This window comes from Eschrichtius robustus, chromosome 16 (assembly GCF_028021215.1).
Source record: "Eschrichtius robustus isolate mEscRob2 chromosome 16, mEscRob2.pri, whole genome shotgun sequence".
Taxonomy (NCBI): domain Eukaryota; kingdom Metazoa; phylum Chordata; class Mammalia; order Artiodactyla; family Eschrichtiidae; genus Eschrichtius; species Eschrichtius robustus.
In genome coordinates, this window is record NC_090839.1 from 73240622 (window position 1) to 73312710 (window position 72089).

A 72089-nucleotide genomic window follows, 5' to 3' on the forward strand; every position below is an offset into this window, starting at 1 on the left:
TTTGTTTTTTACAGTTATGGCATTAAGTGCTACAAGAGTTTAGGGAGCTAGCCTAATTTTGGTTTCTTTGAAAGGGACTTCATTTTTCTGTCTGTTTGTGAGATTCTTTGCTGGTAGTGGGAAGAAGGGAGGGCTGGAACTTCAGGAGGACATCAGTGGATTAATCATAACCCTGATCTCATGACCTCTTGTCATCATTGCTCTGTGCATGGCTCCCTTGTAGTTTAATTGTTCTTTCCTTCTTTCTTTTCATTAAAATAATGAATACCTGTGAACCTACCCAAGACCAAGATCATTACCAACAACTCTGGGTTCCTCTTCTGTATCTCATCCTTCCTTCTCAGAAGTAATGAGTCTCCTGAATTTTGTGTTTTCCAGTTGTCTTTTTGCAGATGTGTTATATCCATATGACTAAATAACACATTGTTTAGTTTTACTAGTTTTTTGAAATTCACAGAAAGGGTATTATATAATACGCCATCTTCTGAGACTTGCTTTTTTGATTCAAGAACAGCTTAAAAGATTCCCATCACAATATTGTTACATGTAGCTGTATCTTACTTATTTTCACGGCTGTACAATATTCTAGTGTCTGGATGGATTTTAATGAATCTATTCTCATGGCATGGGCATTTGGGTTGTTTCAGCTTTTTGTTATTAAAAAGAGAGCCTTCACGAAATTCTTGTGCAAGTACACAAGTTAAATTTTGCCTTGGGTATATAACGAATATAATATGAGAAAGATACTATATATATATATTTTTCTGGGGCGGGGGGGAGTGTTGCGTGGCTTGTGGGATCTTAGTTCCCCAACCAGGATTGAACCCCGGCCCTCAGCAGTGAAAGCACAGCGTCCTAACCATTGGACTGCCAGGGAATTTCCGAGATACTGTATTTCTGGTCTTTTTTTTTTTCATGTAACACAAAATTTATCATCTTAAACATTTTTAATTGAATGCTTTAGTAGTGTTAGATATATTCACTTTTTTGTGTAACTAGAATTAGAATTTTTTCGTCCTGCAAAACTGAAAGTCTATACACATTGAACATCTCCTCCTCATTTTCCCCCTCCCCCAACCCCTACTTTCTGTTTCTAGGAAAGTAGCATTTTAACTCTCTTTCACAACTCAAGGAGTGGAATTACTGATTCATGGGGTATAGGAATGCTCAATTTTGCAAGAGAATCCCAAACTGTTTCTCCAAATGACTGTTCCAATGCATACCCCCCAATGATCACAGGGGATCCCACTGTTCCCCATCTCCCACACATGGTATTACAATAATTTTTTTTTTTTTTTTGCCACACCACATGACTTACGGGGATCTTAGGTCTGGGACCAGGGATTGAACCTTTGCCCTCAGCAGTGAAAGCACCAAGTCCTAACCACTGGACTGCCAGGGAATTCTCAGTCAAACTTCTTAATTTTGCCAATTGAATGAGTGTTGAGTGAATACGTGAATTAACGGTGGAGGGAAAATAGGTTGCTCATATCAGTTTTTGAAAACTCAGTTCATATGAGGATTTAAATAATCAATGACCTTTAGCTTTCAGCAAATTAAATGTGCCTTAAAATGCTGCTAAGAAGGCAAAATGGAAGGGAGTCGAAAATAAGGTTGCAAAAATATTCTAAAAAAAATTCTAAAAACTAAAATCATCTATCTATTATAAATAGACATAAGATAAAAATAGTTTAAAAACAAAGTCCCTTTATAGATCATATTGTAGTTTGCATCAAATCATAGTATCTATATTTATGCTTTTTTTCTTTGTTAACAATATATTTCACAATTTTATTTTATTTTATTATTTTATTAGTTTTATTTATTTTTTTTTAGAAATGGGTGTTTTTTTTTTAAACAAGTTATTTATTTATTTATTTATTTATTTTCAGCTGCATTGGGTCTTCGTTGCTGTGCGCAGGCTTTCTCTAGTTGCAGAGAGCGCAGGGGCTACTCTTCGTTGTGGTACGCAGGCTTCTCACTGCGGTGGCTTCTCATTGCAGAGCACGGGCTCTAGGCTCGTGGGCTTCAGTAGTTGCAGCATGCGGGCTCAGTAGTTGTGGCTCACGGGCTCTAGATCACAGGCTCAGTAGTTGTGGCGCACAGGCTTAGTTGCTCCGGCATGTGGGATCGTCCCGGACCAGGGATCGAACCCGTGTCCCCTGCACTGGCAGGCGGATTCTCAACCACTGCGCTACCAGGGAAGCCCCGCAGTTTTAAAAGGGATAAAATAATCTTTGCTCTGTGTATCCTATACACTAAAATATTCAAATAGGTTACAGAGTTTAACTTAAACTCAGGAAGCTCATACATAAACTAGAAGGACACATAAGCAAATAAATATCTGAAGTGGGTGCTGAATGGCCAGGAACTACTTTTTTAAGTATACAAGTAAAGGTAAAAACCATGAAAGAGGGAATTCCCTGGCGGTCTAGTGGTTAGGACTTGGCACTTCCATTGTCGAGAGCGCGGGTTCAGTCCCTGGTTAGGGAACTAAGTTCCTGTAAGCTGAGTGGTTCGGCCAAAAAAAAAAGTGAAGAGAAAAAGACTGATGGATTCTATTAAAAATGCAAAAATTTTTGTAGGCCCCAATATTAAATAAATATAAAGGTAATATAAGGGCAATCAATCAACCATCTGGGGAAGATACATTGGTGGTATGGGGATATATGTATCTACCTTTGATGAATTTAGCCTGAGAGTGTGCAGGCCAGAGTAAGAATCTGGTGATGTCACTGCTACTGGGGCACTTGGGGGATTGGATTATAAATGTATATAAATACAGTCTCCGTGGGGGCAGGCCTCACTCTAACTTCTGGAGCCTGGGTAGTAGTCCAAGTCCCCTGCAGTGGACAGGCAGAGCTTCTTCAGTCTCCCAATTAGGAAATTTTAGCAAAAGGAAATAAGGTAGGAGAGCTACTAAATGTATGTGTTTGGTGGAGGTGTGAGGGTACGGTGGGTTTGAGAATGACAAAGGTAAAAATCCTAGATGTGAGAGCCCCAAAATTGCTACAGAGGAGGAGCTTGGAAAGGGATGCTTCATTCACCATAGGTATAGCACAAAAGACTTTTCAAGGGCTTACAAAAATACTGGGGAGGTGGGTACAGCAGTGGCAGGGAATATAGTTCCATATAACCAAAAGAAATTTACAAAATTGATATTAGTAAAGGAATTTAATGAAATGGACCAAATGTAACATTTTGTCAATTAGTCAAGCAGCTCAGTTAAATCTCATCAGGGACTTCCCTGGTGGTGCAGTGGTTAAGAATCAGCCTGCCAATGCGGGTTCGATCCCTGGTCCGGGAAAATCCCACATGCCTTGGAGCAACTAAGGCCGTGCGCCACAACTACTGAGCCTGCGCTCTAGAGCCCGCAAGCCACAACTACTGAGCCCGCGAGCCACAACTACTGAAGCCTGCCTGCCTAGAGCCTGGCTGCTCCTCAACAAGAGAAGCCACTGCAATGAGAAGCCCGCGCACCGCAAGAAACAGTTGCCCCCGCTCGCCGCAACTAGAGAAAGCCTGTGCACAGCGACGAAGACCCAACACAGCCAAAAATAAATAAATTAATTTTAAAAAATCTAATCGAAAGTATATTTAATGTGGGTTGTGGGTGCATTTTGACCTGTTTGATGTGATAAGGCGTGAGCTCTCCATAAATGAATGCCGAGGGTGAACAAAGCTTTGTAAAGGGCTCTTGGCTGAGGAGAACGGTTGGACCAAGTCATACCACTGACTGTATTCTTTCAAAGTACACTTACTCCTCTTCTGGCAGGGGTCTGATCTACTCTACCCTAAGGGTGTGGCCTCCTTTGAATCCCATCAGGTTGATTAATTAAATTGGGTGTGGAGGAATTAACCAAAGACCACTTTGGAGGCAGGGATACCAAGACGATTCGCCATACTCTTGTCCAGTTTTTCTTTCATTAGATGTGATTTTCCCCCTTTCATTCACACAGAGATTTTTTTCAAGAAAAGCAGCTGTTCTACAGTGGACCCAAGAGCAAGAAAATTTTAGTGAGTTACCAAAGATAAAGGAGAGAGAAATTTGTTACATGTGAAAAGCACTGATGATGATGTGGTTGAATTAAATTGTATTTGTGTCTCTGGGACTGCCCTTGATTTGCCAAAGTCTTATCGCCATGGTATTTCTATAGGTCACATAAAAATGTATTTAGTTATTCAACAGATATTTCTTGAGTGCCTACTATGTCCAAGCAGTGTTCTAAGAGCTGGGTATACAGTATAAGCAAAAGAGACAAAAATCCCTTTTCTCAGCTGAAGGGGAGACAGATGATTTAAAAGTAAACATACACCCTGTAAGTAATGATGAGTGAGTGCTTGGAAGAAAATTAAGAGTAAAGGAATGGAGAATGATGACGGTGCTATTTAGATAAGGTGGCCTCAGGAGACTTTTACAATAAGATAATTGATTTAAACCGAGTTCAGTAAGAATTTGGAGTGTGTATTTAGGAAGTCCCTGGCAAACTTTGCCACGTCTTGGCTGTGTGACCTTGCTCCCAGTGACTAAATTCTCTGAGCCCAGCCTGTAAAATTCAGAGAGGATGCGGAAAATGCATTTGTAAATAATAGTGATTATTGCAGTTTATGAACACAATTTTATTACATTATGAATTTTATGGATGTAATAATAACTCCCCCATGCACCAAGGAAAAAATATTCCAATCTACTGAGGGGGTTCTTGGTACAGTTCCCGGCATGTATAATTAGCGATGGAATTTCGGACCCCGCCACTGAGCAGACATTCCCCTGATTCTGCGAATTCAGAAAGTGCATGATCGCTCGCTAGCTTCAGTTCCCTCATCTATAAATTGGAGATAACGGTAGTGCTGACCACCTCGGGTTTTTTGTTGATGTTGTTAAACTAACATTTATTGAGCCACACTGAACCATGTGCCAGGGACGGTCCTAAACAATGGAAATGTATTCATTAATTTAATCTCTAACAACCCAGTAAGCCAAATACGATTTTTTTAACGACATTTTATAATATAACCGAGGAAACTGAGGCACAGAGGAGTAAAATCTAGAGTCCCCACAGCTAGGATTCCAACCCAGACAACTAGGCTCCCGAGCGTGGAAATACTGTAAAGCGCTTACCCCCATGCTTAGCCCAATAGTAAGAGCTCAATATATCTTTACAGTAGTGGTTGTTATCAGTTCGAGCCCGGGGCTGCTCCAGAATTTCTCCTTAGGAAGAGCTTTAGGTAACCAGTTTGTTGTAAGAGGAAGCTAGGGGGTGCTTGCATAGCAACCATAGTTTACTGCATTTCAACCATAATGTTTTTTTAAATTGGGGAGAGGAATCGGTGATTCCCCCCCACCCTTTGACGCAGATGGTTTCTTCCGTTCTCCCGGATGGCTTAGGTTCCGCGCTCAGGAGTCACAAAGCGCGGGGTCACGTGGGCGGGCCGGTGCGCTTTGTGACGCCGCAGGCCCCGCCCTTCGGCCCGCCTATGCGCGCACGCCAGGCACGCCCCGCGCGCGCCGCCCGTGCAATCCCTGCTTAAGAGACCCCGGAGTGGGGCGCTCGCCCGAAGCCAGGCCGCGTCCGCCATAGTGCCTGGCTTGGAGGTGTCGCCGGCGCCTGGCGAGGGCCCGAGAGCGGCAGGGGGGCGAAACAAAAAGGGAGCCGGCGGAGCCCTCACCGTTGCCCGGCGGTTTCCGGGCCTAATCTTGCGGTACTGGGCCGAAAGGCGACGGGAGCGAAAGGCGAGAGAAGCGCGGAGCACTCGGCGAGAGGAAGCGTCAGGGAGCCTCGGCGGCGTCGCCAGGGTCAGCCGAAGCCCCCCGGCCGCTGGCTGGGGCCCGGGGTGGTGAGGAGGCGCTGCGAGGCCTAGCCGAGGCCTAGTACCGGCTTTGTGTCTGAGGCGGCGTTGGCGGCGGCGGCGGCGGCGGGGGGGAGGTGGAGCTGGGGGCGGCCTGCGGGAAGGCCTCTCCTCCGCCGACCGCGCGTTTCGGCCTAGGCCGCGGGGCCGCCCGTGGCCTCCGGGGAGCAGGCGAAAGGGGTCTGTGTGTGGTGGGGGCCTGGGCCTGGGGCAGTCGACGCCGGTCGTCCGGAAGCCAGGAGGAGGCGAGAGGCCGCTCGTGGACTCCGGGCCTAGGCCCTCTCCCCTCAACCTTCTCCCGGGGCCTGGGTCACCCCCGTCCACGGAGAGAGAGACCAACCGGGAGGTGCGGCCGCGCTATGGACCCCTGACCCCGCGGGGTCGTTCGGACTTTAACGTGTGGACTGACCGCTACTGACTGCACCGCCTGCCCCCGTCTCCTGCCGGCCCTTAGCATGAGCGAGGGGGACCCAGCGGGGTGACATTGTGCCCGTTGGCGGATTCTCGCTTGCCCCCTGCCCCGTCCTCGTCCGCCTCCTCCCACATGAAGCGATTCTGAATATCCGGGGGGAGGGTGTTTCTGGATTATTGTTTTTACGAACCCCCGCTTGTGGTTGGGGGGGTTATTTAATCTGAGGCCTTAGGGTCCTTCGGTGTCTCTGAGTGTTCTGTGTGTGTACATATTTTGCTCTTAAGTTTATAAATATACACATATTGAGCGTGTCCACGTCTCCTCGCTGAACCTTAGGAATCCTTTGGCACCATGTCCTGTGTGCATTATAAATTTTCCTCTAAACTCAACTATGATACCGTCACCTTTGATGGGCTCCACATCTCCCTCTGCGACTTAAAGAAGCAGATTATGGGGAGAGAGAAGCTGAAAGCTGCCGACTGCGACCTGCAGATCACCAACGCGCAGACGAAAGAAGGTAAGAGCCACAGGGGCTCCAGATCCTCGCTGGTGGAAGAGAGATGCTGGTGGCGAGGTGCCTGGCAGGAGACTAACCGCCATGATGTCTCTTGTGGGACTGTTCGTTCAAACACTTTGGGGACGACTTTCATTGATAGCCAAGGGTTGCAGCAGTCGGCCCTGGAGTTTGACTTATTTGATTTCTGCGTACTTGGATCATCTGGAACAGGCTGATCCCCAATCGTGCGAGTCTGATGATTCCTCCCAAATGATTTTTTAAAACGAGGATTTCCGTGGCACAGGATGGGGGTGTCGTCCAGGTTCTCTGAGTGCTTGCCCTGGGGCGTTTTCTAACCTGTTTTTCATCAGAAGGAGGGGAGGAGCGCATAAGCCAGGCTGCTTATTTGTTAAAGCAGCACTAGAGATACTTTTATAACTTTCTAACCTAACCACATTTGGGGGTTTAATGGCAAATTCTGTGTTCTCTTCTCCCTCCCCTGATTTATTTAGTTAGTTTTAATTTTTGGAGTTGCCTGCGTTGTGGCGAAAGATCCTCACTTTAATGTTTTAGAGGATTTAATCCAGCCGGTCTTTAATGTTGGAATTGCTTTTGGAACTTGGTATATTCCGGTGTGACCACTTTTGTCTTGTGTGTAAATTCCAGAATTAGTAATGCAGTAATTAGGTAGTTGAACTCTTAGTTCATCACATTACTCTTAAACTTTAGCAATTTCGTAAAGATCAAAAGTACAGGTTTTTCTTTTTTTTTAAATAGTAATTGCTAGACTTTACATGATTATGTTGATACTAGCTAGGATACTGAAAAATAGTCGGCTGCTACCATATGAATAGCTTATTTATAGAAGCCACTCATTGGAATCTTTAAGTTCTTTCTCCTTTTTAAAAGCATTTTATATAATATTGAGAATGTAGCATAGGTATGAGAATGAGACAAAATGGCCTTTTCAGACTGTGGCTTTGAACTTGTTTTGGTTTCTTTTTCGCATTACTGTAGTGCTGATGTGTAGTTTTTAGTAGGTCAGTCTTTTGAGTTTTACTGATGGGATGAGAAGTAAAGTGAAGTGCTAGTTAGAGTATTTCATTGATCACTAAATTTGGCTTAAGGTGGAACATGGGTTCTTTTCGTTGAAATTTGGGGGGGCCCCCACGTCTGGCATATAGTTTGGTAGGTAGAGTAACTCTTGTCATGTACAAGAGCTGTTTTCCATTTATCAGTACATCCAGACATAACTATAATTGTGTTATGTTAAGAAACAGTACTACTGGCATATCACAACTCAAAAATACTCAATAAGGAAGAACTTTATATACTCACTTGATAACACGTGAAAGAATAGTCTCCACTTTCCCCCCCTTTTTTCAGTGTATCAGACCTAAGGGACACTTCATGTGAGGCTTTGGTAATTGTAGTTATGTGGGAAAATTATTGGTGATCATGAACAGTTGAGAAACAGCTTTTAAAAATATTCAAGAAAATACCTTAAAGAAGATATTCTTTAAGGCCACAAAAGCATCCCTTAAGCATTATAGTCACGCTTAACAGAACAGATGGATTTATACGAATTTTAGGCCATCTTGATATGTGACATTTAATGAATGATAGGAAAGAAAATATAAATGAAATTAGAGAATATTAAGGCAATTTTAATCACATACTACGCAATTCCATATTTTATTGGAGTATAACAGGATTTAATCATTTAAGGCTAGACTTTGTCCATCTTTTCCGCCTAGTAATTGATAACAACTTTGTTAAACTGGAGTAAATTATTGTTGATGGAATTCTTGTCCATGAATCTAAGAGTTTTGTCATGTGTTGGTTTTTTTTTCCCTAAGCCAGGAAATTATATGATACATTATTTTTACAAACGCTGAAAGCAGGGAAGTGCTTTGCCCAGCAGCATATTTTTTATGTATTTGTAAACTGTCATTATTGGAGAAAGCTTTGCTATTAGATTGGTTAAGAGAAGAGAAAATTTGTATCTTATGCAGTCCTCAAATTAGGAGAGAAAAAGATATCTAGGCACTTAATGAGTTTTATGAGAAATAGCATCCAGTGTCACAAGGCAGCTGAGTAAGGATGCCACTTGGTTTTAGCACCGTCCAGTGAATTAAAGAGGACGGAATAAATATTTATAGCTTCGTAGTTAGGAGATTCCCTAGGAAAGAATGCCGAACTGGATCACTTTTGTTTGTTTGAATTAATATTTCTGTCATGTTTCTATAAAACATTACTTACAGTTTTGGAAATCTGTCCGTGTTTAGGACTCTTACATCTTAATTAGACTCAAATGCTTGGATCAGAATTTCATGTTTTAGATTTAAGAATTCTTCTTTATTTCTAGACTGTATTTCAAAATGAATCTCAAATTATTTTTTTTAATGTTTTTCCTGAATAAACTTGTTTTCCTAATTTTCTGCTTATTTGCAATCCCCCTTCAAAAAAACACACACACACACACACACACACAACAAAACAACCTTTATCCTGAACTTAGTGTGAAAGATTTGGAAGCTGAGGATGAAGTATTTTCAAGACTGTTTCTCCATTTCTTAAATTCATCTTGTTTTTCATTTCATCCATAGTCTTCATGTTTTTGGATCCGAAATGACAGTGTTGCATAGAAAGGGTCTTTTGAAGCTAACAGGCTACTTATTAAGGAGGTATTTAAAGGGTAAGAAATCATCAGTGTAATTCAGGTACCTTAAAAGGTCAATTAGAAAGCATGTGGCATCAGGGCACCAGACTTTAAGCTTGACAGAGCACTGTGTTGATCAAATGAATAAGTTTTCTTGGAGAGCTCATGAACATATTTGCTATTTGTTCCCACAGTGAACTCTTTTGAGGGTTGTTACATAGGCAGAAGCTTAACTGTCCTGTGTTTGACACCAAGTTTTGGTTCCAGAATTTTTAAAAGATACCCCATCTCCCCTGCTCCCAGTTTTTCTTACTCAGAGCTTGTTTGGAATTTGGGACTATCCTGAACTATCCAAAAGATAATGATGGTAGTCTTACATTGGTATGCGAAATCTAGGAAATTGCATCACTCTAATTGGATACTTGTGAAGATACAGCTTACTACCTGAAATATATTGAAAAGAGCCCTTTCCTGAACAATTTAGTTTATAACAGGAAATAGTAATAGTGTGATTAAAAATAATAGAGCTGATACATATATAAAAACTTAAAATACATATATAAAAACTTAAAATGCTTACATATGTGATAAACTTAAAATAATTAGAACAGTGGTAGTCAGCCCCTAGGTGCTGAGTAACGTTAGTGAATCAGGTAAACTCAGTGATCTTAAAAGAGTGAACCCTGATACCTGATTGTGTGATTAAGGGAGATGGGTACATTTTTACATCTGTCTCCCTGTAGTGGATTATTTTTCTTTTTGGTAATTTTACAAATTCTTTTCACAGCAAATCTTTTTTTTTAACCATAGTTGAATTCATTGGTCCAGCTTCTTTTTTAATTTCATTCTTAGAAAAGTATTGCAAGCAATAGTCCAAAGAGTAGAAAAATTCTTCCTCCCTGTTTGTCTGCTGAGAAAGTGACATCCTTGTTCATCCAGCTGCTTAAGCCAGGAACCCAGGAATTCATGCCTGATTCCTCTTTCACCTTCATCTCTGCCCCCACATCCATCCGAAAGCCTTCGTTCTACCTCAAAACACTGACTCTTGATTTCTCTGTCACACTCCAGAACAGATCATTATTCTCTCTTACCTAAACTACGCAGCAATCTCCTTATTAGTCACCCTGTTTCTATTCTTGTTCCCATGCAGGTTCATTCTCCACTTAGACACCAGAGTTATCTTTGTTTTTAATATTGTTTTTTAAATTGTCATCATTTTTATTTAAAATCCTTCAGTGACTTCCTGTTGTACTTAGAAACAAAATATGAATCAGTATATATAAGCTGTACCTTTCTACCTGTATTTCAAGTCATTCTTTCATTTTCATCAGCTCTTCTGGCCTTTTTGTGTCATTTTTTCACATGCTTTTCCCTCTATCTGAAACATTCTTTGTCCGGTGTTTTTGCACATCTTGCTGGCTTCTTAGTCTCACATGTCAGTTCCTCAGAGGGGCCTTCCTTGAATCAACATACTATCCAAAGTTGCATCCACTTTTAATTCTTTATTACAAAGCCCTTTATTCTGTATTTGAAATGTGTCATATTTTAATTTTTACTGTGTCTACCCCAGTAATCCTGTATTTAGGGCCTAGGAGAGAGAGAATGTTTGCATTCTAAATAACAGCTTTTTCTCATATAGTTCAGATGTTCTGCATTACTGGCTAAATAGAGAATGACTTAGTCTTACTGAGATTTGGGGTTCCACAAAACTAGAGGTGCCAGAGCCAAGAACCTGCTGACACTATTGGGTGTCCTTTTAAGAGAAACCCCTTATGGCTTTGGATATTTGTTCTGACAGTTCAGTAATCTGGATGCAAGGAGCATGTAGTTATTAATGCTCCTTTATATTTAAGATTATTTCCCGTAACATTTATGTCTGGTTGAAGTTTTCTAATTCTTGAGGACTATGACTTATCCAAATCCCAAATAGAAATTCAAATCTTTATCTTTTATTTACAGAATATACTGATGATAATGCTCTAATCCCTAAGAATTCATCTGTAATTGTTAGAAGAATTCCTATTGGAGGTGTTAAATCTACAAGCAAGACATATGTTATGTAAGTATTTATTAAATCCCATGTTTAAGTTCTCAAAATAGACGTTTTTTGTGAGAAAGAACAAGTATATTTTAGAACTGAACTCATTACTTTACCCTAATGAGTATGTCTTCTTAATCCTTAAAATTATGAGGATGAGTTTGTTTTTTCCTGATTTCTTCCCCCAGCTAACTTAACTTCTAGTTAGGAGTAAGAGCTATTAGAAAGATTTTTTGCTCTGTATAGGTAATATTTACAAAGACAAGAAAACGATGTTCAAATTAGTGAATAAATATTACTGAACCCTTCTTTGGTTTTTATTTGCCTGTGCACTTTTTCCCCCTACCATTTTTTCACTACAGAAATGTACGTTAAGTGTCTTAAGAGATCTGTCCTAAATATTTTGTCAGCATCAAGAGTATTCAGTAATGCTAACATTTGTTCCTAATCAGTACGGGGCTTTTGTTGGGAAGCTGTAGCGCTTAGGATTTACGACCACAGACACTGGAATCAGGCTTAGGTTTGACTCCATTTACTCCGTTTACTGTATTTGGGTAAGTTACCTAAAGTCTGTGACTCAGATTCCTCAAAATAAAATAGGGATATGAGTATTTAACTCCAGGGAGTTGTAGGAATTAAATAGTGCCTGGCACATGGTAAATGCCCTTTATTGGAGTAAGAATGCGGTACCATCTTAGGAGTGGTCTAGAGCTTAAGAAATTCACTAAAGGGGCAGGATTAAAACTTTATATCTAATTTTCTCTGCTTTCTTGAAATTTCAATGGTGATAACAATTATAATATGTGAAAAGGGTAGCAACTTGAGCTATTTAAAGTGTAGAGATTTTTACTTAAAGGTGAGGTAGCCTTACTTGAAATTCTGGCAATTTCTGCTTTTGGTCAATGAAACATTGTGGAATTTGCCAGTCCTAGGAAATGGAATGTGTTCTTGGAATTGAGGGAAAATAGTCATTTCCTGGAGCTTTACTTCATGTGGACAAGTTTTCTAAGAATATTCTCATTAGTTTAGTGTAAAGTTATATTCCATATGTTAACGTTTGGAGGTTCTTTTGTGTAATATCTTCTGTATAGCAACAACTTAAAAAGCTGAATACTTTTTTTTTTCCTGTAAATACCAAGTGAACTATGTGCCTTTAACTTTACATAATTTTGAGACATTGTAAGAGAAGAATTAATTCCTAGAATCTAGTGTGAAGTTATTCCTTAATTTACCAAGTGCTTTTTAAAAATAGGAAACGTTTGATTTCAGTAGATTGTTTTGATATTCAGAGACTTTGGGGAGAGAATAGTTCAAAGTATCAATACTAGGGAAAATAGTTGCCCCTTAAAGAATTAAATGTGAATTCACTATGTATATGATTTCCTTTGTAATATACTTGCCTCATGAAGTGCCTTTGAATTTGTTGAGCAAATACTAGTAAATGAAAACTTTCATTTTTATCTCAGGACTTTCAAATCATGCACAAATTTAGAAACTCCATTCATACGCTGTCTGACATTTCTTTGTAGTCAGGATAGCATAAACTTAAAACTAAAACTAAGCCTTTAAAGGCTGTATTTTAGCAACTTGACCCTTGTCCCCTTTTCTGTGTGGACTTTTAAAGGAGTTTCTCCTTGAGCTTATTTGTGTATGTATTTTAAAAATCAATTTGTTCAGTTCTCCATAACCAACTTATTTAACTTATTCTTTTAACCAAAATACTCTGTCAGACTGTTGATTTTTTTGCAACTTAGAATTCTTATTTAGTCTTTGGTCATTGTCTTGAGACTTTTTTAAAAAAATTAAACTGCCAACCTGTCTTTCTGGTTAGTTTTTGGAGCACAGCAATTTCTCAGGGATCCAAATTAAAAAATGTTAACAGCAGTGGTCTTGCTTTAAGGAAATCCGATGTATGAAAATTCATGTCTGTACCTATTAAGAAACTGAGGAATAATATTATTGTTCAATCTATTAAGAAATAACGACAAAGTTTCTTAAATAACAAAATCCTCATACTACCTTTCAGAAAACATTTATTGTATAAGTGGCAAGGTAACACACCTATTCTAGAATTCCCCAGTATGGATTTTTTTTTTTTTAAAACCAGAAATGCATCTTAAACTGTTCAAAGGTAGTAAAGATTAATCAAGGTAGTGTGTTTATTACTTCTGAAATTGGCTGATTTTAAATCTTTATGCCAAGGAAAAATTGTGTTCCTAAAAATGTGTGATTAGAGAGATGTTTTTATCACAAAAATTCATTAATAGCTACTCACAGAGAGCTAATGCTGTTTTTCTTTTTGTCGTTTTAGAAGTCGAACTGAACCAGTGATGGGAACTTCAAAAGCAGTATGTAAAAACACAATCTCACACTTTTTCTACACATTGCTTTTACCTTTATAATGTAGCAGTGAAGTAAATCATTTTAGAACTTAATATCCAACTGATCATAGTACATATTGTAAATAAAATGTATTTGATGACAGCTCAGTTGAATATGGATATATGTGGCATAATTTGCACACTTTATTTTGTAGAAATGGGTAGTTTGTGCCCAAAAAAACACTGTTTCACATTAAATATGATAGCATTCTTCCTGTATGACGCTGTGTTGTACAGTTAATGTATGATCTTTTTTTAGATCATGTAGGTTTTACACTAATGAACATGGTAACATGTTCTACATCTGTCTGTCTATAGTTAGTATTTTGTATGTATGTACAGGCTGTTGTGTGCTTTTTGTTTCTTGCAATAAAAAATGTTTGGAGTGTATATTTTGCCATTTTCACGTTGTATCACTTAGTTTTTTTTTTTTTGGTTTTTGTTTTTTTTTTTTGGTTTTTGTTTTTTTTTCTGCCTGATTGGTGGCTTTGAAAAATGCATTAGCAACATCCAAAGCATATATTTAAGGTTTGATGCTTTCTCCAATTTCAGACACGTCATAGAAAAGAGCTTTCCAGAGACCATTGATGCAGCTTTTATTATTTAGTTTTGCTTTATTTGGCAATTTTGAGCTCCTATTCTTTGTTTATATCTGTACTGTAAAGTGAAACCTGGAATTGGGCCCCCTACAAGTATATCAGTGTCTCGTCGATGATTTTGATGATTTTATGCAATTGAGTACATCGTTCTCACGTTTTAACAGAGGTCTTCTACTTCTCTAGTCTGCTCAGTTGTCCAAATTAAAATATTTCCTCTTTCTCATAAGATATTAAAATGCTGCATTAATTGTAAGCCAGCTGAAAGCTGTAGCTTATCAAAGGTAACTCCCCTTAACCAGGGTAACATCTTAATAACCTTAAGTATGACACCATTTTGACTTTGAGCTGTTAAGTAAAAAGTGGCAGCATTCCTAAGTTGTGGGGTGAAACATCCATTTCAGAACAGAGATCTGTAGTGATTGGGTTCTGTAAAACTTGATGGTTCTCTAAACATTTGACTGCTCAGGCTTGATTTGTACACAATACAAGATGTCTGAAATCTTCACGTAGAATTTAAGGGTATTGCTTGCTGTTTCAACTTTATCCTTTTAAAATGCTACTGATCTTTTAATTGTGTATCAGGCATTTCACTAACCTTGGATCATTGGATCTTAAACATGATAACGTAGAATATCTGAACTTTGGACTTGTTCTCTAAAGTATATGGCCTTTAGTTCTCATGGAACTAAATATAGTGATTCAAAAATCACAACTCTTAGTGTTTTGGGTTTTTTTTTTTTTTCCCCTCTTTGGGGTATATGGGTTTTTTGGGGGGGGGGGGGTGGTTTTTTTTTTTTTTTTTTAAAGCGTAATGCTGTAAAGACTGTCCACAGTTTCTGTTTTGCTGGTGATTGGTTTAAAACTGATTTTTATGTATCCAAATGCTAGCACAAATCAGATTGACTATACTGGTGACTGTAGTAGTTAATGTAACACATTTTGTATAAAGTACATTTTATATAGTATTTAAACTAATTCAGATGAAGTTTTATTTCTTGAAAACAATTATTTCCTTTTTGTTTATTAGCATGTGTATAAACACAGATCACATGTTCATAAATAAAGTTAACGTTCTTTTAGCCTTGTGTGTTCCCTGGCATGTCTGTATTACACTTACAAGAAGCAGTTTATTTTATGCTTATTTAGGTTTCTCTTTTCTTTCTTCTTTTTTTAAAAAATAACTTTAAAAGTGGCTTTGATTTTTAGGTAGAATAATTTTAAGTGGAGATATTAGGTAATTTAATATCCCCATCATTTATTTGCTTGGGGTACATTTGCTGACATTTAAGATTTGAGAGAATATATTCATAAAGTGTAATTAGTGCCCATCTTAGGAGACTTACGTGTATTGTGCAAATTCACAAAAGCCAATTAAGACAGAATCACTAAACCAGATTTTTAAATTCTAATTAGTAAAAGTAAATGTATGTACACTTTTGATAATTTAAGCCAGCTCTAATCAAGGATGACTGTTTCTATCTATATTCCACAACTTTTGTTTGTAGTCATCCTTCTATGTTGGTACTCCAAAGCTGCGGGTTCTTCCTGCTTACATTTTGTAAGATCCTTTAATTTCAAGCAAATATAGTTGGCATAAAAGATTTCAGATTCTTGCTTTCAGATGCAAGACCACAAATTAGATGTGAGAATGTGGGTTAATTTTGATGTCTACGGTGTGCATTAATCAGTGTTTTTGGAGACTACTTTTTTTAAGTAGCGGTTTTTTTTAAATCTGAAAGTTACTGTATTTATTGATGTTTAGTACGTATAAATTCCTAGTTTCTAAAGCATTTCTTGTCAGCATTTTACACTTATTTCTTAGTACCTTGCTATATGTAGAAAACAATTGGATGCCTTTCTGAATTTTTGGTAAATTTGACTTGTGTATTATAAGGTATTAAAGTGTTATAGGGATTATTTGGTGGAAAAAAGTGATTTAGATGGTGTTGAATATCTGAAACCACTTTTAACCAGATAAATATACACTACTAATAACAAGTTGGCAGAAATCTAAAAGGAAGGATAGGAAAGCCCAGCATAGTAACAAAAAGACAGCTATATCTTAGGAGTGGGAAGAACAAAAAAATGTTAGTTTTTTAGTTCCAGCAATAAAAAAGGGTGATATAACTGATTGCTTTCTTTCTAAGGAAATGATCAGTATGCATATTCTAGACAGTAATAGGCTATTTTTAAAGACTATTAATTTCATTGATTGACAGCAGTTTGTTCAGTCCTTGTTTCTTAAAATTCAGGTAATTCCTGGTTGATATATCAATAAAATATTACCCTCTTCAAAATAGATTGAATAGGTCAGAATTTGTTCTGGATAAAAATAGTCTATTTATGTGTTCTTTCAATTTTTCTTTTTTAAATTTACCTCCTGAGATACTCGTTCTTTAAGGAAAGAACACTTCAAAGCTGCACAAGAGTGAGAACCCACTGGTGGGTTATATGGCTAGGATTGTATGTGGGATTAGTGCATTATGGACTCTGTAGTCCCTCAATGTGGAGCTAAGAACCTTTTGTTTAAATAAACATCCCAGTAATAATATCCATCAAACTAACTTTTAAAACTCTTAAGATATTTATAAGATGTATTTTAAATTTAGCCAACATCAGTTTTGTTTCCATTTATTGAATTACTGCTGTGGTGGGCATTGGGCTAAGAACTTCATATCGAAACTGATTACATTTCTGTTTGGGGCTCTAAGTCATGCTGCTTTTATTTTAATAGTCTTAGTTCTCTGGAATACTTGAAAAATACATGATGAAGACTCACTTTTTTTTCTTTGATGCAGACATCTTGTTACATTCTCTCCATTTTAAAGAAGAGTTCTGACCAATAATGCATGAGAAATTTGTAACATGTTGAATAAGCAGCGCACTTACTCCATAGGAAGCTAATAATGTTTTCATTTTGGTACATTTGTAGGGAAATCATATCTTTAGACTTACATGCCGAAGGTGTGTGCGTACACACATACATAAACATTTTTTTAAAACTGATATTAACATATTCAGGGGAACAATAATGAAGAAGTTTTAAATGTCACATTTGAATTTTTTTTTTTTAAAGCCCTTTTATATCCATGTTTAATACTTGCTCTGTTTGATTAAATTAACTTTCTTTTCTCTGCATATTAAAGTCCATTCTGTAACTGCTCTGTTTGCCCTGCCCCGGGGTACCTTTTGTTTCCCTTTATTTGGCTTAACATCTTTGCCCTGATAAAGCTGTGGTTTCTTTGGCAAGATTAGCTATTGTTACTCTTTGTATGGGAGAATAAATGAACTTATTCAGACTGAGCAGTACATACTCAAAGAAGAAAAAAGTAGCAATTATCTGGGACCTGTTTTATTAAAGCAATTATCTGAGCCTTTAAAGAGCTGCTTGTTTTCACAGTGTTATATAATGGCATTACAGGAAAGTTCGAAAGATTTCTTATTCTCTCTTCTAGTGTACATTGTCTTGAGCATTATCAAATTTAGAGACCATTGATAGACATGGGACTCTTACTTAGTATTAAACCACCACTCTGAACAGATTTCCTATGTGATATAGTTTTCTTTACCCTGTTTTCTCATTGTAATTGAGTCCCTATCAACGGTTAGCCTTTATTTACTGTATGTGGGATGTGTGGAGAAGGATAAGTGGGGTGAGTTACATTTCAGCTTTAAAACAAGATAACATTCTTTAGAAAACGTCTAAGAAAAATGCCCAGTATTTGAACATTAAGTGGCAGTAGGGACTAAATGATCACTTTCAGATGTTTTCAGTGTGGAACTTGAATGTGTGTTTAATTTTTTGTGAACAGATTGATGACTCTTCTGCGTCTATTTCTCTGGCCCAGCTTACGAAGGTATATATATATATATATTCTTGAACATATAAATCTTTTTCTAACATCGTATTTTTTTTTTTTGTTTAATGTGGAACAATGTTTTAAGAGGGGTTGGGGGAGGAGATATTTTGCAGACACATTGTACATACTATTACTATCCTGTAAAGAGTAGTTGCTGTTTTGAGAAGATAGGGGGAGTATTTTGAAATCAGCTTCACCATAATGTTGGAGTATTGTTCATCTTCAAGACAGAAGAAACATATGAAGCTACACTTACTCGCTTTTTTCCCTCATACATTTTGTTTAATTATACATTGGAAACTAACAAATTTCTGGAGGAATTCCCTGGTTTTGGCTGTAAATTATGTGGACTTTACGCAGCCAAAATAGAAGCTTTCCTTTACATGGACGATTGCGTGGTTATTTCTTGAATATTTGAATTGATCCCTTGAAGGTCAACATTTTAAATGTGATACAATTGTTTCTTTATGCTATAGACTTGTAGTCTGTCTGCATTAGAAAAAGTTTTATTTAAACAACCTAATTTGTTTGAACACAGACTACATGAATTGTGTAAATGTATAAAGTTGTTTGCAGGAATATACCAATGTGTATGTTTGGCAGAGGGGAAAATTGTTACCTCCTGAAATCATTGTATATGCCATGTTTTGCGATAAGATTGCTTGCAATTTTCTGCTCAACAATGTGTACCTTTTGTTTGGGAAAGCACTAGTGATGGATTAATTTTTAAAACAATAGACTTAGTTTGCAAATTGTGCCTTTAGGGGAAAAAAGGCAAATATTACAGATCAGGCAGATTTTTGAGGGCCAAGAAGGAAGTTCTCCAGTTTTCCGAAAATCATTTTTTCCCTGCTATCAGAAATGTAAAACAAAATTTAGCAACCAAGGTTAATGAGCTAGATGAGTTTTCCATTAGTGCTGTCCCTATCTTGTCTTTGGCTTTGTTATAGGTTTTGTCCTTATCCCCTAGAATGTATCCCCCAAAATGTCCTAGTAACAAATACAGCTTTTTAAGCTCCTGTTGTGGGAAAAGTAAACATTAAAGTTGATGATTCTAGAACATGAAGTGGGCTAAAACCAATCTCTATAATTTTTTTAATGCAAAGTGGTTTAGCATAGAGTTAACATCTTTAGCAACTTATAGTTCACTGTTTTAATTCATGTGTACTGTAAGGACCATATTTGAGTTTTGGTCTATTCCTACCATTGTTTCTTTGTGGGAAGCAGTTGCGGAGTTTTGGAGGTTTGGGGGATTTTTTTTTTTTTTTTTTTTTTTTAAACTATTTGTAAGTTACTGTTTGGGTTCAAACAAATTAGTTGTTCAACATCTGTAATCCAGTTTTCTGTAAATGTTGCTGTTGTTCTAAGCTCTGTTAATGTTAAGCATTCTTTGTATATAAAATTACAATAAAGTGTTAAAACTGGTTGCTTGTTTTGTGGATGAATGTAAAGCTAAAACCTAATGAATGGCTGATGTGAGTGCTAGATGCTTGAAGATTCAAGTTATTAGGACTCACTCCCTTAGACCCTGCTTATATCTAGACTATTGTATGTAATACCTAAAAGATAAAGTTCATAAATCTTTGGAGAGTTGGATTTAAAATTTGAATGCTCAGTGCATGTGCTTTGCACTTAGTTTGAAATTTGACACCACTACCTAAAGAGCCTTCTGACTTCTAGTATCTGCTGCATAATATGTTCAATTGTTCTACCCCCAACCCTACCTCCAAGTTATATGCTTGACATTTGATGCTTAATGCTGTGACACTTGAACTATTTTTAAGACTTAGAAACATCAAGTGTTTCTCTCCTAGCTTAATCTCAGTTTTTAACTCTTAGAAGAGTAGTATGCAAATCTTAAATGTAAGGTACAAACAGGGTCTAAGGTTTGAGTGCCCCCAGAAAGACTTTCCTCAGCACCGTAGACACCCAAACATCATGTAATGACCTAACGAACTCCCAGTGCCTCTTCTAGGTTATATTTGTAAATAACTGTTTTTATGCAAGATTAGATACTGCTCTTTACAGGATGAGTGGTGTTGTCTTTGGCTGTGTGGTCTTAAATGTGTTTCTAATGTGTGTGTCAAATAATTACCTGTTAAACAGACTGCCAATCTGGCTGAAGCCAATGCTTCTGAAGAAGATAAAATTAAAGCAATGATGTCGCAATCTGGCCATGAATACGACCCAGTCAAGTAAGTTCATAAATACTTTATACTAATAAGGTACTTTGGGGTGGGGTCTCCTCCCCCCATATCAAAAGCATTTTTTTCAAGTCTTTGTGTACATGTAATTTTTTTTCCCCCTTTCAGTTACATGAAGAAACCTCTAGGTCCACCACCTCCATCTTATACTTGTTTCCGTTGCGGTAAACCTGGCCATTATATTAAGAATTGCCCAACAAATGGGGTAAGTTCAAAGTAGAAGCTATGATACACCTTATCTTTCTTAAAATTTTTTCTTAGCCATATTATTTTTCTTGGTAAATACTGCCTTCTCTATTACAATGGCAAATGAGCTTAGCTTTTAGAGCCAAACTGCCAGGCTTCAAATCTTGACACTGCCACTGAATGAGCAAGTTACGTGATTTCTCCAAGCCTGTTATTTCTTCTCTGTGAAATGGAGGTAATAATAGTACTTACCTCACATGGCTGTTGTGAGGATTAAATGAGATCATATATGATGTTAGCACTGCGTGTTAGCTAATATTAAATAAAGGTAACCGCTTTTTCTCTTCCTCCTCTCTCCTTTCCCATACATATAGGATAAGAACTTTGAATCTGGTCCTAGGATTAAAAAGAGCACTGGAATTCCCAGAAGTTTTATGATGGAGGTGAAAGATCCTAACATGAAAGGTGCAATGCTTACCAACACTGGAAAATATGCAATACCAACTATAGATGCGTAAGTATTCAAATTAGGTATGATCTATGGAGACTACAGTCAGTCCAGGTGATAGTGTTTTATTTAATCTTGGGCTTGTAAGTTGGCTACTTGGATTCCTTATGAACGTTGTATACCAAGACTTAGTCTCAACATGTTGCATTTCTGTGTTAAGAATGAGAGGCTGCAGTCTGCTCCATTTAAAGCAAATTTAAAATGGATTTGGGGTTTTTTGCTGCCAGTGAGTGCCACTTCCCTTGTGGTCTTCTAATTTTTCTTTTTCTGTCATTCCCTGCTTTCTTCCTCATTCACATACATACTCCCACATAGTCTTATATGCTGTTTGCATCCTTTAAAAGAACAAGACAAGTATCTTAAACTTTCTGAGAAACAGGAGGCTTAAGAATAAAAGTTCTGCAAGATATCAAGGCAAATTTAAGTGCCAAGATTAAAGGAAACGCTGAGGTATCTTGAATAAGTTTGGATATACTGTGTGAGTCTTAAGATTTCTGAAGTGTGGTTTATTTTATAAACCATTAGTTCATATCAGCTATAGCTCTATAAGCTATACCTTAATGCTTATTTTTAATGTGTTTTCAGATTTTATTTTATGAGCCAATTTTTAATGAAATGAATAGACAGTAAACCTAGAGGCATAGTTCAACTAGATAACTTCCCACTTTATCTGCTTTTATTCATACATTTAATTACCTTTTTGATTACCGTCAACAGTTGTAAACTCTCACAATATAAAACACAATATTAAGTGTTCTTTGGAATATGGTTGGCTAACTTAATCGTGCATAAGAATCTCCTACAAAACTGTGTTAAACAACCTGGGTGCCCTGCCCCACCCCCAGGGGTTATATGATGAGACTCTGAGTCTGCCTTTTTTAACAAGTCCTCGAGGAGATTATGAGTTTAGGGGATCCTTAGGGCATACCTTGAGAAACATCAATTTAGAGAATAGATGTCCATGGTCTTAGTGACAAAATGTATATTAAGAACAGTTTTCCTCAGCTTCATGCTATATTGTCAGATGTGGTGAGCAGGTAAGGACGATGAAAATGGCTATGCTTACAGAATGATACTGAAAAAAGATTGTGTTTTTGAGTAGGTAAATACATTGTTTTCGAGTAAATACATTGTTTTAGTTCACAGATAAGAATTAATGTTTTCCTAAACTCCCAACCCTGCTCACTTTCTCAACTTCACTCCCATCTATTTTTTATCAGTCTACCATCCTGTGTTTTTGTGGTTCATCTTAGAGCAGTTTGTTGTTACGCTGTTTCTAATTCAGACATTTCATACATGCTTCCAAACAGCTTTAGGTTGAAATTGATGACTTTTACAGACACAGTTTAAGAGCAGACGGCTAAGATATGGGAACGTGTGTATATCTGTAGCTGATTCACTTTGTTATAAAGCAGAAACTAACACACCATTGTGAAGCAATTATACTTCAATAAAGATGTTTAAAAAAAAAAAAAAAGAGCAGACGGCTACATATTAATATAATATGTAGATATAAGAGTATTTAAATAGAAATTTGTGTTGGAAAAATTAACATCACCTGTGAACCCCTACTAATAATTAACTTCATTGCTTTTGAATACTGAAATACAAAAGCCCATTTGTGCCAAACACAGAGCAAATACTGGGGAAAATGGGAACCCAAATATTTTAAGTGAAACTTTCACCCTCTCCACTAACACCACTGATAAGCAACTTAGACTCTTCTTCTGTTTCTTTTTCTATCCTCTCTTCTCCTCTTTTTTTTTTTTTTTTTTTTTCTTCTTTTCTTTTCTCTCTTTTGGGCAGTGGGAGACTCCTCTTTCACAAATTGGGAACAATGGGGCATAAGCAAATTGATAGATATTTCTGGAATCGTGGTGATGTCTGTGGAGCAACTGCAACACAAATAACACACCTAAGGTACCCTGCTCTGTCCAGATGAGATTCTTTCATTTTCAGCATTGAGATGAACACACCCTGTTCCAGAATGAAACAGAAAGGATTTCTCTAGGAATTCCTGTGTTTTACAAATGTGCATGATTACAGAGAAGATGAGGGTGTTGGAAGCAGTGGTGATAAGTCTGAGAATAGAATATTTTGGTTTTTTATTTTTAATGTATTTAATACCCAACATTTCTGCAAAGTACATTTCTGCGAAAAATGGACCTCCAAATATCTGAGGTGTTCCTTTAAATTTTTTACACATATTCTAAATATTTAAGTCATGACTGTTTCTTAATTGACTATAAATAGATTAATCTCTCTTAAAATGTTATGTATAAGTAGACCACTGTTTTGAAGTCTAATTCTGGCTATTAATTACTGGTGTGATTAGTGACATATTTCCCTTGAATTTATCCCCCTTAATTGTGTAATGTCAGTACCAATTTTAGTTTCCCATATTGTGGTATTCACATTAGTACCTTCACAGGTTTTGGGGACTGTTAGACTATGGAGGAAGAAGAAACAATTTTTTTCCCCCAAGAAACATGGTAGTAGAGAAAATAATGATTAGGGTGTTGTCATAGCTTAAGCTCAAATCCCGTCTCTGCCACCCATATAAATATAACTTTGTGGCACTGATTGTGTCGCTTTACTTCTCTGGCTCTCAGTTCTTAGAGTTACAGATTCGAAGATCCTTCTAGCCACTTTGATAGCATTTTTCTTCTTTTTTGTTATACTTGTTTAGGATTTTGTTTTATATCTTTTTGTTTAGGGGAGGATGTTCATAACTGCTCCCTTACTTTGGGAGGTACACACTTGTGTAAACTGATTTGACGTTGTACTGAATTATAAGTACCCACTGTGGTATAGTAGAATATTATAAATTTTTTTGGAAATACTTTGCCTTAACAACGTTAAAACACTAAAACTTTCTTTTACAGAGAAGCATATGCAATTGGGAAAAAAGAAAAACCACCTTTTTTACCAGAGGAACCATCATCATCTTCAGAAGAAGATGATCCTATCCCAGATGAATTGTTGTGTCTCATCTGCAAAGATATTATGACTGATGCTGTTGTCATTCCGTGCTGTGGAAACAGTTATTGTGATGAATGTAAGAAATGTTGAATCTTTGACAATACATAATTTAGAGTATGTGTATTTCCTTGGAAAGGCTGTTAGCAATATTGTATATTTTAATAATAAAATATGAATTATTGATAAATTAATCAATGAGCATTTAATAACTTTTTGTTGCTACTTTTTTTAAAAAAAAAAACCTCCTTGTCCTTTTAAATATTAGAATTGACCACCTTCTTTACCTTCATCAGGGTGACTTTACTGAGGTTTTATAAAACGTAGGATTTTTATTTCCTCTGTTTTAAATGGTATACAGAAATTTAAAAGCCTTTTGGGCTTTAGATATTCCAGAAGTACTTTTAAATGATATCTAAGTCCCTCTCTAGGAATGTGAAAAATAGCTTATTCTAAAATTCTTAAGTGTGATTGAGAACTACTCTGTAAAGATACTACCCAACATTTGCCAAGGGGTTACTTGTGACTTTTGTCTCGAGTCATTTATATTCTATTAGCACTTGATTTTTTTCTGCTACTTATCTTAAGTTTGTCCCTTCTTACCCAGGTGAAAATGATGTCGTCTGAAAATTTCATTGCTCAGTCCTGCTCTGGTCTTTATCATTTCTAAAGATAGTTTGGGGGGACTTCCCTGGCAGTCCAGTGGTTAAGACTCCACACTTCTACTGCAGGGGACACAGGTTTGATCCCTGGTCGCACGGCCACAAAAAAAAGGTAGTTTTGGAATACAAATCTTTCTTATGGGGCCTCTTCAGTGAAGACCAAAATCAAGAAGAGGTCACTTAAGACTTGTTTCAGAGTGTGTCTTGAATTTAACAGACCGCTTATGATTGGATTTTTTGCAACACTGAAGCATAGTCAGTGCATCTATAATTTAGTATTGGTTCTTACCTGCTGTGCTATAGATGTCTCTGATTTCCTTGACTGAATAATGCTTCTGTTATTTATAATGCCCTTTTCTAGTGATGCTTTTTTTCTTAGCACCACACACCTTGTGGGATCTTAGTTCCCCTACCAGGGATTGAACCCGGGCCCTCGGCAGTGAAAGCACGGAGTCCTAACCACTGGACCACCAGGGAATTCCCAAGGGATGCTTTTTTAAAAGCCCTATATTAGCCATATAATGTTTTTGTCTCTTTCTAGAGTATCTCTTTATTTCTTTTTTTTTTTTTTCCGTGTAATATTCCGATTACTAGCTAAACAAAGAGAATGGTATTTGGGAAAGAGCATCTTTTCTCTCAGTTTAAATGTTTGTTTAGCTTATATCCATTACTTCTGTTTTTAAGGTAGAGAGAGGTTAGAGCAGAGGAGTACTATCAGGAGAGAAATTTTACTTTTAAATTTCTTAATCTAAGAATAGAAATGGTTAGTGATGCGTGCTTGGAAAACAGTAATGTAACTGTGAACACATGGAAACTGTCTTTTTAATTCATTCACTAAAAACTGGGTTCCTAACTATGCTTCTGTTAATATTTAAAATCTTATACATAGGTATAAGGACTGCTCTCTTGGAATCAGATGAACATACATGTCCAACATGTCATCAGAATGATGTCTCTCCTGATGCTTTAATTGCCAATAAGTTCTTACGACAGGTAGCTATATTTGTATCCCTTGTTATGAAAATTTTTTAAAAATCTTTTAATTGATTTAACTGTACTTGAGTAAATACTGCATTACATTTTTCTGCATTTTTATGTTTGGTGTCTGTAGGCTGTTAATAACTTCAAAAATGAAACTGGTTATACGAAAAGACTAAGAAAACAGTTACCTCCACCCCCACCCCCAATACCACCTCCAAGACCACTCATTCAGCGGAACCTACAACCTCTGATGAGATCTCCAATATCAAGACAACAAGATCCTCTGATGATTCCAGTGACATCTTCATCAGCTCACCCGGCTCCATCTATATCTTCATTAACCTCTAATCAGTCTTCCTTGGCCCCTCCTGTGCCTGGAAATCCATCTTCTACCCCATCCCCTGTACCTGATATAACTGCAACAGTCTCCATATCAGTCCACTCAGAAAAATCAGATGGGCCTTTTCGGTAAGTGTATGTATATTTCTCACTGTTAGGAAACAAGTGAGATCAGTGATGTAGTTTTTTTTATTGTATATTGCTTTAACAGTTGTTTTAGTGACCTTCAGTCTGTTGCATCCCACTGTGCTCAGTAAGGTGGATGACTTGTAAGAAATGACCTAGTCTTTGGGAATTCCCTGGCTGTGGTTAGGACTTGGCGCTTGCACAGCTGGGACCCAGGTTCGATCCCTGGTCGGGGAGCTAGGATCCCACAAGCCACACGATGCAGCCAAATTAAAAAAAAAAAAAGAAAGAAATGGCTAAGTTTTACTGGAGGAACAGACAAATGAAGGAGATTCATTTGCAAATTATTAAGCATCCCAAGGTCAAAAACTATACACATTGCCAGCAACTCATATTAAATGTTGAATAATATCCCATAACAGCTCTGCAGTTCACAAGACGGAGAGGTCACTTATGGTCACCTCTTATGGTGGTATTAGAAAACAGTAGATTTGAGCAGAACTAAGAACAATTTGGATAAATAGAGAAAGAGGGGATGAAATACTGGTAGAAGTAGAGAGGTCAGAAATAATTGTTTTGGAGCATAATTATGTAGGAGAGTAGTGAAAACTCACTTAAATCCTACCACTCCTGAAATGAAAGGGACCTTTATAATCCAATGGTTCATAAAGTCTTAAAAAATCAACCAGCTTTTAAAAAATAGATGCCAGGGGTTTGTTCCCAGAAACAAAATCTTTAGGAGTAGGACCTTTACAAGTATTTTTTTTTTTTTTAATTTTTTAAATTAATTAATTTATTTACTTATGGCTGTGTTGGGTCTTCGTTTCTGTGTGAGGGCTTTCTCCAGTTGCGGCAAGCGGGGGCCATTCTTCATCGCGGTGCGCGGGCCTCTCACTATCGCGGCCTCTCTTGTTGCGGAGCACAGGCTCCAGACGCGCAGGCTCAGTAATTGTGGCTCACGGGCCTAGTTGCTCCGTGGCATGTGGGATCTTCCCAGACCAGGGCTCGAACCCGTGTCCCCTGCATTGGCAGGCAGATTCTCAACCGCTGCGCCACCAGGGAAGCCCTACAAGTATTTTTAAGAAATCCCTGTAAAGTATTATATATAGGATGGATAAACAAGGTCCTGCTGTATAGCACAGGGGACTATATATTCAATATCGTGTAATAAACCATAATGGAAATGAATGTGAAAAAGAATGTGTATATATATATGTATAACTGAATCATTTTGCTGTACAGCAGAAATTAACAGAACATTATAAATCAACTATACTTGAATAAAATAAAATTTTTTTTAAAATCCCACTTACCTAGTTCAGCCTTTTATTTGATTAATAGTGGGAATAAGGCCCAGAGAGTTCATTGACTTATCTAAGGTTACCCTTTTGATTTAGTGGTAGAGGTGGAAGTAGAATTTACTCTTAATCCTTTATTTATTTATTTTCTCTCTCAAGTTTTTTTTTTTTAGGTTTACTAGTCTTAAAACTGAACCAGTTTCTATCATATCTATCATAGATTGTACTTCTTAATGAGGCTCCTTCATTTTACATTTCACTTACATATGAAGAACTCTTCAAAAGTCCAGTTCTCTCTTACTTTCCCCAGAAGTTTTCATCATCTTTGATGTAACTCATCTTAATGCAAGTGTGATGGATAAACCGTAACAAGATGTGATTTTTACTCTTTTTTTTTCCTTTGATAATTTTTACTCATTACATGTAAAAGTAAACTTTATAATCCTATTATCACAGATTATGTATCCCTGAAATAAGAATATTTGTGTAATGCAGACATTTCCTTCAGGTCTATTATTTTTCAAACTTTGTGAGTATTATATATAGAGGCCTCTTAAATATGACTCAAATCTTTGTAACATGGAATTTATTCTTCAAAAATATGGAAAATATTGCCTTTTTTTTCCAGTTTTATTGAGAAATAATTGACATACATCACTATAAGTTTAAGGCATACAGTACAGTGATTTGACTTACATATATTGTGAAATAATTACCACAGTAGGTTCAGCTAACATCCATCTTCTCATGTAAATACAATAAAAAGGAAAAAAAATTTTTTTCCCTTGTGATGAGAACTCAGGATCTATGCTCTCTTAACAGCTTTCCTATATACCATACAGCTGTGTTAGCTATAGTCATCATGTTGTACATTACGTCCCAAGTACTTATTTATCTTATATAACTGGAAGTTTGTAGCTTTAATCCTCCATTTCTGGTGACTTGTTAATGTATTGTAAATTATATTATTATCTAGGGATTCTGATAATAAAATACTGCCAGCTGCAGCGCTTGCATCTGAACATTCAAAGGGAGCCTCTTCAATTGCAATTACTGCACTTATGGAAGAGAAGGTAAGTTTCACTGGCTTTTAAATTTGGAGATTTTTTTTTATTATTATTACAGTAGAGTTTTTTATTTCGTTTTTTAAACTATACCTTTTTGTGTTTTTTTCCTAAAGGGTTACCAGGTGCCTGTACTTGGAACCCCATCTTTGCTTGGACAGTCATTATTGCATGGACAATTGATCCCCACAACTGGTGAGTAAAATCATTTTGGTTTGGACTTTTTTCCTTAAAAAATAATTTTAACTTTATTTAACCTGTAATTTTATATTTACTTATTGTTTTTGTTTATTTTTGTTTCCAAGGTCCAGTAAGAATAAACACTGCTCGTCCAGGTGGTGGTCGACCAGGTTGGGAACAGTAAGTATATGTCTCAAATAATCTTCAGATGATTGCTTTCAAACCGGATAATGGAAATTACAGTCTAAGCAGTGTGTGCTGAGTGTCTTTTATTGTAAACTCTTTTATACGCCATGTTAACACAGTTTTTATGTAAAATGTCACAAATTCAAGACTATATGAAGAATTTTTCTAAAAAAATGAGTAATTCTTTTCTGTAATAATAAGATGTAAACTCATGTAAATTCTTTTTACTTTTATGACTTAACAAATGGTGATCTTGGCAGAATCTCAGTTAATGAACAGATAAGAATTACTTGAAAGAATATTTTAAATACTGAATCAGTTATTATACTAGTAGATTAAACTTTTTCCTCTTTAATTTGGATGTTTTTGATTTGAGTAAATAAACACATACTAAGATTAAAGTCTTTCAAACACAGAATTTCTCATTTTGACTAGCTATGTTAATGAAATTTTATTGCATATTAAAATCTGTAGGGTGTGGGACACACTGCTTTTTGAATGATCCCTGGTGTTCTCCTTACTTGCTGCAAGTAATAAATCCTTCCATCTCCCAGAAGAAAAAAACAAAAAATTATTTAGGGTATGATTTTCTACCCTGAAGTACTAAGAACTTTGATCTTCTATAGGATGTTCTATGGCATTAAAAATCAGATTTATTTATTGTTTTTATATAATTATTTCTGTTTATGTAACCCATATAAATGGGCTCATATATTTATGTAAACTGGCTTATATTCTAAAACTTTAATCTTTTTGTTTGAAAGATAAATCAAACTTCTTATAGAAAAAGTATGTTAGAAAAAGTATGTTAGTTGAGAGACTAGCAGAATATATCAGTAGAAAGAACGCAGGATTTGGAGACAGACCTGGGTTTGAGTCCCAGCTCCTGCATTTGCTAGCTATATGACATTGACAATGGGTGTGTGATTCTACTTCTCAGCCTCCATTGCCTCATCTGTAGAATTGGAATGATGCTACTTACCTCACATGTCAAATGCCTCTGCATAGTGCCCAGCAGATAAAAGGGCTCTTTTCCTTTTCTATAACAATAAGTTCATAGAGTAACTTATAGAATGCTAATTAGAATACAATATTACATAAAATATATATTGAAGCTTAATTGTTTATAATATGTTAATCAGAAAGAATATTTAATTTTAAGTAAATATAACACTTGCTCATATCTCTATCTGAAACAAGTTTAAGAATCAGGATCAGAGAGTAAGGAAAAGTTTTCAGAATAGTTAAAATAGGTATATTAAAGTCTATATACGAAAAGGTGTGTATAATACTCAAGCCTATTTTATCCTTCTTTCCACACAGTTCCAACAAGCTTGGATATCTGGTTTCTCCACCACAGCAAATTAGAAGAGGGGAGAGAAGCTGCTACAGGTAGGCTTGCTAAAAATCTTGAAAAACAGTAATCTGATGACACACTGAAAAATATAACACAAATTAAAGCACAGTAGTGGTAGGGGGAGTGGGTTCATTTGGTTTATACTTTCCTCGCTTAAATCTTAAGAGGCCTATAAAAGAATGGGTTCCATTTAGTATTTTTTTAATATATATAAATTTATTTATTTTTGTCTGCGTTGGGTCTTCATTGCTGCATGCAGGCTTTTTCTAGCTGCAGCGAGCAGGGGCTACTCTTCGTTGCCATGCGCGGGCTTCTCATTGCTGTGGCTTCTCTTGTTGCGGAGCACAGGCTCTAGGCACATGGGCATAAGTAGTTGTGGCACGCGGGCTCAGTAGTTGTGGCACATGGGCTCTAGAGCGCAGGCTCAGTAGTTGTGGCGCACGGGCTTAGTTGCTCCGCAGCATGTGGGATCTTCCCGGACCAGAGCTTGAATCCATGTCCCCTGCACTGGCAGGCGGATTCTTAACCAGTGTGCCACCAGGGAAGTCCCTACATTTAGTGTTTTAAATGTTGGTTTTTTAAGGCTGCATCTTTACTACTCCTTCCCAAGGACTACTTTCTCCCTGTCAACACACAGCAGAATACTGGCTTACATTTACCCTGTTGAGTGTAGAGGGCGGTCAGTAAGGCCCAGACAAACTAAGGTGTCGATTTAATTTAAGATGGATGTTAACCAGCTCAGCTCCCAAGTGCGAAGAAGACTTGCATTTATTTCTCCCCTAGACTCAGTTATCCCCATCTTCTACCATCTTCTCTTCCAAAAGGAGAGGCAGATTGTTAGGGGCCTTGCCCAAAAGATGCACAAGCAGTGTTAATCTAAGAAGTAAGCCATATAGTTCTTACTATCTGGGTCATACTTAAAGGGTATCTTCTAGTGCTTCAAAGAGAATTGCTAAGCTTATGAAAGATAACTACTGTTTTGTTGCTAGATCACATATTTAATAAGAAGATAATATTTACTAAATCAGACTCTCTGAAAAGAGGCCTGAAATCTAAATCCCAGCTGCTGCTGTTGTATACCAGTTACCTATAATTTAAAGATCCTTTTAGCTTAACAGAAATAAGCTCACTTTTTTAAAGAAGCCACTGTTTCTTTGATGAGGCAGAATTTAGAAACTTTGGCCAGCACTGTTAATTTTAACCTAACCCTTTGAGAGAAAAAGTGAGATTTTCAGTTGTTAATTACAAATGTTAAAACTAGTATTTATTCTGCTTTGTTTTTAAATAAATTTATTTGTTAGTTTTTGGCTGTGCTGGGTCTTTGTTGCTGCACGCGGGCTTTCTCTAGTTGAGGTGAGCAGGGGCTACTCTTCGTTGTGGTGCGCAGGCTTCTTATTGCGGTGGCTTCTCTTGTTGCGGAGCACGGGCTCTAGGCGCGCTGGCTTCAGTAGTTGTGGCATGCAGGCTCAGTAGTTGTGGCGCACGGGCTTAGTCGCTCCACGGCATGTGGGGTCTTCCCAGGCCAGTGATCGAACCCGTGTCCCCTGCACTGGCAGATGGATTCTTAACCACCATGCCACCAGGGAAGTCCCATGTTTATTCTACTTTGAAAGGTCTTATTTCCTCAAAAAGATTATAGGAAGTGGGTTTTCTTCATTTAAACTTTTGGTCTTGGAAGGCATTTTGGGGAGAAATAGGTCACAGAGACATTAACCTGTCAGTTCCTTTAATTGACAGTTTAAGAAGTAATGAGATCATTGTGGAGTGATGATTTGGACTTCAGGAAAGAGAACTTTTTAGTATGGCATCTCCATATAAAGAAGGCCTTGTAAACTTATCTCAGTCCCTAACTGGCCTTAAAAGTTGTTTTTAACATATAAATTATGTTACTTTTACATATAAACAATATCAGTGTCCCTGTGCTTATTTGAATAGTTGATTCTTTTCCATTGTTTGTGGATTGAAAAGATAATGAGTAGAAAAGATAAGCTCACTTGTCTCAGATGCTCTAATATCTTGGAATTTATTTTTCCAGAAGTATAAACCGTGGACGACACCACAGCGAAAGATCACAGAGAACTCAAGGCCCATCACTACCAGCAACTCCAGTTTTTGTACCTGTCCCACCCCCTCCCTTGTATCCTCCTCCTCCCCATACGCTTCCTCTCCCTCCAGGTGTTCCTCCTCCACAGTTTTCTCCTCAATTTCCTCCTGGCCAGCCACCACCTGCTGGGTATAGTGTTCCCCCTCCAGGGTTTCCTCCAGCTCCGGCCAATTTATCAGCACCTTGGGTATCATCAGGAGTACAGACAGCTCATTCAAATACCATCCCAACAACACAAGCACCACCTTTGTCCAGGGAAGAATTCTATAGAGAGCAACGACGACTAAAAGAAGAGTAAGTGTTTGAATTTGAAATTACTCTACACTTTCATTTTCTGATGTAACGTTAAATAGGTATCTTTGGAAGCATTTTCCAGTGTTTCCAGTTAGTGTAAGAAAAATCACCTAAAAATTAAACAAAGCCATACAAACAACTTCCTCAGGGATTCCTAGTTACTTATAAAGTGGAAAACTAATGGCAATTTCATTCATTTCATTCATGATCTAATTACATTTGTCTTGTTAGTTTTCTTAAATGGTTTTTGTTAACTTTCGCTCTTTAACTTTATTTTACTAGGGAAAAGAAAAAGTCCAAGCTAGATGAGTTTACAAATGATTTTGCTAAGGAATTGATGGAATACAAAAAGATTCAAAAGGAGCGTAGGCGCTCATTTTCCAGGTTAGTGTTTTGCAAGCCTTCACAACAGAATTACAAATGGGACTTTGAATATCCAGGGATTAGCTATGGATATAAATAACATTGCAGTGATGGAATTTTTCTGATTCGGTCTAGGTTTATAAAAATGGAAATGTAGCTTATTTCCCAATATCTGTTTATTGAAATATCTCACTGTAAATGCTATTGTGTAGAACTAGCAGTTATGGGGATTAAATTGCCCTTGTCCCTTGAAGTTATTTATAGTGTGAAATAATTGGGAAATGTTTGTGGAAGGAAAGAAATAGGGGACTAGCCAAAGATTACATTTCTGAGGACCCTTTTACCTAAGGCTACAGCTTTCTGCTGGAACATTAACCTGTGTGATTATGAACTAACAGTAGAATACAAGTTGCTTTATTGATAGAAAAACTGAATTATAAATATTCCCAGGAAGTTTGTTTAAAAGACTTATTTTTTATGCTTGAGATATTCCTTTTAAAGCCAGACTGTTGGCCACCGTAGGACAAAAAAAGTTACTCCTACTTAATAATCAGATAGGAAGTACTGTTTACATTTAATTGGCATTTTATTTAATGTTAGGTCATATAACTCACGGTACATTAATGCACTTCACTCTAATTGTTAAGATTTCACTTTTGTTTTATAACAAGTGATTGCTCTGATCTTTGTGTACTTTATTCCATTCCAATAGAGGTCACTGTGCCTCTTTAATCATCTAAGATGAAACGATATAAAGAAATAATGAACTGTGAGGAGAACATACTGAAATCTGAGAGTCTGTATTTTATTTTGTATATATTTCTCAACTATCAACTATTGTTTTATTTTTGCTTTTAGGTCCAAATCTCCCTATAGTGGTTCATCCTATTCAAGAAGTTCATATACTTATTCTAAATCAAGATCTGGTTCAACACGGTCACGTTCTTATTCTCGATCGTTTAGCCGCTCACATTCTCGTTCCTATTCACGATCACCTCCATACCCCAGAAGAGGCAGAGGAAAGAGTCGAAATTACCGTTCACGGTCTAGATCTCACGGGTATCATCGATCTAGGTCAAGGTCACCCCCATATAGACGGTATCATTCACGATCAAGATCTCCTCAAGCATTTAGGGGACAATCTCCTAATAAACGTAATGTACCTCAAGGAGAAACAGAACGTGAATATTTTAACAGGTACAGAGAAGTTCCACCACCTTATGACATGAAAGCTTATTACGGGAGGAGTGTTGACTTCAGAGACCCATTTGAAAAAGAACGTTATCGAGAATGGGAGAGAAAATATAGAGAGTGGTATGAAAAATATTATAAAGGCTATGCTGCTGGAGCACAGCCTAGACCATCAGCAAATAGAGAGAACTTTTCTCCAGAGAGATTTTTACCACTTAATATCAGGAATTCTCCCTTCACAAGAGGCCGCAGAGAGGAGTACTCTGGTGGACAGAGTCATAGAAGTCGAAACATAGGTGGCAACTATCCAGAAAAGCTTTCCTCAAGAGACAGTCACAATCAGAAGGATAATACAAAGTCAAAAGAGAAGGAGAGTGAAAATGCTCCAGGAGATGGTAAAGGAAATAAACATAAGAAACACAGAAAAAGAAGAAAGGGGGAAGAAAGTGAAGGCTTTCTAAACCCAGAGTTATTAGAAACTTCTAGGAAATCAAGAGAGCCAACAAGTGGTGAAGAAAATAAAACAGACTCATTGTTTGTTCTCCCAAGTAGAGATGATGCTACACCTGTTAGAGATGAACCAATGGATGCTGAATCCATTACTTTTAAATCAGTGTCTGAAAAAGACAAGAGAGAAAAAGATAAACCTAAAGCAAAAGGTGACAAGACCAAACGGAAAAATGACGGATCTGCTGTGTCCAAAAAAGAAACTGTTGCAAAACCTGCTAAAGGACCTCAAGAAAAACTAGATGGAGAGCGTGAAAAATCTCCTCGATCTGAACCTCCACTTAAAAAAGCCAAAGAGGAGACTCCAAAGACCGACAGTGTGAAATCATCATCTTCCTCTCAAAAAGATGAAAAGATCATTGGTACCCCCAGGAAAGCTCACTCTAAGTCAGTGAAGGAACACCAGGAGACAAAACCAGTCAAAGAGGAAAAAGTGAAGAAGGACTACTCCAAAGACATCAAGTCAGAGAAGCTAACTAGTAAGGAAGAAAAGGCCAAGAAGCCCAATGAGAAAAGTAAACCACTTGATAGCAAGGGAGAAAAAAGGAAAAGAAAAACTGAAGAGAAAGGTGGAGATAAAGATTTTGAGTCATCTTCAATGAAAATCTCTAAATTAGAAGTAACTGAAATAGTGAAACCATCACCAAAGCGCAAAATGGAACTTGATATTGAAAAGCTGGATAGGACGCCTGAAAAAGACAAAATTTCATCATCAACTGCTCCAGCCAAAAAAATCAAGCTTAACAGAGAAACTGGTAAAAAAATTGGAAGTACAGAAAATATATCTAATACAAAAGAACCCTCTGAAAAATTGGAGTCAACATCTGGCAAAGTTAAACAAGAAAAAATCAAAGGAAAGGTCAGGCGAAAAGTGACTGGAACTGAAGGATCCAGCTCAACACTTGTGGATTATACCAGGTATTTGATAATGGGCGGGTGGAAAAAGTGGAATATGTTAATTAAGAATGTATTGATGTTGGGGGTTAGCTGGTTACTCTGAATTGTTAAAAGATAAGTAGATTTTGGGGGTGAGCCACATTTGTTTTTATATAATCATACACTTAAATCTTTATATCTCAGAGCAAAATAAGTGGCTTTTGAAAGTTAAAAGGACATTTATCATGTTTAAGTTGGTCTTTTTATACTTACCAATGTTTAATAACTGTAAGTTCTTCATTAATTAAAAAATATTTTAATTCTTTTTAGTACCAGTTCCACTGGAGGCAGTCCTGTGCGGAAATCTGAAGAAAAAACAGATACAAAGCGAACTGTCATTAAAACAATGGAAGAATATAATAATGATAACACAGCTCCTGCTGAAGATGTTATTATTATGATTCAGGTTCCTCAATCCAAATGGGATAAAGATGACTTTGAATCTGAAGAAGAAGATGTTAAATCCACCACACAGCCTATATCAAGTGTAGGAAAACCTGCCAGTGTTATAAAAAATGTTAGCACTAAACCATCAAATGCAGTCAAATATACTGAAAAAGAAAGTGAGTCATCAGAGAAAATTCAGAAACTCACCAAGGAAGTGAGCCATGAAATTACACAGCATGAGGTCAAAAGTTCAAAAAACTCTGCATCTAGTGAAAAGGGGAAAACCAAAGATCGAGATCATTCAGTGTTGGAAAAGGAAAACCCAGAAAAGAGGAAGAACAGCACTCAGCCAGAGAAAGATAGTAATCTGGACCGTCTGAATGAGCAAGGAAATTTTAAAAGTCTGTCTCAGTCTTCCAAAGAGACTAGAACTTCTGGCAAAGAAGATAAGCATGATTCCATTCGAGGTTCCTCAAATAAAGACTTCACTCCCAACAGAGACAAAAAAACTGATTATGACAACAGAGAGTATTCAAGTTCCAAACGTAGAGATGAAAGGAATGAATTAACAAGAAGAAAAGACTCTCCTTCTCGCAGTAAAGACTCTGCAGCTGGACAAAAAACTAAGCCAAGGGAGGAGAGAGATTTGCCTAAAAAAGGAACAGGAGATTCCAAAAAAAGTAACTCTAGTCCCTCAAGAGACAAAAAACCTCATGATCACAAAGCCACTTATGATACTAAACGTTCAAGTGAAGAGACAAAATCTGTAGATAAAAATCCCTGTAAAGATCGTGAGAAACATGTGTTAGAGGCAAAGAACAATAAAGAGTCAAGTGGCAATAAATCACTTTATATACTTAACCCACCGGACCCACAGATTGAGAAAGAGCAAGTTACTGGGCAAATTGATAAGAACACCATCAAGCCTAAACCCCAGTTAAGTCATTCCTCTCGACTGTCCTCTGACTTAACTAGAGAAACTGATGAAGCTGCTTTTGAACCAGATTATAATGAAAGTGACAGTGAAAGCAATGTATCTGTAAAAGAGGAAGAAACTTCAGGAAAAATTTCTAAGGAACTGAAAGATAAAGTAATGGAGAAAGCAAAAGAGAGCCTGGACATAGCAGCAGTCAGCCAGGTAGGTGTAACCAGGAGCCAGAGTCAAAGCAGCCCTAGTGTCAGTCCAAGTAGAAGTCATAGCCCTTCTGGAAGCCAAACCCGAAGCCACAGTAGCAGTGCTAGCTCTGCAGAAAGTCAGGACAGCAAGAAGAAGAAGAAAAAGAAGGAAAAGAAAAAGCACAAGAAACATAAAAAACATAAGAAGCATAAGAAGCATGCAGGCACTGAAGTAGAATTGGAAAAAAGCCAAAAACACAAACATAAGAAAAAGAAGTCAAAGAAGAGCAAAGATAAAGAAAAGGAGAAGGAGAAGGATGACCAAAAAGTGAAATCTGTCACTGTGTAAAAGGGCAGATTTTAAAAATTGACTTAATTACTAAGTCATCTGTATTAAATTTTGTTATAATGTAAAGAGATTCAAGCCTTGTAAATAATGATATGGAAGACCCTGTGCTGCACTTAAAATATTGCTGCTTGATTATTTGATTTTTACATCAGAGCTTTATAACACGAACTTTTGTACAGAATTGTGAGTTGTGACCATGTAACATGAGAGGTTTTGCTAGGGCCTATTATTTTTAACCACCATTAATTAGTTGGGGTGGAGTTTACTGTACTGTGAAATTTTCACATTTGAATTTTTTTAATTGCCTGGCAAAAGCTGGTATCAGTTCTAAAATATCAGCAGAATGATTTGCTGAATTCATTACAACTCCGTTATGTCACTTTTTGATTACAATAAAAGTTTTCAGTAAACTTTTCAAATGTTGAATATTTGCCTTATTTGAAGGAAAGTGTGTCATGTCTCTTCCCCCTTCCATTTCCATATTTAAAATATCCTTTGAGACTTTAGTATAAGCTGAATAGTATAAGCTGAACTGTATATATAAAATTCTGAAGTAAACATGGAAAATGTACTTCATTAGTGGGCTGGTAATAGGTGGCCAGAAATAAGAAATCATGGTTAATCGGAGATCTGGTTGAATAAATCTGGAAGGGTCTTAAAGTATAGTAATTAGAAGTTTGGACTTGAATTTTAGAGATGAGGAATTTTGTTTATGGTTATGTATTTTTCTTGAAACCCTGATAAATGAGTATTAAATTCCTTGATAAAGTACTAAGTAACACAACAGTCTGTGGCATACCCAATCTGTCCAGTTGACAGAAGCAAGCAGCAATAGGTCCAGAAGCACTAGGTAAGGCTACAATGGATTTCCTTAATGGCTCTGGTTTAGGAAGTTTATTGTAAGCAATAAAAGCTATTGAAAGTATGTCGGGAGCTAGGATAAGAATGGTACTTTAGAAACATAGCTGTATAAATGGAGATTAAGAAGACAATGGCTGAAAGCAGGAAAAGACCAGTTCTAGTGTGAGGTAGTGGTCCTAAAGTACTTTGGCAGGGGGCATTGGACTGTGGTAGTAGAAGAGGAAAGGGTTTACATTAGCAGCAACTTTTATTAATTTTCTGTCGTCTTGCCTTGATTCATTATTTCCAGAGTGTACCATATTTACAGTACTGTATACCATTGTTGGTACTCGGTTTTAGATGGTATTCAAACATACTTAAATGTGTGTAATGCAGCATTTAATATTTAAGGAAAAACGAATGATTTAAAGAAAAATTGTAAGGGTGATAATAAGAATGCTATTAACCTCATGAAAGCCGTTCAGGACTGAGTTAAGTTTGGGAAACACTGCCTTTAAATGAAACAGACTTGACTTTAAAGGGCTCTGCTTTTGTTGTGATTCTGAAGTCACATTTTTTTATTCCTAGACATCTCCATCACCGGGGATGGGATGCCTGTTCTGCCCACTGCCAGCCTCACCCCACCCTACCCACAAGACATACTTGTATTTTCAGATACTCCAGCGAGACTACACTCTTTTTTTTTTTTTTAATTATTTGTTTATTTTTTGGCTGAGATGGGTCTTCGTTGCTGCACGCGGGCTTTCTCTAGTTACGGCAAGTGGGGGCCACTCTTCGTTGTGGTGCGCGGGCTTTTCATCGCGGTGGCTTCTCTTGAGCACAGGCTCTAGGCACGTGGGCTTAGTTGCTCCGCGGCATGTGGGATCTTCCTGGACCAGGGCTCAAACCCGTGTCCCCTGCCTTGGCAGGCGGATTCTTAACCACTGTGCCACCAGGGAAGCCCAAGACTACACTCTTAATACTTAACTAATCTCGACCCCAAATCTATAAACTATCTCCCACATTCACCGAGGATTTTGGCATCTAGAACTCTCTTTTTATCATAAATTCTATCACGTGAAGTCAGTTTCATTACCTAGGTGCATTGTTACTTCATTTCAAGCTCAACTCACCTTCACTTTTTTTTGTTAATTTATTTATTTATTTTTGGCTGCATTGGGTCTTTGTTGCTGTGCGCGGGCTTTCTCTAGCTGAGGTGAGCGGGGGCTACTCTTTGCTGCAGTGCACAGGCTTTTTATTGTGGTGGCTTCTCATTGCAGAGCATGGGCTCTAGGCGTGCGGGCTTCAGTAGTTGTGGCTCGTGGGCTCTAGAGCACAGCCTCAGTAGCTGTGGCGCACAGGCTTAGTTGCTCCGTGGCATGTGGGATCTTCCCAGACCAGGGCTCGAACCCGTGTCCCTTGCATTGGCAGGCGGATTCTTAACCACTGCGCCACCAGGGAAGCCCTCACCTTCACTTTAATTGCAGTCCACTCCTGTGACAATTTTCCAGAGTTGTTAATCACCTGTCACCATTCCCATCTTAAATTTAAACTCCAGTATGTCATCTGCAACCTGCTTTTTCAGCTCCATTCTCTATTGGCCTGAGGTTTCAACTCATCCCGTAATCATTCTTTTATTGTCTTTCCTTCTATAGTTGTCTATATCCCATCATTTCAACCACATGCTAACACTCCCAAAACCTGCTGCCCCTTGTCCATCTTGCTGTATCAGAACAGGTTAAACCCGAAATCTAGATACAGGTGCTGCATGCTGCTTAACAAAATTAAAAGGCTTGAAAGAAAATTTAAGAAATAATTGCCGCGCACTGTGCTAGGTGCAGTACTTGATCCTTAAAAATTCTGATGGCTCATGTTGTCTAATGCTACTTTGAGCAGGCAACTCCACTGCCTATGAAGGTTCAGTCCAACCTTGGGTACTCTGGCTAGTGCCTAGCTTGTCCACCTCACCCTGCCATTTGGAGTTGGACACGTGAAACCTCTCCAAAAAGGCAATGTTATACCTTAACTCAATTGGCTGTTTCACCTGGCTGGAATTTCCTTCCTCTGCCTGTCTTCACAAGTTCCTACCCATTGTTTGAGAGTTAGCTTGATTGTTTTGAGTTCTCTCAGTGCTGTCTGCCTTCCTCAGTATACATACTCAAGATGCAGTAGCATCACTGAATATGCTATAGTAACACCAAAGTGCTTACTAACAGGCTCTGTTTGGTTGTCTCCCTCACTGGATCATGGAAGCCAGGAATATGTCAACTTTTTAAAGAGAGGAAAACACTTCTGAGCTACTATAGATTTGGGTGATAGTATCCTTCCAATGACTGGCTGCTTCAGTGTGCCAGGGAAACTCCAAAGCCTTACAATTAGGAATCTAAAAATAACTCCTTTGCTAGCCTCAGCATGCCTAATGAAGAAAGCAAATCCCCTCCAAAATGTTTAGGACAGGGATTCAGAGAGGTAGAAAGCTAGTTAATGGTTTATGCATCCTGATTTGTGCAAGTGTCCTCATCTATGTCTTGTCCATTTTTTCCTGCCTTTAATTCCTTTAATGAGCACTGTTCTTATTGTACAGAACTACATAGAACAGAACCTCTGATTTGGAACTTTCTTATGAGTGCTTTTACACTACTGCCATTTACTTAAGCTAGCTTCAGTGGGTCTCTTAACAACAACAAAAGCCTCACTAATACATGTGTATAGTGTACCCTGCTTTTTCTTTTTATGTATCATAATCACATCCTTTTGACATTAACATTTTTCACATTTTTTAAGAATTGAGAATGATCATGAAAAGAGAACTGAATAAAAGTAAACCATTTGACTCCTTGATAAAGGGTAATGTAGAGCTGCTATAAGTGAATAACAGGCATACAATGTGAAAGAAATGGGGTTAACAGGAATATTCAAAGATTTCACGTGAATTTTTTCAGTAACCTCAAGTATAAACAGTTTATCAAGTCCTTCTTTGTTGCCTTTGAGGTTATTTTAAGATCATGTTAAAAGGACTTTTTTAGGGCTTCCCTGGTGGTATAGTGGCTAAGAATCCCCAATGCAGGGGACAAGGGTTCGAGTCCTGGTCCAGGAAGATCACACATGCTGCGGAGCAACTAAGCCCATGCGCCACAACTACTGAGCCCGTGCACCTAGAGCCCGTGCTCCGCAACAAGAGAAGCCACCACAATGAGAAGCCTGTGCACCGCAACAAAGAATAGCCCCCGCTCACCTCAACTAGAGAAAGCCCGCGTGCAGCAACGAAGACCCAATGCAGCCAAAAATAAAATAAATTTATTTAAAAAAAAATTTTTTTTAAAAAGACTTTTTAAAAATAGCTATTGATAATTTCATTATGCACTTAAAGCTGGAGGGTGAACAGTGATCTTTTATTAAAGCCAACACCAACATGAATCTTTTCCACTTTGCAATGTGGCTATTTAGTAATTTGCTATGAAGTTGGCTTGGCCAGTATGAATCTTGCTCAATTTAATTGTAAAGTCTTTAGTAGTAAAAGATACTAATACAAGAGTGGACATACATTTAGGATTTAAAAGAAAATATTCTTTTGTAGAGACATTAGCACCTTAAAATTATAATAATTGCTTATCAATGTTTTTATCTAGGCTTAATGATATATGAATAAAGCTGGTAGACTCTTTTTCATGTCCTAAAAATTAACAAATTTAATGAAAAATGAACATGAGGCAAACTGTATCAGTGCTAGATACCAGGTAAAGCATAGGAGGGGCAGACATAGAAGTATGTAATTTCTGCCACAATACCACATTTTTGAGGTTTTTTGTTTTTGTTTTTTTTGGGTTTTTTTGGTCACTCAGTGGTGGGTGGCCATCTGGTGATTATTACTGTTGGAAATATGCTAAGAATAAAAATAGCAGTTCATCAGTTAGTAGCAATTATTAAGAAAAGGTTGAAACTGACAATTCATGAAATTTTGAACCCCCTGAATTGAACTGATATTTTGGAAGGATTTTAATTTGACTTCATCAAATTAATTCAGATTCAAAAAGAATCCAATCCAAGAATCCAAAGAATCTTGGCTTTACTTGAGTCAGAATCTCAGGCTAAAGAACAGACTTCCCGTCATGCAATCAGTCATTACCTCTTGTAATTACTCTGGGAAATGTTATTTTTCTATATTTAATGTGTATTTCTTAATTTAATAATATATATTTAAATAACAATTATCTTAAATATTAATTGGCTTTGGAAATATAAATTTAATAAATATCAATTTACAAAATCACATTGATGATTAATTTTATTTATTTATATATATATATATATTTTGGCTGCATTGGGTCTTCGTTGCTGCGCGTGGGCTTTCTCTAGTTGTGGCAAGTGGGGGCTACTCTTTGTTGTGGTGCATGGGCTTCTCATTGCAGTGGCTTCTCTTTGTTGCAGAGCATGGCCTCTAGGTGTGCAGGCTTCAGTAGTTGTGGCATGCAGGCTCCATAGTTGTGGCTCACAGAGTCTAGAGCGCAGGCTTAGTAGTTATGGCGCACGGGCTTAGTTGCTCCACGGCATGTGGGATCTTCCCAGACTAGGGCTCGAACCTGTGTCCCCTGCATTGGCAGACAGATTCTTAACCACTGTGCTACCAGGGAAGTCCCTATCTTGTAATTTTAAATGTTTCTAATATCAAAAAACCTAATTAGCACAACTCTTATTTTATTATATATAACTGACATAACCTGTTTAAGGTGTATAATCTGTTGATTTGATAGATTTATATATTGCAATATGATTGCCAGCGTTGTGTTAGCCAACATCTCTATCACGTCATGTAATTATTATTTATTTTTGTGGTGAGAACAATTAGGATGTAGTCTGTTAGCAACTTTGAAGTTTATAATACAGTATTGTTGGCTATAAAAAAAAAAGTAAAATAAACACCTTTAATTCTTTTCCTTGAGAAAGCAGATGGCCTCTTGAGAAGTACAAATAGATCATCACAGGCATTATGAACACCTTGTAAGTTGGAGGGACAGGGTAGGTTGTGGAGCACATGAGGAATATTCCCTTTGAGTCCACTTTTGATATGATGGAAATTGCACTTCAGAGTTCCTAAACCTGGATCTTAGGCTACAGTGTTGATTGGTAAAGGGGACAATTTTATCCAAATATAGATTGCTATACCTGGTCTCATTGCCAGGAAGAAGGCTAGGCCACACAGACCTCATTCCCCTTGCTGTTACAGGTAAGGGGAAAAAACACTTAAAGATATATAATTTTCAAATCATTATGGTATTGGTACTAGCAAGGGCAGACAATTAAGTGGAATTGAATAAAATTCCAGAAATTGATCCAAGTATAAGAGTAGTAACAGCTTCAGCATAAATAAATGTGAGAAGGATAGATTTTTCAGTAAGTAGTTTGAGAGAACTGGATAGCCATTTAAAGTAGCTTTTTTTCGCATCTTAAAATTTTAGACAGATTAAATATTTTTTATCCAAAATTTTGTTTTATTGCGTAACTCAAGTGTTGATCAGTTTTCCTCCAGCCTTGTAGAATCACCTTTTCTTTACTAGTTTAGGTCTTTATTTTTCAAATCAGACAGTCAATTGGAAACCCAGGTCCTTCCTCATTATTTCTGATGGTAGTTGTTGAGATCTGGTTTATCTTGGTTTACCCCTTTTTGATTTCCTGATGTCTCTTCTTGGTGCTGATTTTTCTCTGCTAATCTCACTAGGGTCTCAGTCATCATAAGTTTTTATGACATTTCTCCTAGAATAAATTTTCCTCTCATTTTTCTATGTACAGCATCATCCTTCTTTTCAGTCCTATACCATAGGCTCTTCATCTTTTAAACTGAAATTAATCATTAAGTTATTTTTCTGAACCAAGAAACAATTCTCCTGTGATGAATTATGCCATTAGGGGGCAGAAGAAGCTAGTTTGTTCTTTAAAATAGCAACTTTTTTTCCCTCTACAACTTTTAAAAATTACAAACTCAACTATTACTCAGTAATACAAATGGCCAATTAACATCTGAAAAAGATGTCACTGATAATAAAATTCCAATAAAACAAAGTTCCATTGCCCTCAGGTGTTTAGAATTACAAGGCCAAAGCCAACCTGATTCTCCCTTCTCCCCCCCACCTTGACACTTCCACCAGGATTTGTCTATGATGGTTAGTTTTTTCATGAAGTTCACCCAGATCATGATTTACACATTATCAATTGGAAGGCTTTTAAATTTTGTTTTTAACAAAGTTGTACATAGTTTTAAAAGTCACAAATTGCCTCAAGACTTAACATTCAGTCTCCTGCCCTAACGCATTGCACCCTGACTCCAATTCTTCAGAGGCAATTTCAACTCTGCTAGTTCTTTCTTTAAAAACAAAAGCAAAACCCAAAACCCAAAAATAGAGCATACTCCTATTTCTTGATTTTCCAGTTTCAAGTATTAACTATTACTTTAGCTCTTCCTTGTCCCCACCTGCCCCTGCCCCACCACATATACATCCTCTCCCATCCTCCAAATAAAAGTTTCACTGTTTGGGCTAATCGAATGGTGTGTACATTATGATATATTCAGAATCAAGTCATTTGGTATATTAGGATTTCTTTCTTATAACATTTTGTTTTTCCTGGAATTAATAACTGGCTCATTTTAAAAAGTGTTTTGTTTCCTATGGATTACCAAGAATGTAAACAACCTCTTGGCATATTCAAATAAATCTTGTTCCTTCAGTTTTTTCTTTTTTCTTGTGATAATTCTAGAACCTTCTTTATAGCTATTCCTATTTTTTAAAAATGGGTTCTCTTCTAGGCCTGCTGCACAGCTCTGATCCCACAAGCTTATTTTACTATCCTGGGAATTTTCCTCAGCCTCTCACCTGCTCTTTATCTTTGTGTTTTCCATCCTGTGTGCCTCTTTCTAGGTTTGTTTCCTCATTTGGGGTGGAGGGCATGTCATTTGGGGTGGAGGGCATGTGCTCTAGTAAATTCCTGAGAGGTAAATTTTTTGAGCTCCTATAATATTAAAAAGTGTTTTTACTCCACCCCACATTTGATTTATGGCTTGACAAGGCATAGAATTCTAGGTTGGAAATTATTTTCACTCGTACTTGGAGGCCTTTCTCATGATACAGCTTGGCATTGCTGATAAGGAGTTCAAATCCATTCTGACTTCTAATCCATTTATATATATATATATATATATATTTTTTTTTTTTTTTTTTTTCCCCTCTCCCAGGAAACTTTTGGGAACTTTCTCCTATCCTGGGTGCATTAAAAAGCCCAGTGATGTACATTGATGTGAGTTTTTAAAATTTATTTTGCTGAGTGCTCTATGAGCCCTTTCAATCTGGAAATTCATGTCTTTCAGTTCTAGAAAACATTCTTTTATTACTTGTGGGACAATATCCCCCCCATTCCAGTTTTCTCCTGGGACTTATTATTTAGGTGTTAGATTTCCTGGACTGATTATCTAATTTTCTTACCCCTTTTCTCTTATTTTCTATCTATGTTTTTTATGGTGAAGACTCCTCAACATTTCCCAATTTTTATTTCTGCTAGCATATTTTTAATTTCTCAGAATTCTTTCTTGTTTTATTCCCTTTTTGTAACATTTTGTTCTTTTTTCATGGATATAATAGGACTTGTGGAGAGATGATAGGTTTTGAGGGTTTTTTTTTTCTTTTGGTTCTTGTCCCTTGCATTAAAAACTGTGTGTGACGTTTGTCAAGTAGGTTCTATTGTTCTTTTTGGATCATTTCATTAGGGAAGCCCCAGCTGCTAGTACCTCCCAGACATTTTTCTTGGGCTAGTTTCCCCAAAGAGGAATTTTCCACTCTTCAGAATGGGATAGAGGAGGTGCAATATAATTACAAAGCTTGCTACCAGGAACTTTTGGGGAGCCAGGTAGGCTTCATTCAGTATATAGACTTAGAGTTGATCTTCCTATTCTCATTACAGCACCCCTGATGTCCTCACATCCAGAGGCTTTCTGTTCAGTGGTTCTCACAGGGCTGCATATTGAAATTACCTGGGGGGCTTTAAAAATACTGAAAACTGGGTGGATGCTACCCTCCAGAGTTTCTGATTTAATACATCTCCCCAGAGGATTCCAATGTGCAGCCAAGGGTTGGAAACAACTGCTCTCGTTGAGCTAGTCTCCATTCTTCTGCAGGATGAGCTGCTGTGTATTCACCCTTCTGGCCCTACCTGCATTGCTGCCTTCAGTAGTATCTGTCACCTATGTATTCTGATTCTTCCTGGGCTTCTGTGTTATGAATAGCCTCACTTTGGGCTACTGATTTAGACCTCTGATTTTCTGGTCAGTTTCTACTCGTCCATATGAATTTCACCTTCCAAAAATGTGTTGCTATTATTTCTTCTCCTTGTCGTGTTCTTGTTCATTTGTGCCCCTTTTCTCCCTTTATTATCATTATAGTGAATTTTCAGGAAGAATCAGAAGGAAATATATTCAGTCCACTATGTTTAGCTGGAATCCCTCAATCTGACTCTCTATCATCAATAATATTGTTAAACAATGTCAGCTGGAGGACTTTGCCAAGTCCTCCAGCTTAGCAAAACGTGGGCCTGTAAAATGTCAAAGTTTCCCCCAAGATTCTATAAATTTCGGGACTGCTCATGTTTTCAAGGCCATTCTAGATTTGTGCCTAGAATCCTTGGTCAACTATATCAACCTAAGTTCTTCCTTTAGGTCAGGAACTTTTTCTTCCACTGTTTCCTTATTTCTTCTTCTCTTCCTCCACCTCTTTTATTCTTTTGGTAACTCTGATTCTTTGTAGGGTATAGCTAAGGGATTTGTCTTCCATATACCTTTCCATGAGCTTGTTTTTTAATTAAAAATTTTTATTGAGTTATAATAAAGTATATTAGTTTCAGGTGTATGACATAGTGATTCAATATTTTTATACATTATAAAATGATCACTGCAGTAAGACCAGTTACCATCTGTCACCATGCAAAGTTGTTACAATATTATTAACTATATTGCCTATGTGTACATTACATCCCCATGACTTATTTATCTTATAGCTGGAAATTTGTACCTCTTAATCCCCTTCACCTATTTTGTCCATTCCCCCCATCCCCTGCCTGGCAACCATCATTTTTTTTCTCAGTATCTGAGTCTGTTTTTGGTTTTTTTGTTTGTTTCTGTTTTGGTTTTTAGATTCCACATGTAAGCGAAATCATAAGGCATTTATTTTTCTTTGTCTGACTTATTGCACTTAGCATAATAACCCTCCATGTGTCTATCCATATTGTCACAACTGGCAAGATTTCATTCTTTTTTATGACTGAGTACTATTCCATTGTATATATATACCACATCTTCTCTATCCATTCATCTATTGATGGGCACTTAGGTTGCTTCCATATCTTGGCTGTTGTAAATAAAGGTGCAGTGCACGTAGGGGTACATATATCTTCTTGAACTAGTGTTTTTGCCTTCTTTGGATAAATACCCAGAAGTGGAATTGCCGGATCGTACAGTAGTTCTATTTTTAATTTTTTGAGGAACTTCCATATTGTTTTCTATAGTGGCTGCACCAATTTACATTCCCACCAACAGTGCATGAGTGTTCTCTTTTCTTCACATCCTCACCAATACTTGTTATTCTTGTCTTTTTGATAATATCCATTCTGATAGATGTGAGGTAGTATCTCATTGTGGTTTTGATTTACATTTCCTTGATGATTAGTGATGTTGAGCACCTTTTCATTTGCATCTTGACCATCTGTATGTCTTCTTTGGAAAAATGTCTATTCAGGTCCTTTGTCCATTTTTTATCAGGTTTTTTTTTAATACTGATTTGTATGAGCTGTTTTTCATTTTGAACATTAGCCCCTTGTTGGTTCACATTGTTGGCAAATATTTTCTCCCAGTCTGTAGGCTGTCTTTTCATTTTGCTAATGGTCTTATTTGCTGTGCAAAAGCTTTTAAGTTTGATTAGGTCCCATTGGCTATACCACTTTTTGTTGATGCCTCAATTGATGGGCATTTGACTTATTGCTCCTTTTTGGCTAGTATGAATAATGCTGCTATTGAACATTCACGTGCAAGTCTTTTGGTGGATGTATATTTTCAATTTTCAGTCTTGTGTATTTGCTGGGTTACATGCCAAATTGTTTTCCAAAACAGCTGTACCATTTTATGTTCTCACCAACAGTGTGTGAGAATTCCAATTTCTCTACATTCTCCTCAGCACTTGTTATTGTCCATCTTCTTGTTTATAGCCATCCTGGTGGATGTAAACTGATATTTCATTGTGGTTTGGATTTGCATTTCCCTCATTCCTGATGATATTAAGCATCTTTTCATGTGCTTATTGGCAATTTGCATATCTTTTTGGGAGAAATATCTATTCAGATTCCCTGCCCAACTTTTTCTTGGGCTATTTGTCTTTCCTCTGTTAAGTTGTAAGGGTTCTTTATATAGTCTGGATCCAAGTCCCTTATCAGATATACAGTTTGCAAATATTTTCTCCCAGTCTTTGTGTTGTCTTTTTATTTCTGCTATGGTGTCTTTTGAAGCACAAAAGTTTTAAATTTTGATGATGTCCAATTTATCTTATTTTTTCTTTTGTTAATTTATGTGTCACGTCAAAGAAAACTTGCTTAATCTAAGGTCATGAAGATCTACTCCTACATTTTCTTCCAAGAATTTTATTATTTTACCTCTTACATTGAGGTCTATGATGCATTTTGAGTTAATTTTGGCCTATGGAAGGAGGTAGGGGTCCAAATTCATTCTCTTGCATCTGGATATTCACTTGTCCTAGCACCATTTGTTGAAAGACTACTCTTTCCCCATTGAATCTTGACATATTCTCCAAATCAATTGCCCATAAATGTGAAGGTTTATATCTGGATTCTTAACTCTATACTATTGATAATATATGCTTATCCTTAAGCCAATACCACATTAAAGTTTTTAAATTGGGAAGTGTGAGTCCTCCCACTTAGTTCTTTTAAAATATAATTTTTTGGTTATTCTGAGTCCCTGACATTTCCGTATGAATTTTAGGATTAGTTTGTCCAGTTCTGCAAAAAAAAGACAGTTGGAATTTTGATAGGGATTACATTGAATCTCTAGATCTCTCTTGATAGTATTGCCATCTTGATAATATTAAGTCTTCCAGTCCATGAACAGTGGATACCTTTCCATTTATTTATATCTTCTTTAATTTCTTTCAGCAGTGTTTTGTGGTTTTCAGTGTAAAAGCTTTGTGCATCCTTCTTTAAATGTATTCCTAGGTATGTTTTTTCATGCTATTGTAAATGGAATTGCTTTCTCAATTAGATTTTTGGTTGTTCATTATTGGTGTGTAGAACTACAATAGATTTTTATATATTGATCTCGTATAGTACAGTATTCTTGAGTGAGCTTTGATCATTTTTGTCTTTCCAGGAATTTGTCTAATTTATCTAAGCTGTAAAATTTATCAACATAAAGTTATCATAATATTCTCCATTATCCTTTTTAATATCCATAAATCTGGAGTGTCATCTCTCTCATTCCTGATATTGGTAATTTGTGTCTTCTCTTTCTTTTTTCCTGATCAGTATGGCTAGAAATTTATTAATTTTATTGATCTTGAAAATATCAGGGTTTTTTTCATTGATTTGTCTGTATTTTCAGTTTTCTATTTCATTGATTTCTGTTCTAATCTTTACTATTTCCTTTCTTTTGTTTACCGTGTGTTTCTTTTGCTCCTTTTTCTCTAGTTTCTTAAGGTAATAGCTAAAGTTATTCAGTTGTGATCCTTCTTTTCTAAAATATTCACTTAGTATTACAAGTTTCCATTTAAATATTCCATTAGTCGCATTCAACACATTTTTATATGTTGTGTTTTCGTTTTCGTTCAGTTCAAAATTCTTTCTAGTTTCCTTTTATTTATTTATTTATTTATTTATTTTTTAATTTTTATTGTATTTTATTTGTTTTCTAGTTTCCTTTTTGATTTCTCCTTTCACCCATGGGTTATTTGGAAGTGAGTTTTTAAATATTTTTTTCCACATCTTTATTGGAGTATAATTGCTCTACAATGTTGTGTTTGTTTCTGCTGTACAACAAATTGAATCGGCTATATGCATGCATATATCCCCATATCCCCTGCCTCTTGGGCCTCCCTCCACGCTCCTTATCCCATCCCTCTAAGTCGTCATAAAGCATCGAGTTGATCACCTTGTGCTATGCAGCAGCTTCCCACTAGCCACCCATTTTACTTGGTAGTGTATATATGTCAGTGCTACTGTCTCACTTCATCCCAGCTTCCCCTTCCCCCACTGTGACCTCAAGCCCATTCTCTACGCCTGTATCTTTATTCCTGCCCTGCCACTAGGTTCATCAGTACCACTTTTTCAGATTCCATATATGTGCGTTAGCATACAGTATTTGTTTTTCTCTTTCTGAATTACTTCACTCTGTATGACAGACTCTAGGTTCATCCACCTCATTACAAATAACTCAATTTCATTCATTTTTATGGCTCAGTAATATTCCATTGTATATATGTGCCACATCTTCTTTATCCATTCATCTGTTGATGGACATTTGGTTGCTTCTATGTCCTGGCTATTGTAAATAATGCTGCAGTGAACATTGCGGTGCATGTATATTTTTGAGTTATGGTTTTCTCAGGGTATATGCTCAGTAGTGGGATTGCTGGGTCCTATGGTAATTCTATTTTTAGTTTTTTAAGGAACCTCCATACTGTTCTCCATAGTGGCTAAATCAATTTACATTCCCACCAACAATGCAGGAGGGTTCCCTTTTCTCCACACCCTCTCCAGCATTTATTGTTTTTTTTTAATTAAATTAATTTATTTATTTTTGGCTGCATGGGGTCTTCATTGCTGTGCGCAGGCTTTTTCTGGTGCAGCGAGCGGGGGCTACTTTTTGTTGCAGTGCGCTGGCTTCTCATTGTGGTGGCTTCCCTTGTTGCTGAGCACGGGCTCTAGGTGTGCGGGCTTCAGTAGTTGTGGCATGCAGGCTCAGTAGTTGTGGCTCGTGGGCTCTAGAGTTCACGTTCAGTAGTTGTGGCGCATGGGCTTAGTTGCTCCACGACATGTGGGATCTTCGCAGACCAGGGATCGAACCCGTGTCCCCTGCGTTGGCAGGTGGATTCTTAACCACTGCGCCACCAGGGAAGTCCAGCCAGCATTTATTGTTTCTAGATTTTTTGATGATGGCCATTCTGACCAATGTGAGGTGATACGTCACTGTGGTTTTGATTTGCATTTCTCTAATGATTAGTGATGTTGAGCAGCTTTACATGTGCTTCTTGGCCATCTGTATGTCTTCTTTGGAGAAACGTCTTTTAGGTCTTCTGCCCATTTTTGGATTGGGTTGTTGGTTTTTTTGATATTGAGCTGCATGAGCTGCTTGTATATTTTGGAGAGTAATCCTTTGTCAGTTGCTTCGTTTGCAAATATTTTCTCCCATTCTGAGGCTTGTCTTTTCGTCTTGATTATGGTTTCTTTTGCTGTGCAAAAGCTTTTAAGTTTCATTAGGTCCCATTTGTTTATTTTTGTTTTTATTTCCATTACTCTAGGAGGTGGGTCAAAAAGGATCTTGCTGTGATTTATGTCATAGAGTGTTCTGCCTATGTTTTCCTCTAAGAGTTTGATAGTGTCTGGCCTTCCTTTAGGTCTTTAATCCATTTTGAGTTTATTTTTGTGTATGGTGTTAGGGGGTGTTCTAATTTCATTCTTTTACATGTAGCTGTCCAGTTTTCCCAACACCACTTATTGAAAAGGCTGTCTTTTCTCCACTGTATATTCTTGCCTCCTTTATCAAAGATAAGGTGACCATATGTGTGTGGGTTTACCTTTGGGCTTTCTATCCTGTTCCATTGATCTATATTTCTGTTTTTGTGCCAGTACCATTACTGTCTTGATGACTGTAGCTTTGTAGTATCATCTGAAGTCAGGGATCCTGATTCCTCCAGCTCCGTTTTTCTTTCTCAAGATTGCTTTGGCTATTCGGGGTCTTTTGTGTTTCCCTAAAAATTGTAAAATTTCTTGTTCTAGTTCTGTGAAAAATGCCATTGGTAATTTGATAGGGATTGCATTGAATCTGTAGATTGCTTTGGGTAGTATAGTCATTTTCACAATATTGATTCTTCCAATCCAGGAGCATGGTATATCTCTCCATGTGTTTATGTCATCTTTGATTTCTTTCATCAGTGTTTTATAGTTTTCTGACTACAGGTCTTTTGCTTCCTTAGGTAGGTTTACTGCTAGGTATTTTATTCTTTTTGTTGCAATGGTAAACGGGATTGTTTTCTTAATTTCTCTTTCTGATTTTTCATCATTAGTGTATAGGAATGCAAGAGATTTCTGTGCATTAATTTTGTGTCCTGCAACCTTACCAAATTCATTGATTAAGTCTAGTAGTTTTCTGGTGGCATCTTTAGGATTTTCTATGTCTAGTATCGTGTCATCTGCAAACAGTGACATTTTTACTTCTTCTTTTCCAATTTGTATTCCTTTTATTTCTTTTTCTTCTCTGATTGCTGTGGCTAGGACTTCCAAAACTATGTTGAATAATAGTGGCAAGAGTGGACATCCTTGTCTCATTCCTGATCTTAGAGAAAATGCTTTCAGTTTTTCACCATTGAGAATGGTGTTTGCTGTGGCTTTGCTGTACTTGGCTTTTATTATGTTGAGGTAGGTTCCCTCTATGCCCAGTTTCTGGAGAGTTTTTATCATAAATTGGTGTTGAATTTTGTCAAAAGTGGTGAGCTTGAATTGCTATAAACTTCCCTCTTAGAACTGCTTTTGCTGTGTCCCATAGGTTTTGGATCATCATGTTTTCATTGTCATTTGTTTCTAGGTATTTTTAAAATATCTTCTTTGATTTCTTCAGTGATCTCTTGGTTATTTAGCAGCACACTGTTTAGCCTCCATGTATTTGTGTTTTTTACAGTTTTTTTCCCCTGTAATTGATTTCTCATCTCATAGCATTGTGGTTGGAAAAGATGCTTGATAAGATTTCAATTTTCTTAAATTTTCCAAGGCTTGATTCGTGACCCAAGATGTGATCTATTCTGGAGAATGCTCTGTGTGCACTTGAGAAGAAAGTGTATTCTTCTGCTTTCGGGTGGAGTGTCCTCTAAATATCAATTAAGTCTATCTGGTCTATTGTGTCATTTAAAGTTGTGTTTCCTTATTTATTTTCTGTCTGGATGATGTATTAGTGTGAGTGGGGTGTTGAAGTCCCCCACTGTTATTGTGGTACTGTTGATTTCTCCTTTTATGGCTGTTAGCGTTTGCTTTATGTATTGAGGTGCTCCTATGTTGGGTGCATAAATATTTATAATTGTTATGTTTTCTTCTTGGATTTATCCCTTGATCATTATGTAGTGTCCTTCCTTGTCTCTTGTAACAGTCTTTATTTTAAAGTTTATTTTGTCTGTTATGAGTATTGCTACTCCAGCTTTCTTTTGATTTCCATTTGCATGGAATATCTTCTTCCATCCCCTCACTTTCAGTCTGTATGTGTCCCTAGGTCTGAAGTGGGTTTCTTGTAGACAGCATATATAAGGGTCTTGTTTATGTATCCATTCAGCAAGCCTGTGTCGTTTGGTTGGAGCATTTAATCCATTTATATTCGAGGTGATTATTGATATGTATATTCCTATTACCGTTTTCTTAATTGATTTGAGTTTGTTTTTATGGGTCTTTTTTTTCTCCTGTGTTTGCTGCTTAGAGAAGTTCCTTTAGCATTTGTTGTAAAGCTGGTTTGGTGGTGCTGAATTCTCGTAGCTTTTGCTTGTCTGTAAAGAGCTTTTGATTTGTCTGTCGAATCTGAATGAGATCTTTGCTGGGTAGAGTAATCTTGGTTGTAGGTTTTTCCCTTTCATCACTTTAAATATATCCTGCCACTCCTTTCTGGCCTGTAGAGCTTCTGCTGAGAAATCAGCTGATAACCTTATGGGGATTCCCTTGTATGTTATTTTTTGCTTTCCCTTGCTGCTTTTAATATTTTTTCTTTGAATTTAATTTTTGTTAGTTTGATTAATACGTGCTTTGGTGTGTTTCTCCTAGGGTTTATCCTGTATGGGACTCTCTGCACTTCCTGAACTTGAGTGGTTATTTCCTTTCCCATGTTAGGGAAGTTTTCATCTATAATCCCTTCAGATATTTTCTCAGACCCTTTCTCTTTCTCTTCTTCTTCTAGGACCCCTATAATTCGAATGTTGGTGTGTTTAATGTTGTCCCAGAGGTGTCTGAGACTGTCTTTAATTCTTTTCATTCTTTTTTCTTTATTCTACTCTGTGGCAGTTATTTCCACCATTTTATCTTCCAGCTCACTTATTCATTCTTCTGCGTCAGTTATTCTGCTATTTATTCCTTCTAGAGTATTTTTAATTTCAGTTATTGTGTTTTTCATCACTGTTTGTTTGCTCTTTAGTTCTTCTAGGTCCTTGTTAAACATTTCTTGTATTTTCTCCATTCTGTTTCTGAGATTTTGGATCATCTTTACTGTCGTCACTCTGAATTCTTTTTCAGGTAGGTTGCCTGTTTCATCTTCACTTATTTGGTCTTGTGGGTTTTTACCTTGCTCCTTCATCTGTAAGATATTTTTTGTTGTTTGTTTGTGTTTTTTTTTTGATGGGCAAGACTGAATTCCTGTCTTATTTGTTGTTTGGCCTGAGGCATCCAGCACTGAAGTTTGCAGGCAGTTGGGTAGAGCCAAGATGAGGACCTCTGGGAAGCCTCACTCCAGTTAATATTCCCTGGGGTCTGAGCTTCTCTGTTAGTACAGTGGTTTAGACTCGGCGCTCCCACTGGAGGAGCTCAGACCTGACCCCCAGCCTGGGAATCAAGATCCTGCAAGCCGTGTGGCGAGGCAAAAGAAAAGAAAAAAAGAAGCAGTACAATAACAAAGAATAAAAAATAAAACTAGAAAGATAAGAAATATATTAGGAAAAATAAAAATATAAGTGAAACAACTGCAACAAGGTAAAAGGAAACCACAGCAGAAAAAAGGAAAAAAAAAAGGAACAAGTCAAAAGGAGCAGAACAATAACAAAGTATAAAGAATAAAATAAAATTAGAAAAATAAAAGATTTATTAGAAAAAGTAAAAATATAAGTGAATCAACGACAACAAGGTAATACAGAGGCCCAACCTAAAAGAAGAAAAAAGAAAAAAAAAAAAGGCCCGAAAAGGCCTTGACTGGGGGGGGGGGGCGGGCAGAGCCTAGACGGGGGTGTGGGACTTAGGCAGGGGTTGGGTTTAGGGTGGGGTGGGGCCTAGGCTGGGGAGTGCAGTTTAAGCATGGAGTGGGGCCTAGGCTTAGCACCTGTGCAGAAGGGGAGAGGTGGCACGTCCAGAGGGGGGCCTCTGAAGTGTGGAGTTCCGGAGTTTGGAGGTAAGTCCCTGGGTGAGGGTTTGTGGGTGCGGTTTAGGCCCAGGGCAGTTGGAGGGGGGTCTCAGAGTGCCACCTGTAGAGGTAGGGCTCTGGGTGGGAGTGTAAGGGCGGTGCTTGGGCTCTGCACAGGAGGAGGGAGACTCTAAGGGCAGAAGATTAGGCCCAGGAGTCCAACAGGCTCCCTGGTGCCCAAGTGGACAGGGAAAATGCTGGCTGCGGTCCCTTCCGTTCCTCCACCCCCTCCCCCTCCAGAGTCTCCTCCATTGCCTCTGGACCCCTAACTGTGGGTGGGTCCCGCCAGGTGTAGGAACTCCTCCCCTCCCCCAGCCACCCCTCAGGGGTGCCAGTCCCAGAGGTCCGGCCTTTACTTTTGCTCCCCCTTCCCTCCCTCTCACTCCCTCAGGACCCGCGTGGCTGGAGGGGGACTCAGTGTGCAGAGGGTCAGGCCTGGGATCTCAGCAGGTTCCCGGGGGCCCAAGTGGACCGGCTAAACGCTGGCCATGCTCCCTTTTGGTCCTCTGCCCTCCCAATGGTCCCCCCCATTTCCCCTCCGGGCATGGGATCCCTTTCACTCCCCCAGCCGCCCCTCAGGGGTGCCGGTCCAGTCCAGCCTCCACTTCTCCTCTCCCCTCACTACTCCCCACATCCTACCCAGTTTCTGGGGGTTCCTCCCATCCCCTTAGGTGTCCGTGGTCCCCCACCAGTGCCTGGTAGGTGCCCTAGTTGTGCAGAGACACGAATTCCTCATCCTCCTAGTCCGCCATCTTGACTCTGCCTCTAGAAGTGTGTTTTTTAGTTTCCAACTCTTGGGGGCTTTTTCAGATTTATTTCTGTTATTGATTTCCAATTTAATTCCATTTTGGTCGGAGAAGGTACTTCATATAATTTTAATCCATTTTCTTGAGATCTGTTTTATGACAGAGACCATGGTTTATCCTGGTAAATGTTTTATGTACACTGGAAAAGAATGTGTACTCTGCTGCTGTTATGTGGAATGTTCTATAAATGTCAATTAGGTCAAGTTGGTTAAAATATTGGGTCTTTTATACCCTTACTTATTTCCTGTCTAGTTTTTCTATGAATTATTAAAAGAGAGATGTTGAAATATCTGCCTATAATTGTGGATTTATCTGTTTCTCCTTAGTGATTTATCCATATCTATATGCAGTTGTGCACCTCTTAGCTTATTAGCTATGACTCTTAATTATGTTATTTTAGTGGTTGCCTTAGGGTTTACAGTATGCATCTTTAACTTACCACATTCTACTTTCAAGTGATATTTCACTTCACATATAGTTAATATAAGAATCTTACAACAGTATATTTCCATCTCCCCCTCCTGATCTTTATGCTATTTTCACCATCCATTTTACTTCTATTTATTTTGTATACCCACGGTACGTTGTTATTACTTTTGCTTTAAACATTATTTTCAAAGAGATTTAAATAATAAGACACAGAGTCTTTATATTTACCTGCATAGTTACTATATCTTGTGTTTGTCATTCCTTTATGTAGATCCAGATTTCCATCTAGAATTATTTCCCTCTGTCTGAAGGATTTCCTTGAACAATTCCTATAGTGTGGGTCTGCTGGTGATGAATTCTTTCAGCTTTCATATGAATTAAAATGTTTTTAATATGATTTCAGTTTTGACAGATTTTTTTGTGGTATAAAATTCTAAGTTGATTTTTTTCCTTTCAGTACTTTGAAGATGTTGTTACTGTCTTCTCACTTGCATTTTTCCAACAAAAATTTTGTTCTCATTCTTATCTCTGTTTCCTCTATATGTAAAATGTCTTTTCCTCCCTCTCATTTCTTTTTAATTTTTTGTAACAATTTTATCAAAATATAATTCACATCCTATATGATTCACACATTTAAAGTATACAATTCAGTGGTTTTTAGTATATTCACAGAGTTGGCAGCAATTGCCACAGTCAATTTTAGAACATTTTCATCACCCCAAAAAGAAACCCTGTACCCTTTAGCTATTACTTTCCAATATCCTCATCTCCTTCAGCCCTAATCTCCTTTCTGTCTCTACAGATATGTCTATACTGGATATTTCATATAAAGAGAATCATAATATGTGGTTCTTTTGGTGACTGGTTTCTTTCACTTAGCATAATGTCTTCAAGGTTCATCCATGTTGTAGCATGTATCAGTATTTAATTTATTTTTATGGCCAAATGATATTCCATTGTGCTTATCCATTCATCAGTTGATAGACATTTGGGTTGTTTCCACCTTTTGGCTATTGTGATTAATACTACTATGAACACGCATGTACCAGTTTTTATGTGAACATATGTTTTAATTTCTCTTGGTTATATACTTAGGATTAGAATTGTTGGATCAAATGGTATTCTTAAATTTTTGAGGAAATACAAGACTGTTTTCCAAAGTGGCAGTACCATTTTACATTCTCAAAAGCGCAGTGTATGCGGGTTCCAATTTCTCCACATCTTGGCCTACACAGATGATATTATCTTTTTAAAAAATTATTGAAGTATAGTTGATCTACAATGTTGTATTAGTTTCAGGTGTATAGCAAAGTGATTCAGCTATACATAAATGGAGAGATAGATAGATAGACATTTATTCTTTTTCAGATTCTTTTCCATTATAGGTTATTACAAGATATTGAATATAGTTCCCTGTGCTATACAGTAGGTCCTTGTTGTTTATCTATTTTATATATAGTAGTGTGTATCTATTAATCCCAAACTCCTAATTTATCCCTCTCATTCCTTTCCCCTTGGATAACCATAAGTTTGTTTTCTATGTCTGTGAGTCTATTTCTGTTTTGTAAATAAGTTCATTTGCATCATTTTTTTAGATTCCATATATGTGGTATCATGTGATATTTGTCTTTGACTTACTTCACTTAGTATAATAATCTCTAGGTCCATCTATGTTGCTGCAAATGGCATTATTTTATTCTTTTTCTGGCTGAGTAATGTTCCATTGTATATATATATACTACATCTTCTTTATCCATTCCTCTGTTGATGGACATTTAGGTTGCATCCATGTCTTGGCTATTGTAAACAGTGCTGCTATGAAAATTGGGGTGGATGTATCGTTTTGATTTAGAGTTTTCTCTGGATATATGCCCAAGAATGGGATTGTTGGGACATATGTTAGCTCTATTTTTAGTTTTTTTAAGGAACCTCTACACTGTTCTCCATAGTGGCTGCACCAATTTACATTCCCACCAACAGTGTACCAGGGTTCCCTTTTCTCCACACCCTCTCCAGCATCTTTTATTTGTAGGCTTTTTGATGATGGCCATTCTGACCATTGTGAGGTGTTACCTCATTGTAGTTTTGATTTGCCTTTCTCTAATAATTAGCGATGTTGAGCATCTTTTCATGTGCCTGTTGGCCATCTGTATGTCTTCTTTGGAGAAATGTCTATTTAGGTATTCTGCCCGATTTTTTTTTTTTTTTTTTTTTTTGGCCATGTGATGCAGCGTGCAGGATCTTAGGGACTGAACCCTTGCCCACTGCAGTGGAAGCGTGGAGTCTTAACCACTGGACCTCCAGGTAAGTCCCATCTGCCCATTTTTTGATTGGGTTGTTTGTTTTTTTGATACTGATCTGAATCAGCTGTTTGTATATTTGGAAATTAATCCCTTGTCAGTTGCATTGTTTGCAAATATTTTCTTCCGTTCCGTAGGTTGTCTTTTCATTTTGTTTATGGTTTCCTTTGCTGTGCAAAAGCTTTTAAGTTTAACTAAGTCCCATTTGTTTATTTTTGCCTTTATTTCCATTACTCTAGGAGGTGGATGCAAAAAAATATTGCTGCAATTTATGTCAAAGAGTGTCCTGCTTATGTTTTCCTCTAGGAGTTCTATACTATCTGATCTAACATTTAGATCTGTAATCCATTTTGAGTTTTATTTTTGTATATGATGTTAGAGAATGTTCTAATTTCATTCTTTTACATGTAGCTGTCCAGTTTTCCCAGCACCACTTATTGAAGAGACTGTCGGGACTTCCCTGGTGGTCCAGTGGTTAAGACTCCATGCTCCCAATGCAGGGGGCCCAGGAACTAGAGCCCACATGCTGCAACTAAGAGTTCACATGCTGTAACTAAAGATCCCGCATGCCACAAGTAAGCCCTGGCGCAGCCAGATAAAAAAATAAATATAAGCCAAACAAAAACAAAGTACCATTATTATAAGAAAAAAAAAAAACGAAACACTCTTTTCTCCATTTTATATTCTTGCCTCCTTTGTCATAGATTAATTGACCATAAGTGCATGTGTTTATTTCTGGGCTCTCTATCCTGTTCCATTGATCTATATATCTGATTTTGTGCCAGTACCATACTGTTTTTTAAATTTTATTTATTTATTTATTTTTGACTGTGTTGGGTCTTTGTTTTCTATGCGAGGGCTTCCTCCAGTTGCGGCGGGCAGGGGCCACTTTTCATCGCGGTGCGCGGGCCTCTCACTGTCGCAGCCTCTCTTGTGGTGGAGCACAAGCTCCAGACGCGCAGGCTCAGTAGCTGTGGCTCACAGGCCTTGTTGCTCCGCAGCATGTGGGATCTTCCCAGACCAGGGCTCGAACCCATGTCCCCTGCATTGGCAGGCAGACTCTCAACCACTGCGCCACCAGGGAAGCCCACCATACTGTTTTTATTACTGTAGCTTTGTAGTATAGTCTGAAGTCACAGAGTGTGATTCCACCAGCTCCATTCTCCTTTGTCAAGATTGTTTTGGCTATTTGGGGTGTTTTGTATTTCCATACAAATTTTTAAATTATTTGTTCTACTTTTGTGAAAAATGTCATTGGTAATTTGATAGGGATTGCTTTGAATCTGTAGATTGCCTTGGGTAGTATAGTCATTTTAACTATATTGATTCTTCCAATCCAAGAGCATGGTATACCTTTCCACCTGTTTGTGTCGTCTTCAATTTCTTTCATCAGTGTCTTATAGTTTTCAGAGTACAGGTCTTTTGCCTCCTTAGGTAGGTTTATTCCTAGGTATTTTATTCCTTTTGATGCGATGGTAAATGGGATTATTTCCTTAATTTCTCTTTCTGATATTTTGTTGTTAGTGTATAGAAATGCAACAGATTTCTAAATATTAATTTTGCATCCTGGAACTTTACTGAATTCACTGATGAGCTCTAGTAGTTTTCTGGTGGCGTCTTTAGGATTTTCTATGTATAGTATCATATCATCCACAAAACATCTTCTTTTATTATAGCAATCCTAGCAGATATGAAGTGACCCCTGACAGCTATTAATACTTTCTCTCTATCACTGGTTTTTAAAAATTTCATTATGATATTCTTTGGTGTTGTTTTCTTTATGTTTCTTGTGTTTGGTGTTTGTTTAGCTTTTTGGAACTGTGTGTTTATAGTTTTCATCCATTTAGAAAAATTTCAGCCATGATTTCTTAAAATATTTTTTCTATCCCCCTCCTTTCAGGGTCTCCAAGTACATGTATACTAGGCCACTTGAAGTTTTTCTAAAGCTCACAATAGTCTGTTCGTTTCTTTCAGTCTTTTTTTTCTCTATGCACTTCACTTTGGATTATTTCTATTGTTACGTATTTAGGTTCACTAATATTCTATTTTACAAGTATAATCTGCTTTTAATCTTATGTATTATAATTTTCCTCTCAGTCATTATAGTTTTCATATCTAGAAGCTTGATTTTGGTATCTTCATGCTTCTACTCAACATATTTCATCTTTCCTCTAGGCTTTTATACATATGGAGCATAATTATTATAACTGCTTGAATTTTCTTACATACTAATTCCATTTTGTGTCATTTCTAGGTCAGTTTTGATTGATTTTTTTCCACTCTGTTATATTTTTCTGTTTCTTTGCATGTTTGATAATATTCAAGATTGGATGGTAGAATTGTGAACTTTATTTTGACATGTGCTGGATGTTTTTGTATTTCTTTAAGTATTGTTAACTTTGATATGGGGTAGAGTTAAGTTACTCAGAAATATACTGATTCTTTCAAGGCTTGCTTTAAAGATTGTTTGGCTGAACTAGAGTTGTGTTTAGTCTGGGGATAATTTGGTCCCACCACTGAGGCAAGACACTTCTTAGTACTCTACCCAATACCCTGTAAATTACAAAGTTTTCCGTTCTAGGGTGGTGAGCAGGAATTATTTCTGGCCCTGTGTGTGCCCCAGGAATTGGTCTCTCTAATCCTTTTGGGTGGTTCTTTCAGTTGTCTTGGGTAGTTTTATCACATGTGTGTGATGATCTGTACTCAGCTAGAGACTTGAAGGGCACCCCTGCCAATCTCTGGAGGTCATTCTCCGTGAGGCTGTCTCCTCTCCAGTACCCTGCCTTGCAAACTATAACTGCCTTGGCCTCCCTGGCCTCTCAGCTCTGTCTCCTCAACTCAGGGAGACTGCCAGCCTCAGTCTGAGTCCCACCTCTCTCACTGCAGCCTGAAGACTCTTTCTAGACAAGTAATATGGGGCAATAATAAGGCTCATCTCATTTGTTTCCTTTGTCCTTTGTTATCTAATGTTCTATGTCTTGAAAACTGTTGTTTTATATATTTTATCTTTTAAGTTGTTTCACACAGAAGGGTACATCCAAATCCTGTTATTCCATCTTATTTGAAATCAAGAGGCAGTATCTCTTTTTAAAAAGTTAAGCATAAAGTTTTTTAAAATAGTCTCCATCTAACTGTTTTATTGTATGAAATTTAGAGGGATCTAATACTGCTCTTTGTTCTGTCTACTAGTGCTTTATATGTTATAACTGGTGTTTTATCATTTTGGATTATGAACTCATCTGCTGTGGGAACTTAATCTGTGGGAAGTCTGTGGAGCCTGGGTTTAGGCAACTTGCCTCTGGGTCAGTTTTATGTTTCCCTCTCCAAGGCTCCTCTCTTTATGTGTTATTTTTTATTTTGGGTATTCCTGGGTCATAAAAGTAGTGTATATTCAAACATCAAAGTACATGAGCCAGGCCTTGGTTATTAATTATCAGAGGAGTCATTTTTCCCTTGACCCAGAATTCAGGTCAAATCACACAAGCTTCCATGCTTTCTTGGACTTAAATGTAGACCTTTTTCTGTTGCACCTTTTCAGTGAGAATACAGCACTTTAAGGGTCCTAAGTTGTTGAAATTTCAGTTCCAATTCCCCAAACTTTGTCTTCTACACTGCTCGAGGTTACAACCCAATCCTCTAAGGCTGCCATGTCCCCATTAAGCACCAGCTCCCCAAGGTTGACACAGTGTTACCTCATGAGCTTAGCTCTCTGCTTTTCTTTTTCTTCTTCCCTCTCAGAGTACTCAACTGTGCACTTAAAAGAAATGTGTTATATTTTATCCAGATTTTTTTCTATGCTTATTTGGTCCTCTGTATTGTCAGGAACAGAATTTTCCAATTTACTTCTTGACTCACTATCATCAGACTTCCACCTCCACAACTTCACCAATGCTATTCTTCCAAGGCCATTGATAACCAGGAGGCAACTGCCAAATTCAGTGGATGCTATGTCAGGATATGTTCCAAACACAAGTGATAAAATACCTGGATAAAAGTGTCTTAAACCATAAAGGTGCTTAATTTTTCTAAGAGAGGTGGACTCAGGGTCAGTTTGGCAACTCAGTTTCATTAAAGACCTGTGTTTTTTCTGTCCTTCCTCTTTGCCATCCTTAGTATTATGACAATGATCTTTTTTTAACCTCATTGTCACATGATGGCTGCCTCCCATGACCACATCCAAGTAACAAAAGGTGGCAAGCAAGAAGAGAACTTTTTCCTCATGAGTGTGTCTCTTATCAAGTAGGAAAATCTTTCCAGAATCTCCAAGAAGTTGACCCTTTTGCCCTTATGGCAAGAACTGTCACGTGTCCATCCTTGGAGCAATCACTGGCAAAGGAGAATGGAGTCATCCCCGGGGCTGGAAACATTGCTGTTGGAACCATAATGGGGTTTTGTTGACAAAGAATAAGAGTTGTAGAAACACGTAAGGCAAGATCTCTGTCCTTGAGGCACACGTTGTCAGTGGAAGGCAGAAGAAACTCAAACACAGCAAACCCAAATTTCATGGTCACAGAAACTCAGGAGTGCAAAAACATAAGTGCTCTAATTGTCTACTCCTAAGCCTAATTTCTACCCTCAGCCCTCACTCTGCCCCACACAGGAAACTTAATCTATCACATCATGTAAACTCAGCCATCTGTGCCTACCACAGACACCCTTTCTGCTCTTATTATATAGGACGGAATAGAACAAAACTTCTGATTCAGAACAGGATCTTTTCTCTCATAGGCATTTTACACTGCTGCCCATCTGGTCTTAAAATGTAATCTTCCTTTGCTCAAACAGCCCCCAGATTGTAAAGTAACGGTCATACTATCTCCTTCCAAGGAAAGTGGTCCATACAGTTTGTTTACCTGTTTATTTATCTGAGCGAGTGTCAGAGTTTAGTATCAACCCTAGTATGCAGAGTGATAAGAGAACAGAAATTTAATTTGACTTTAAATCCGAAGCAGAGAAAAATCACCCAGACAAGTTTATTCGGAAGTGATTAGATTAAATCTCCTATATTGGGCAGAATGGGGGCGGGGGGCTGGAGGGAGAGGTGAGGTTGGGGTGTAGACAAATAGAGGATTCACGTTTTTGCATGCCTGAGTTTGTGTGACTCTGAAATTTACGTCTACTACATCTGTTGATGTTTCTGTTGCCCCTAACAAACAACGTGCGCCTCCAGGATGGAGATCTTGTTTTACGCATTTCTTTAACATCTCTTCCCTTCCTTTCTCCTTTCTCAATGCCTAGCACAAGATCCACAACGCAGTAGGTACTCGACAAAAATGAGTTTCTTTAATAAAAGATTGTTTGAGTGAAGGAACAAGTGAGACAAGGAGGTTACTGCAATGGGAGGAAACAAGCCTAATGGATTTTTAAACCAGATCTACTTAACTGAATCCTGATTAAGGAGGGAAACGAAGGAATGCTTGTGGGCACAGAAAGAGAGAGAGAGAGAGCGCTGCAGACAGAGCCGAGCTACAATCACTAAGAGGAGACAGGCTAATCAGAGCCAGACGGGCCCCACCTGACTCCTACTGCAGCTAGAAAAAAAAAAAGACTAGAAGGTTCGTCAGGAGCGGCTCCCCTTCTCCTGCAGCTCCAGCGTCTCCCACCTCCGCCCCACTCCCACTGCTCTGTGAGGAGGCATGGAAGCTGTGGGAAGGGCAGGCAGGCGAACGGGGCTTTCCAGGACGAGGCAGGATGGTGTGAGCTCAAACGCTCTGCAATTGCTGGAGCAACGGTGGCGACACTTGAGTTATTCACAAAGGCTGGAATTCAAATGAGGCTGGCACTGCTCCAAGTCGCGGTAGCTTAGGAGGAGGGCGAAAGGCATATTACTATTCATCAAGACCCGAGCGTCGCGTGGGCTCTGAGGTTCTCCATCTGCATCCCTCCCTCTATCACTGACTTCCTGGGGAAGGGGAGGCTCCTCCAGAAGCACTTGATCTGCCAGTCTGTGAGCTGGAGGTGGGGGCGGGGGTCTGAAGTTAGGCAGATTTGTCTCATCACATGATGGGGGACCTGTATCACGTGATGACTCCGGTGATGTTGCAGGCAGCATGTGACTCCCAGGGCTACGTGGGCTCAAAAACAATTTAAATCCAAAAACACAAGCAGGTTCCCCTCCTCTCCTTTGCCTTTTGGTCTGGCTCTCCCTCCCTCTGGGTTGGTGCCTGACTGAATGGAAAACACGTCGTCTTGCAGCCACTAACCCGTGAGCGCCGGGTACCTGGAGGCCAGGCCCCTCTGCAGGGGGTCCCCCCCACCCCGCCCCGGGAGCTGTGCCCCATCTTTCTGCAGCCCGGTAAGTTCCTGAACACTTGGAGCAATTGTGTGTGAAGCCGTCCTAGACTGCCTCATTAGCATGCACAGGCACCCTGGCTGGGCGCGTTGGAAGGAACGTGCCTGCCGGCTCTGGGGAGCTGCGGCTCTGGCCCCGCCAAACAGACGCAGGCTTCCTGGGATCAGTGCTGCGCGGCTGTGCCGGGGTGGCATGTGTACCCCATCTCTCTTCTTCCTGCCTTCCCGGGCTCCTCTTCCGTCATCTCTCTCCTCTCTCAGCTTGCTCGTCTGAGTCTCTCTCTTCTCAGACTCTCTTAGTTCGCACCTCCTGCCTCTCCACCCCCTCTTATTTTCTCTTTTCATTCACCCACACCTTCTGTTTTTCTCTCTCCCACGCCTTGTCTTAGGAGTTCCTCTCCCCTCGCCTTGAAACATTTTTTGGGGGGGTGGGGTACCTAGGTTTTATGTTCTTTCTGTCCAGAACCTGAAGGCCCAGCTTCTGAGGACTTGGTGGTTGGAAAACTACTAACGGTCCCTCTGGAGATGATTTTCTTGCTAAGACAATGCAGAGGGCCCAGTTCCTGTCATGCATGTGTGTGCGTGTGCGTGTGTGTTAAGGGTGATGGATGTATTTCCCATCAGAACTGTTTCTTGAGTGGTTGTTTGCGGCTCCAGATCCCTGCTCAGCCAGGGGATCATCAAGAGACAGGAGGGGCAGTTACAGCAGTTAGGAGACCACGTCCTCTGACCCCAGATGTCTGACTCTCTGTGCAAGAAGTCGGGTCTTAAAGCAGGAGTCAAAATCCCGTGTTCATAGGGGCTCGCTCAGTTGTCACAAGGCACCCCACAGAGACGGCTTCGAGTTTGAGGCTGCACCTTGGTGGAACGAGCAGAGCATTAGCTGAGAAACTAGCCACAGGGAAGACAAATGTAAATTTAATCATGGCAGTGTCTGTAGCCTCATAGGAAGAAGATGTTGGCAGTGTCAGAAGCTCCTGGTTCACTGTTCTCCAGGTATGCTGACACCTGAATTACTGAGCATAATCCATCCAACAGTTCAATGAGGAGGTGCTATTTGTATCCCCATTCTAGAGATGGGAAAACTGAGGCACAAAGGAGTTAGTTGTCACTCAGTTCGTAAGTGATGGAGCTAGGATGTGAGCCCAGGCAGCTTTTCTCCAGAGCCTGCACTGTTAACCACTATGATAGACTGCCTCAAAAAATATCTATCCACATCCCTATGTGACAGGTGGTATGCAAGGTTTGGGGCTACATTTGTGAACAAACAGAGACATCCTGTTCTCATGAAGTTTGCAATCCAGTGGAAAAGGCAGCTAACAAACATACCATCACACAAGACAATATATCATTTCAAATTAAGGTATTTGCTAAGAAGAAAAATAATAGGGTAGCATGAGAATATATAAATGGAGACATACTTCAGTTGGGGGGCAAAGGGGAAGAGTTGGTCAAAGTGGTCAAAGAAGTCCTCTCTGCTGATGTACAATAATATTTAAGTTATGACTTGAAAGAGGAGCAGGAGTCAACCAGGTAAAGAGCCAGAAAGAGCATTCCAGGTAGGGGGAATGGCATGTGTAAGGGCCTCGGTGCGGGAAAGAACTGGGACCACTTCAAGAGCAGCAAGAAGGAGTGGGACAATAGGAGGTGAAGCCGTCAGGTAATGTGGGTCACAGTAGGCCTTGCTGAAAAGACTTGGGTTTCATCCCAGGATCAATGAACAACCATTAATGCATTTTAAGTAGGGAAGTAGCATAATTGGATTTGCAGTATGAAAAGACTCCTTCCAGAGGTGTATCGGTTAGTTTTTGCTGTGTTACAAAGCACCCCAAAACTTAACAGCTTAAAACAACAATCATTTATAGGTCATTATGCTGCAAGTTGACAGTTGCAGCTGGGATCATCTGGACAGGAATTCTGTTCTTGGGTGGGTTCACTCATATAGCTAGTTAGCTGGCAGTCTGGCTGGCGGTGGTTGATATCAGATGTTCTCTCTCACATGTCTGCTAATCGGCAGAGGCAACTGAAACTGACCAGGCCATGTGTCTCCATATCTAGCAAGCTAGCTAGCTCAGTTGTCTTCATATGATGGCTGAGTTCCAAATTCAGCAAGAGAGGGTGAGCCCCAATGCACAAGCACTTTTCAAACATCTGCTTGCATTGTGTTTGCTAGTGCTCCATTGGCCTAGACAGGTTACATCCCAGATTCAAGGGATGAAGAAATATACCTCTTGACAAGAGGAGTTATTAAATACTGTGTCTGTTTGTTTCCAGCCTACTACATGAATTCAAAATGGTAAGCTGGATAACCTCTTCCTCTACTATGGGAAGAACTGAAAGCCAAGAGGAAATTTGGAGCCAGTTTTGCTATGATTAGAGATGAACTTAGACCTGGTCATGTATCAGACTTTATTATCTGCTTAGAACAAGCAGGGGTCTGAGCATCTCTTTTGGACGTGAATCATGAGAGGGTATAGAAAGCGGTGTAGAAATGTCGAAATGTCTCCTCTTCTCATGGGGTTGTCTGGGAATGACTTGGAGTCCAAGAAGACTTTGTGATTGTTATCCTAGAATGAAATTTGGGCCATATGGAACTCGGAGTATGTTTCAGTGTTCTAGGCAAGAGAACAGTGTGTGCAAAGGCCCTGAGGCAAGGAAGCAGGTGGCTTGTTTTGGGAAATAGGAGGCATTAGTTTAATGTAATTGCAGTGGAAATGGCATGGGAGTAGACAGATTAGAAAAATATTTAGGAGGTAGAAAGAACAAGCCTTGCTGATGGATTTGATAGGAGTTTAAGAAAAGGGACTTAAACTTGGTAATATCATTTCCTAAGGTGGAAGAATTAGGAGAGGATCAGAATATTTTGGTGGAGGAAAGGGAGCAGGCAGGAAAAAATCAAGCATTCTATTAACTGGGTCAAAAGTTGCTGAGACGTTGAGTAAATTGAGGACAGAAAATTGTCTATTCAAGTTGGTAACATGGAGATAGCTGAAGACTTTGACAAGAGCAATTTTGGTGGATTGGTGATAATGGAAACCAGATTGGAGTGTGTTAAGGAGTGAATAAAAGTAAATAAACTGTGAAAGGGAGCACAGAAATCAAGCACCATTTAGATATGGGTCAGGGTCGGGAATCTATCTTGATTTTATGTTTGCTTTAAAACAACAAAAACAGGAACCTGTAGATTATGTAAACTGTTGGAGTGGTCCAGCTGAAAGGGAGAGAGGGGAATGGGATCCAAAGTGTATGTGAATGAATAGGTGATGATAGATTTTTATTTTTTTAAAGGAGGGAATAACGAGAAAAAAGATGGAGCAGATACATGAAGGCTTCTAGATTTTGGTATTGAGAGGATGAAGAGTTTCCTATCTGCCAACTTTTATTTTCCCAGTGAAAGGAGATTAGTAGAGAGAAAGGAGGTGAGAAGAGGGAGGAGGTAAAGATATAAAATGGTCATTTTGGAAATAAGCATCCTGAAGAGAGAAGTAGGGTTGCTGGGCAAAGCAGAGTGCCTACTGAGAACAGAGAGCATGTATTTAAAATTGTCTCATTTTCTCCAGTAACATTTAAGTGCTTGGGTTCAAGAACGTGGAGATGGTGGAGTGCAAGTCGGGTTGAAGTGTTGCTGAACAAGTTCCACAGGGGAGAAAAGGGCGAGGATGTTGAAGGGGGTTTCAAGGGAATGATTGTCCAGGTGAGCCACAGAATCCAAGCTGGACCAGAGTGGGAATGGAACCAGGAAGGAATGATGGAGGATGAGTAAGTGGTAAGCTCAACGGAATAGAGGTTATGATGAGGTGAAAGACTGCATTCTTGGAGGTAGTCCAGCATCAGCATCACATGGGAGCTTGTTAGAAATGTGGAATATCAGGCCCCAACCTAGATATTCTGAATCCAAATCTGCATGTTAACAATCCTCAGGTGACTTGTATGTACACTGAAGATTTAGAAGCCATGATCTAGATTGTCTTGTGAAAAATAAATGGTGCTGAGAATTCCTGGTGGTCCAGTGGTTAGGACTCCATACTCTCACTGCTGAGGGCCTGGGTTCAATCCCTGGTTGGGGAACTAAAATCCCACAAGCTGCGCGGTACAGCCAAAATAAAATACACAAAATAAATGGTGCTATTCTGGGCAGAGTGAGAAGGTAATGAACCCCAAAATGTCACACTCACTTCTTTATTTATTTTCCCTTTCAAAACAGATCTTGATTTAGCAGACGTTCTTTTTTAAAATTTTGCCCTGGTTTTCATTTTATTTTAATTTTTATTATGCAACATCTCAAACGTATATATAAATATAGTGAAAACCAGTATACCAACATTAGTTTCAATAATTTTCAACTCATGGCCAATCTTGTTTTCTCTATACTAACCCTCCACCCCACCCACTGCCGCCACCAAACAGGATTATTTTGAATCAAATCTTAGACATGATAAAATTTCATCTGTAAATATTGGAGTGCAAGTCAGGTTGAAGTTTTGCTGAACAAATTCCACAGGAGAGAAAAGGGCGAGGATGTTGAGGGGGATTTCAAGGGAATGATTGTCCCTTAAAAGACAAGGGCCCCCTTTTAAAACATAACCACTGTATCACCGCTTCCCAATAAAATCAAGAATAAATTCTTATTATCATCAGATATCCAGTTAGTGTTCACATATCTGCAGTTGTCATATTTGTAGTAATTTGTTTGTTTGAATTAGCATCCAAACAAGGTCTGTACCTGGCAATTGGTTAATATGTCTCTTACATCTTTTGTAATTTATAGGTTCCTGTTCATCTCTTTTGTTTTTACTTGAAATTTTGTATTGAAGAAACAAGATGATTTGTCCTCTAGATTTTCCCAAAATCTAGACTTTACTGATTGTTTGCTCAAGGTATCACTGAATATGCTCCTCTAAATACCTCTAGGTAATTAGACCTAAAAAGAATTGCTTTCAAAAAAACTTTCATGGTGAAATGTATCACACATGAAACATGTATTATAAATACATACATATATACAGACAGCCTGAAGAATAAAAATGTCCTTGTAACACCTACCTAGTGCCTTAGAAGCCCTCCAGTAACATCTCTCTTCATCTTCCCTAGAGGTAACCTCTATCTTGACTGTTATAATAATAATTTTTCTGCTAGTTTTATTACATATGTGTGCATCCCTAACCAATATATTAGTTTTTCCAACTTTTTGAGTTGTATATAAATGTAATCAGATCATAGATATTCTTCTATGACATTTATTTTACTCAGTATTTTATTTTTGAGATTCATCTGTGTTTGTGTATGTTCATTCATTTTCACGGATGTATAATAATCCACCAAGTGAATGTGCTACAATTTATTCATCCATTCTACTCTTGATGGGCATTTGGTCTTGTACATGTCTTATGGACTTGTACAAGAATCTCTCTAAGCTATGTACCTAGCAGTGAAAGTGCTGGATCATAGAGTATGCATAAGTTCAGTTTTACAAGAAAATGCCAAACTATTTTCTGCAAGTTAATTTTTTTCCTTTCCAATCCTTACACCTTTTAATTTTTGTTGTCATTGCCTCATTGTACCAGCTAAGGCTTCTAATACAATATCATAGAAATAGTGAAAGCAATTATCCTTGTCTCATTCTGATCTCAAAGGGAAAGCAATTCAACATTACACAATTAAGTAACTGATTTTTTTTTTTTTTTGGTTGAATGGGGTTTTTTAGAATTTTATCTCTTATCAGGTTAAGAAAATTCCTATTTTTCTTTGCTTGGAGTTTTTAAATATGAATTGTTTTTTGAATTTTATCAAATACTTTTTCTGTGTCTTCTTAGATGATAAAATGATTTTCCTACTTTATCCTTATAGTGTAGTGAATTGTATTGATGAATTCTCCCTTTTTTTCCAGCTTTATTGACATATATATACGTTTGTTTAAGGTATACAATGTGATGATTTGATACACACATATATATATATACTGTGAAATGATTACTACAATATGCTTAGTTAACACCTTCATTCTTCCACGTAATTACCTTTTTGTGTGTGTAGTGATAACATTTAAGATCTACTCTCTTAACAACTTTCAAGAATATAGTACAGTATTGTTAAGTCTAGTTACCAAAACTTATGCATCTTATAGCTGGAAGTTTGCACCCTTTGACCAACATCTCCCCCATTCCCCCTAAGCCCCAGCCCCTGTCAACCATCATTCTACTATTTTTTTTTAAATAAATACTTATTTATATATTCATTTTTGGCTGCGTTGGTCTTTGTTGCTGCACGCGGGCTTTCTCTAATTGCGGTGAGCGGGGGCTACTCTTCGTTGTGGTGCGCAGGCTTCTCATTGCGGTGGCTTCTCTTGTTGCGAAGCATGGGCTCTAGGCGTGCAGGCTTCAGTAGTTGTGGTGCACGGTCTTAGTTGCTCT

General features: G+C 38.0%; 1 protein-coding gene across 2 annotated transcripts; it reads left to right on the forward strand.

Annotated features, from left to right (window-relative positions):
- The first annotated feature begins 5532 nt into the window (after positions 1-5532).
- RBBP6 (RB binding protein 6, ubiquitin ligase) lies at positions 5533-37998 on the forward strand. 2 transcript variants are annotated; one of them, XM_068565391.1, is made up of 18 exons: positions 5533-6779; positions 11380-11479; positions 13770-13806; positions 18251-18295; positions 20405-20493; positions 20611-20707; positions 21063-21202; positions 24082-24254; positions 25727-25830; positions 25949-26286; positions 28558-28654; positions 28762-28840; positions 28951-29005; positions 30335-30403; positions 32404-32766; positions 33049-33150; positions 33988-35745; positions 36034-37998. In XM_068565391.1, exons 1-18 carry the CDS (start codon positions 6614-6616, stop codon positions 37613-37615), a joined length of 5394 nt encoding a protein of 1797 aa, XP_068421492.1. In that variant the 5' UTR covers positions 5533-6613; the 3' UTR covers positions 37616-37998. The 2 variants fall into 2 exon arrangements, with proteins under 2 accessions (XP_068421492.1, XP_068421493.1); XM_068565392.1 differs by lacking the exon at positions 33049-33150.
- The last annotated feature ends 34091 nt before the right edge of the window (positions 37999-72089 follow it).

Excerpts from the sequence above, each read along its gene's own strand:
- RBBP6 (XM_068565391.1), top strand. The coding sequence starts at position 6,614 with ATGTCCTGTGTGCATTATAAATTTTCCTCTAAACTCAACTATGATACC. Across the intron at positions 25,831-25,948 it reads CCAATAAGTTCTTACGACAG|GCTGTTAATAACTTCAAAAA; the intron begins GTAGCTATATTT and ends TGGTGTCTGTAG. Across the intron at positions 35,746-36,033 it reads ACACTTGTGGATTATACCAG|TACCAGTTCCACTGGAGGCA; the intron begins GTATTTGATAAT and ends AATTCTTTTTAG.